General features: G+C 37.7%; 1 protein-coding gene across 1 annotated transcript; it reads right to left on the reverse strand.

The window, feature by feature from the left end:
- Nucleotides 1-986: 986 nt before the first annotated feature.
- On the reverse strand, nt 987-32051 carry LOC135709033 (uncharacterized). The gene is made up of 5 exons (XM_065231223.1): nt 31915-32051; nt 19548-19677; nt 18879-19031; nt 11259-11410; nt 987-1237 (listed from the first exon to the last, which is right to left on the reverse strand). Exons 1-5 carry the CDS (start codon nt 32001-32003, stop codon nt 1003-1005), a joined length of 759 nt encoding a protein of 252 aa, XP_065087295.1. The 5' UTR covers nt 32004-32051; the 3' UTR covers nt 987-1002.
- Between the last annotated feature and the right edge of the window lie 26462 nt (nt 32052-58513).

A 58513-nucleotide genomic window follows, 5' to 3' on the forward strand; every position in this document is an offset into this window, starting at 1 on the left:
CATCCTCTGTTCTTGAACATCGCAGCGAATGTTAGAAGTTAACTTTGCAGGCGATGTAATGGTTTTTGTCTTTTTTTTTGCGAGTTCTATTTACGCTTTCGACTATACCAGTAAGCTTTTTATTTATAATATTGTAGAACGACGCACACATTTGTCTCGAATCTCTCCAGCAGAAAAAGCATGCGAAGTCGAGTAGTAGAGGAAATGAGCGCTTCATGTTTGCTTTTAGGCTATCCATATTCAGAAGCATGGAGAGAGCAGTGGAGAAAGCACAGGTCTGATTATCGCAACGTTCGTGGTTCGAGTCCATTCGGCATCCTTTTTCCTATTTTTTCCAACATAATTAATTTCACTCACCAACTCACTCCACATTTTTCGGTCTTCAAATTTCTTGCGTTAGACCGCAGCTAGGTATATCGCTTCCTCGGTTCATGCGGTCTCCACTTACATTCTCTGATGATGAATCCCACTTAATTGTAAGCGAATCTTACGCCCCCGGTTGTGGGTTTACACACTCGATGTTTCCATGCATTTGCAGTCTCGTTATTCGCGAAAGAGAAAATCGATTATGAGAATCGATCAACAATGATAGGCCCTTCACAATCCCCTAAACAATCAATTTTTCCATATGATGTTAACTCCTATCCTATAATAGTGGAATCCATTAGAAACCAATGCGTTGCACTATTATAGCAACCAAAGTTAACAACTACCATGTCTACTGAAACAGCGTTTTTGATAAATGTTATATTTTTCTAGCAAAGTAGGTTGAAAGCTATAGTTTGACACGTAAAAATTGAACACAGTTTTAATTTGTAATAAATAAATTGCCTTAGTTTCTCGACTGCTGGCTCATTTCTTTTTCGGTTTATTAAAACAAAGACAATCATAAAATGTGCAACATGTACTTAGCATATAACGTAAAACAAAGAATCATCCTTTAAATAGCCATGTGATTTTGATGCGCCAACACAATCCGACATTCAGGGATACTGGGTTTACTCACAACATGTTCTTTAGCTGGTATACTAGGTTGGTCAGCTCTTTTTCAGTCAAAACACGTCCCTGTGCTTGCACGCGGGCATTCATCTCATCCAGGGTAACTTGAATGAACTCGTGCATCGAGTTCGAAACGATGTTAGTGATGGTGTTGTTGAAAATGGTAGTGATGATACCGACGAAGATGTTGGTCATCCAGTCAACTAGAATGTTGCCACGGAATCGGATGTTTAAGTTGCTGTCATGAAGAAAAGGAAAGAACAGATAGAAGCATAAGAAAATATGAAAAAAAAATCACTCAAGAGTTAAATAAAATCTGACGAGATAAACTACAAATCCTTAAATCCACCGGATGGTGAAATCCCAGACAGGAAATGAGTGTGACCGTGTGTACAGTGAGGGGAAACGAGCCATATCCTTGTTATCAGCACTTCACTCTGACGTTCTCTACTAAAATGATATGAGATATCGTTCATACCGACAGCCCTTATTGAGTTGAAAGTGAAAATTATCAGGCAAACGAGCAAAGAAAACTTTTATCATAACACTTTTTTCGTCTGTTTCAGCATCCCAAGCGGTTTCCTACTGTGGCCAACTAAACATTTGGCGTGGCTCACGAACCCTGAAAACTCAGTATATATCTAGCTTCTCTAGCTATATGTGGAATACATACATAGGTATACTGTGGCTAAACGTTGTTGTTTTTGGGATAAAAAGTCGGCGACGACTTTGAACGGTGTACCACCGCCATGCACTCACTGACAACTGGCTGCTGATGGGTACTTTTATGAAACAGACCCTAGTCGTAAAAAAGTTGTTATCGTTTTCGGAGGTCGTCGGAACTGTATCACGAAAATGTATTTAACACGTCTACCGTACGTGAAACCCAGGGGTTTTCCGGGAGAAAAATAAGTTCATGCCATGCATAGGAAGTATTCACCATCATATGGGAGAAGTCAGCGTAATCGATACAAAGTTTTCGCACGGATTACCGTCAATTGCTCATTTCAGTAAATTGATTTCCCCCTGCATGAATAGAAGAAAATGAACTGATTAAAAGTGATTGAAATCAACGGATGCTTTAATAATGATTTTAATAAACATATATAAGAATTAACCGGTATTTTCTCTATTAAAAGTTGCAGGGTTCTCGCTACTTCGTCGTATGGCACCCATTGAATTTATTTATATGTTTTCTGTCGACATGATGAAAGATTATTATTATTTTCCAAGTAAAGACGATATACAGGGCACATAACAATCGGAAATTCATGCAACAAGGAAGTGAGAAGCAAGTATCAAATCCCGAATAAATCAAACTAAACTATTTAGATTTTAAAAATAATTGCCGTCAACTATTTTAATTAAGGCGGAATAAATTCAAAACTATTGAAAAGGATTTTGATAATCCGCCTAATATACCTTAATTGCATCAACTTAATTTACATCCTGTTTGAGAGATTGGAGAATTTCATTTGGTCGATAATTATTCCTCTTCGATCCTTGTTTGGAACCTACCCGAGGTTATTTTGCTTGGATATCGATTTGGAATATTCCTCTTTTATTCTGCGGATTCTTTTAGTAATCTGCTTGGAAGCCGACTTGGAGACACTTTCTTCTGCCACCGATAAAAAAGGCAATCTCTTGACCCCCTTCTAAAGAATTGATTTGATATACTCACGGATGATGATAATGATCTGTAATCTAGTCAAAATTATATTAAACATTCCCGGCTTAATGCCAGAAAGGAAAAGATTATCCCTATTATGATAACCACTTCCGGTTTTCATGGTCTTCGCACGGAACTTTTGAATTTCGTTAAGTTTTTACCTCAAATTGGCTGTCAGGGTGAATGTCGTGTATTAGCTGAAACCTTGGACGGATTCAAACGCCTTCTCAAATATCTTACTGAGCAGCAACACAAATGCATGCGTAGGCCAGTAAAAGAATTTTCCCAAGGTTGATTTTCAGAAGCGTACCCATTTATCGGAGATGAACCAGTCTGCGGCTGAAAATTTCCTAAATAAAGAGACAAAAAAAAACTTACCCATTATAGGTCTAAATTCTTCATTATTGATGATTTTTATGCAAAACACTGCTCATGAAATAATGCTCAAAGCAATTCCAATGGAAATATTCTGGTTGATGATTGTTCTGCAGGTTATTACGATATTCAATATCCAAACACCTCAACATGCTATTCTTCTGCAAGAACTCCCTCAACTATTGATTTGGTCTTCACTGATTGATGTTAACTTTTAAGCCAATTGGTTACCTTTGCTGACTTCAGTTCTGATCACATGCCAGTAGCTTTTGAAATATCACAAGAAATAATTTCTAATCCCAACAGCTCCACTTTCTATCACCACAGAGCTTATGGGCAATATCAAACATTTATGGAATATAACTTTGATCCAAACATTCCTTTGCAAACCAAAGATGAAATTAATTATGCTCTTGAGTATCTGACTACTTCTGTATTTGAAGCAAGAGCTGCCTCAGTACCAAAATGCTAGGTTAAATTAGATTCTATTATAATAGAAGATGATCTTCAGCTCTTGATCCGTCTGAAAAATGTCCGTGCAAGGCAATATCAAAGAACACGCGATCCTGCCATAAAATTCATCTGGCAGGATTTGCAAAACAAATGAGATTCTTTGCCCTGAGGAACAAACTTTCGAAATAAGACCCAAGGTCCAATCTCTTTTGGAAACACACTACAATTTTGAAAAAAAACCTTAAGAGCCAATTCCAGCGCATAAAGAAGGTGGTAAAATTTTTAAGACAAATTCAGGAAAAGCTCAGAAATTTTGTAAGCAATTCGAGAGTTTCCATAATTTCAATTTTGGTCTTGCTAGTCCTATTGAGAATCAGGTTGCTCGGGATTATCTGAATATTTTCTCTACGGAATATATTTTTGACGATTCCTGGGGGACTGATTTGGACAAAGTAAGATCTATAACTAAAAAGCTTGAGAGTAGCTTGTGTTTCTTGGTAAAATTATTTGTCAGATGTTTCCATTGGGCATACCTTCGTGATAAATGGAAAAATGCAAAACTTGATCCAATTTTGAAGCCAAATAAAAATCCAGCTGAAGCTTCGAAGACTGAAACGCGCAAAAACTGGTCAACAAAAAAACACATTTCTTTCAGTCAAAATTCATATCACAAAAATCTTATTTTTCTTTTGGTAGTTCAATTCATACATTTAAAGGAAAAAATGTTCGTTTAGTCTTTTGGTTTGCCAAATCCGAACTGCGTGCCTTCCGCTTAACCCCTTCCAATAAATTTTGCACAGTGGTCTCATCGACCTTATTCGCCGCCGAACGCCAGTTAGACTTAAACTGCTGCTCGTTTTCATGGATTTATTAGTTTTTTTGAGATTCCGTTTGACCAAGGCCAAATACCGTTCGATAGGGCGGAGTTCTGCTGTTGGGATGGTTGTGGTCTTTGAGTATCACAACCACGTTGTTTGCATCGTACCACTCGATTGTCTTTTTCCTATAGTGGCAGCTCTCCAAGTCCGGCCAGAACAGCACAGGTCTAGCACAGGAATGATTGCAGCCGCTTTTTCAGGCACTCCTGAACGTAGATCTCTTGATTGATGGTTCCCGTAGTAAAGAAAATGCCGCTTTTTAGACCACACGTGCATATGGCCTGCCAGACGAACTTCGGGAATTTCGATAGTTTGATGGTTTTGAAAATTTCAGCCACCTTCCCTTTTCCTGGTGCGGTATAAAACTCCTGTCCCGGAAGCTGCTTGAAATCCGCCTTCACATAAGCTTCGTCGTCAATGACGACACAGTCGAACTTTGTGAGCAGTTTCGTATACAGCTTGCGGGACCGCTGCTTTGCCGACGTGTTTTGTTTGTAATCTCGGTTCGCCACCTTCACCTTCTTAAAGGTTGACAACCCGGCTCGTTTCTTGGCCCGCTGCACAGTAGTATGGGAGACAGCGACGTCCCGGATGGAGAGGTTAAGATTCCGCTTATATTTCATCGCCACCTTCTTCGTCGTCGCTGCTACGTCCGGATTACGATTGCCGCCGCTTCCAGGCTTCCTGGCGGTCGACAAACGCTCCCGGAACACTTTTGAAACGTTTGTCACGGTCGATTTGGCCACATCCAGCAATTTTGCCAACTAGGCGTGTGAGAACGTCGGATTCTCTTCCTGCGCGAGCAAAATTTTGAAACGCTGCTCCTCTTGCTTGGACGTCATTTTGACAACTGGAGAGCAAACGATGAAAACTCATCATAGCAACTATTGTATTTACACTCAACTTCCAAATACAGCATTTCAGGTTTTTTTATGCATTTTTAACAGATGTACACCAATTTGAAGTTGACCAATTTTTGCGCGTTCCAGACTTTAAGTTTGTTTTCTTCATTAAGTAAAACTTTTGAAAAGATAATTTAGAATAGAATGATGCTTCACATCAATATGAACTCATCAACTCTTAAGAGTTACGAATTTAATTCGCTCAAACAAAGGTGAAGGCTGCTCAACGGGAGTTGCTCTTCAAGACATAAAAACAAGCATTCGACAGTGTTTGGCATGAAGGTTTGATTGCCAAATTGTAAAAGTTTAATTTTCCACTTTATATCATGAAATTTGTTCAAAATTATTTAACTGACAGAACTATGCAAATAAACTATCAAAATTCCAAACATGAACGACTACCTGTTACAACAGGAGTTCCTCTGGATATCATTCATGGGGCTATATTGTATAACATTTTCACTTCGGACCTCCCTGATTTTCCACAGTATTGCCAAAAATCTTTGTTCGCCGATGACACAGGCATTTCCGCTAAATGAATATAGATATATATATATATATATATGTTGGTATATATAGATTTTTCATACTAATAAGACCAAAGTGTTCTTTTTTATATGTATATATTTAAGAAAGAAAACTATACATGAATTTGTACTAGTCGACGTCGGTTGACGTAATAAATCTAAAATACTGAGTAAAAAGATCGCTTACAGATAGGACCGACTAGGTCATTGCCTGCAGCTCGGTCGGTTTGCCGTTGTGACTAAAAGTGATCCACTAAAGATGTCCGTGAAAATAAAGCACAAGATCAAATTCAGTATCGCTAATGAAAGTGCTTCGTCTTCTAGACTTTGTAGCCTTCTATAGCGAGTGTTTTGTCAGCTCTCAACTTAGAGTTCTAGATGTACTTCCACAGTTCTTAATTGCCAACATCAATGCATGATTTTGTGTATTGTATGGTAAGGAAATATTTCCTCTTTCAGACTAACAGCAGGCCTAAAAACTCTAAAATTAATTCTTAACTCCCTAATTTTCCAAGATAGAGATAATAAGTCATAGACGCATGCAAAATTTGTTACGTCCGTGATCTTTCCATCTTGGAATATTTTTCTCGATCCAATAATAAGATTTTTTCTAAGACTGCTGATGAGAGCGGAAAAATATCAATTGCTAATGATTGTGCCATCACTGAAAGTCACTATTTATTCACAATTTTCGTTATTTTAGTCACTAAAGTCACTAATATTATATCACATACCCACATCCAGCTCTGCAAAGTCTATAACCAGATCACGATCCTTAATTTTCATAAACGAGCTTTAAGGATCCAAATATCCGTCGTTTTTCGCTCTGATTCGTGAAGAAGACATTCATGTGGATGTTTCTGATCTTCTTGATGACCATCTCGTAACCATCCAAGACATAAATTCAATATATAATCCTAAATTCACACATTTTGCTCGAATCTTATTGTTTTAGAGCAAATCTTGACATTTAAAGTTCTGCTTCTTGAAGTGTTAACTTCTACGGATGTTCCGGATTATTCAGAAGTCAGATAGTGTCAATTTATGATAGTGTCGACTCGAGTAGTAATACAAGACACAGAAGAAGTCTGCACATTGTAGACGAAATACGCGTATCTGTCAATGATAAGCAAATAAGGTAGTGGAATTAAATGGAAATTACTAATCCTTCTCTCTATCTTTATACAGGTATTCCACTAAGCCATTCACATTCATCAGATGTCAATTTATGGTCCTTATTTAGTAGCCAATCTTCAATTCTCACATTTATCTCAAGCCGTATTGATAAAATAAATAGGCATCTATGTTTTGCTATATTAAGTGGTTACTTCTACGGATGTTCCGGATCTTAAGAAGTATCAGGTCGCAACCATCCAAGATCTAGATCCAATTATCTAGATCTAGAGTTCAATTTCATAATATTACTATTCTCACGGATGTTCCAGATCTTCCGGAAGATCAGAAAATGGTCAACAGATCTTACATTTAATTTTCAATGAACACATTTCTCATGCTTTATATTGATTTAAAAAAATAAATAATAAATAATAATGTATTTATTTTGTGCTTCGATTTTATGGACAATTCAATTATACGCACATTTAAGAATCGAAAATGTGCATATAATCAAGTTATACCTGTACTCGGTGGGGAGCCCATCCGGAAAAATAGAGTAAAATTGAATATGTGTCATTCCGCGCTATAGGTGCTAGGCTATATGTACTCGACTCATACGATGAATCTCGAATTACTCCCGGGCATGCTTCCCTTAACATATCGTTTCACTGAACTGTCTCTTCGATTACCCATCCATTGTGATCTAATGAATCCATTGGTAAGAGACAACTTTGAGGAGCTGCTTAACCTAAATCCTCAAACAAGATTCATGAGTCTGTACTATGACTACATGAAGCTGAAGGTTAATCATTCTTCATTCAATTCAAATCGTGCTTGCTTTCAAGACTTATACAGTTTATCTGTAAATTTTGATCAGACCATCAGGAAATCCAAGGAATACCAGATCACCATCGGTCTTTACCTCAATGTTTGCAATCTAGTACCACCATAACGATAAAAGTTTTGTCAAAGATCGGTCAACTATAAATACTTCCACTAGTGTATTTAATGAATTTCATAGTGCCTCCTATAAACTGCAGAATCGCTTCTCCGTATACGTCGAGGAACTAGCAACTGTATTTTAATAGTAAAGCAAATTTCAATACTTCCCTCTGACCACTACACAGTTTGAAAAAGTAGTGTAAATTTCTGTTCAATATGATGCACATAAAAAGAGCGTCACATCTCATCTAAGTAGTCTAAAGCTCTGAGATATTTTATGAAATATTTGTAAACAACATTGGTTACAAGTTGCTCGTTTGCGTGAAATGAAATACAAGTTTATGTGAATGAATGTTTACATCACAATTATAATTCAGAAATTTTTGCTGTGTACGAAAAGCCTTAGCTCATTGGAGGCTGTACGTTAAATGAGGCTGATGAAGCACTCCTTGTATTTCCTGTTTAAAATACGATCTAAAATGTGTGCTTTGTCTAATAGCTCCTATACTATCATCTTAGATTTGGTCCTCTCTCATTGTTCTTTTCCGGGTGGTCTCGCTGGCTAGGCGGACGCTATGGAAGGCGATACTTATGAGCGCCAAATCGCCTTTAACGATTTTTTTTTTTTTTTTTGAATTACTCGTCAGCAAGTCTTCATCAATTAGCAACAAAAATGGAATGATGGTAATTTAAGAAGATTTTTACATTCAATAGAATACTCCCATAGGTGTCCAATAAACCGTGATTCAAAAGGTTGACTTTATATGCGTTGTGTCAAGGCTCATGTCAATCATTGTTAGTTAGGCTCGCATTTCTATCGAATTGGACCGTCAGGCAGTAATTTGTGTGCATGAGGCAAAGGTTATCATGATATCGAGCATGTTGTTTGGTCATATACCTTACACCGTTTTGCCAGATCTGAGTTAACCGCATCCCTCGAGGAAAACAACCCACAATACCCGTTTGATATGCATTGGCGAGCCAATAATATTTATTATTATTCATAGAATTATATCAGTTTGTCAATGCAGTGACGTGTCCGTTAGAGTAGAAGTATATTCCAGATTTCCCAAGTAGCCAACAAGTCCGCTAATCGTCCTTTTTGCAATACGACTTATATAAAGTTAGGAAACCGTATATTTACCTTATATCGCAAAAAAAAACTATTATCGAGTAGTTAGTGGGCTTGGTAGTTACTTGAGTTAGACTCAAGTGGCCATTATGAATTCAAACATGGTTTAATTTGCTTGACCTAATTCCTGTTTGTCACACAGTGCTATTTTTTGAAGGAACTCTTCAAGATTGGGTTTGCATAGTTTTAAAAGTAAACTTTTGTCTTTTTAAAAACTGCAGGGTTAGAAAAAAATATATTGTAGAATCAGAGAGTTGGATGTCTGCTCCGGTATGGGAACTTTTTTATTAAAACATGTCTTATCTTCCCTGAGCATAGAGTATGAGTACAATCACTGCGACACAATTATACCAAAACAAAAATGGCAATCGGATTAGAAAACTCTCAATTAACAACAATGGTAGTGGATCTAGACCATTAAGTTGAAAGTCAGTGCAAGTTCCACTAGGTTAGTAATAAGAATGACGCTTTCAATCAATTTAACATGAAAAAACAGCTTTGAGTGGGTTGGTTTATTTCCTTTAAATTCCGTTACAATTGCTTATCTTTTGACAGATACGCGTATTTCGTCTACTACTTGCAGACTTCATCAGAGCCAAACACTCAACACCACGGCTCTTCTTAAAGGTATTCCGTTAAGAGGTTCGACAAATTTAAAGGATTGATGAAAAAACAGTTTTAACTACTTACAAGGTTCGGTGTACTAAATTGAGATATTCATATTGATACACTGTACAGCATAAAAATTAAATATATACGGATACAACAAATACGGAAAACAAATCAAGGAAAAAAAATGCTCCACTGGTCCGAGGGGTGCTTCGCTCGTCCCAAAAATGTGGATTTTTTAAAGTTAGACTAAAATAAAAATCTCGTTAAAATTTTTACCAAATTGAAAGAGGTCAATTTTACTTTCCTCGGACACTTGGCGCGAAATTACCCATGTGGAAGTTTTTTTAACAAAGATAAAAATCTTATTAAAATGCTTCTAAAACCGTGAGTTACAGAAACACGAATTGACCATGCCATGTAATACTTTCGTGAATTGAATATTAATTCATGTAGACATTCGATTAGATTCCCTTGTGTTAATAAAATCGATTTAAAAACATGTCCACCCCATTGAACAAGATTTGAATTTTGCAGCACATATGTTCGACGAGCAAGAGTATCTGGTTTTGATTTCATGATAGAATAAAATATCACAGCAATTGGCAAAAGACCGTGCTTTCTACATGTTAACTAGAAATAGCTGGTATAAGCTCGATTATGTTTGGCGTTTCATTTATGACAACAAGACTGTTCTGCATTGATATGAATGGGCTGGTAAGAATATGTCAGATTTCATTTCAGGAAATTTTCAGTTATAAAAGGTTTGTGAGTGGTGGGCTGGTCCTTTTGGAAAAATGGAAGAGTGTGCTTGACAAACATTAAAATGAGTATAAATCACTGGTATACTCATTTTTGTGTATCGCCTGCATCCTATTTTTAGCTTCACCTTATGACGACCTGTCGAGTCGAGCAAAATTTCCTCGATCAGACCGAGAATCACACCACATCCAGTATTGTATGCTACAGCTTTTTTGACAAGACTTCACAATCACTGAATATCCACTCAGTATGGTATCATAATCAGCATTGCATTTCTGAAGTTGAAATTACGTCTTAAACTAGCTCAGTAACATAGCTCCATTGCTGAAAAAGTCATGACAACATTTGACAAATTCTTACCAGCGCACAAACACCAACTAAACAGATTTTTTGTTATATGGGCAACGAGAAAAACGCTTGAGTTTATTCAGCTAGCTAGTATTTTTGTAATATATGCAACGAAGCACAGTATTATGCCAATTGCTGTGCTGTTTCATTCCATCAAGAATTCAAATCCAGACCCTTGCCAGTCGAGCATACATGCTACTAATCTCATCCCGTGTTCAATGGGGTGGACATGTTTCCAATTCGACATTCTCAATATAAAGAAGTCAAATTAAATATAAGCTTGGTTTATGCCTAACTGTCGATTCGATGAGTTAATGCACTAAAACGAATGACATTTTCTCATCAATAATGATTTAGTTATTATAGAGAGCGATTCGTCCTACAGTCGCGTGAATTCATATCGCTTATGATGACAAACACTTTTAATAACATTGTTGAGATTGTGTAAATGTTTTTTACGATAATTTCTCTTAAATCAAAAGTTGCTAAAAACGTTAGTCATGCTCTGAAATAAAAGTAATGCCTATAAGTTAAACATAAACTCACCCAATATTAGTCAACTGGAAGTCTTCTAGGTAGATGAAGAAATTTGACAAATCGATGGCAAACTCAAACTGGAATGTCATGGTCGCAATGTCAATATCAACCCATCCTGATGGCCCAAGATCCATGATGTGGGCAGAATAGTCATAAGTAAACTGTGAATGAGAAATCAAAGTATATAGCAGTATATTCTTATACGGATTAATTATGAAAAATTTGAACAAATCTTGATACTCGATGTATTGACAAATTCTCAGCAGTTTCATACAACCAACTTCGGTTCATACACGTTTTCCTTCCTGACAACTTGTGTAGTATTTCGGATGCAATATCGAATTAGAAAAATTTCCGAATACCATATTGTTGTGACACTAACAAGCAGAACAAAGCGGAACACATGTTTAAGTCGTGGAATTGGTTCGCAATCGTGTTTACTTCACCAAAGTATTTCATGTAGCTAGATAAGGAGTCGCAAGTCACATGCTTATTTGTGAGTGTCCCCATGCTCCTGGCTTGAACTTTCGGCAAGTAAAAAATCGGAGGAAAAAGTTTCCATGCCTTTGGTATTTTTTTCGGTTGAACCGCTTCTAGGCTTTTTGCTCAGTTGAATAAATTACAAGATGTGACTGTGGACATGTATGTATAGATGCAAGATGAAACGTCTGAGCCAACCCTAGCGACGCAACGATAAGACCCAACTCGATTCGTCTTCTGGAAAAGTTATTTATAAAGCTTTTTGAATAATTTATCTTCTGCAAATGCGAGTAAGATAAAATAAGTCCCCTCAATTACCGAAGAAATTAAAGCAAACGAAAGTTTAAACAGCAAACCTATTCACTTTGTACCAAAATGCTCGTTGTAGAAACTTCTATACGACTACTCTCAGTCTTACATAAGTTGCTGCATCCTAGTCAATGTTGGCGTCTATAGTGAAATACCAGTATAAAGATAGAAAGAAGGATTAGTTATTTCCATTAAATTACACTACCGTAATTGCTAACCCTTGACTGACACGCGTATTTCGTTTACAATGTGCAGACTTCTTCAATGCCTTGTACCAATAATAGACTGGTATTTCATTCAGTCAAGTATTAGTAAAAGACAAGGGGGAATAAGGGAGTGGAATTAAATTGGAAATTAACCACTTCATTCGAGCTGTTGAAATGACGTTTACTACCACTCGAACTTTGAAATAAAACATTATTTTGAGATTTTTTCTTCTAGAACCTCGAGAAAAGTAGCCATAATTTGTGCGTTTCATTAAAAAATAGAAATTAGTTGGTCCAGTTTTGTGAAATCGCTGGTAGAAAGTCACGCCAAAACTGCTTGACAAAGTGGTCAATTACTAATCGTTCTCTCTTTCGCTTAATGCTGCTAGTTTTTGTGATGGTATTATGTTACTTCTTTGTACAGGGTGATTCGGAGTAACTGTCACCGTTTTCATATGTATGTAATTCTCAATGGGTAAAATTAATATATGCTCAAGTATTTTTGTTTTAAAGTGTGTACAAATGTCATCTTGTATTGATAATAGGACTAGAAATATAATTTGTTTTTTGATTTCAAGCAGCCATGGATCTGTATGCCTTTAAAATCTGAAACATTTTCGAGTGATTGAAGCATTTATATTTCGCACCATTTTCCTTGATTTGTTTCCGTCGATCTTGTTTTCCGTGCTGAGCACCAATGCTACACTAATAGAACTCCACACATTTTTATTGACGAATTTCCATGTAAAATTCCTCATGATTTTCATGTGACCACACATAAACAGAATCTACCCAGAAGCACACATGATATTTATGAGTCAAATGAATAGTATGTGTGGTTACACATGGCTTTTATGTGTACACATATTAAGTATGTGTCCGACACATAGATATCATTTGTTGATCACATTGCAAAAATTCATGTGTGGGACACATAAAACAATCTTTGAAAATTTATCTATCGACCCATCAACTCATGGACCGGGGACCAACGACATTACTTCTGGCGTGATCAGAGATATTATGCCTCAGAACATCCCGGCGGTGCCGACTGGGATTGAACCCAGGCCTGCTGGGGCCGCTTTTTCGCAACGTACAAATGAACCACACAGTTCGAAAAAGTAGTGTAAATTTCTGTTCAATATGATGCACATAAATAGAGCGTCACATATCATCTAAGTTTACATTATAAATCATGTGAAGTTCTGAGACATTTCATGCAAAGTAGCAAATATTATATACAAAAGCCCATCTTTGTAAACAACATTGTTTACAAGTTGCTCGGTTGCGTGAAATGAAATATAAATTTACGTGAATGAATGTTTACATCACAATACAAATTCAGAATTTGTATCTGTGCATGCATGGAAAATCCATTCGATATCAGAGCTTAAACGCATCGCCAGGACTCCAGAAGTCCTGGGACTAAAACGTGCTTGCCAATTGTGATTCATTATCATGACAAATATGGGTGATAAATACAGTAAAGGGAGAGAGATTTGAATTTAAGTATGTTAATTTGAAGGTTATATATATGTACACACTAAAAAAATCTGAATTTTACTGGTGATGTAAACATCCATGCATGCAAACATTCATGCATGTAAACTTTCTTTTCACGTAAACTAGCAGCTTGTAAGAAATGTTGCAAACAAAGGTGGAAAATTGCATACAATATATGGAATATTGCATGACATGTCTCATAAATCTACACGATTTATAATGTAAATTTGTATGATTTATGACGCTCCATTTATGTGCATCATAGTAACGGAAATTTACACTACTTTTTTAGCTGTGTAGTATATCTGAAATATAATGATATCAAAGATGCATGCAAGCGTTCAATCGTAAAGAAGTTTTTTTTAAGTGACAGTTTTTCCAAATCACCTTATACAGTTTTAATTCATTGACGAATTTATAAACATTAATTTAAAAAATATATATAAGCAACTCAACAAATGCGTATAAAAATATTGTATTACAGATTGACGTTGCAAAACCAAAAAATTAAAAATTTGTTGAAAATCACTCGATAGTCGGTAAAATCGATTGCAGCTTGTTGCGTTTATTGCCTGCAGCTCGATCACTTTGTCGTTGCGGTTTAATATTAACAATTAGAGATCATGAGACCGAAGCTTCTGAATCATGGCTCCATGCTCCACGAGCTTGTTACTGTTCGTGCTTCGTGCCGGATTTCCAGTAGTACTTTCTGTTCGAGCAAGTGCTCGACTCTCGATTTCGAACTAAGATCTGTGCGATATGTTTGAATATTTTGCATTCGAAGAGTTGCTCACTTGTCTCATTTTATTCATATAATTCTGATAAACACTCTAACCACTACACGTCGTAAAGAATACGATCAAATAAAACATCCCCAATAAAAGCGCGAAACCCTTTGTTTCTCTATATAGCTTTGAAGCTCTAAGATGAGCTTTTACTTGCCCTTAACTGAGGGTTCTTCAACCCTCCAGCGCCGATAAGGAAAATTTTGAAGTAAACTCATTTATATTTATACCGTGCTATTTGGGTGGTTGTTATGACCACTAAAGGCATTTTTTAAGAAGAAATTTTACTTTTTTTGCTTGGAACAGACTCAAAGTGGTCACTGTGGTCCAATCCGCTCCACACCAAAACAAATGAAAATAGGCTAATATACCGCGACAAATTTCATCAGAATCGGATAAGAATTGAATGTTTACAGCCAAAATAAATTAGGTTTTACCTGTAGCGCTGAAGGGTTAAAGCAATTCCACTGTTATTAATTGAGAGTTTTCAATGCCAACCAATGAATGCATGTAATTGTACATTGTGCGGCAAGCTCTAGTGTAGTACTAGAATTCTGACTAGAATGGGATACGTTAAACGTTTGCTTGGGACCAATAGGCTAGTCAAGTAGTGAGTCAATTTCAAATCGATAGTTTCGTATTGATTGTTGATGATACTCTATGCCCAGGGAAGACGGTCAACCCGAAAGATTTCCTGAGACAGACCGGGAAACGAACCTGCTGCCTCCACACAGTGCTACAGTGGGACAAACTCTTAAACGAAACATTTTCGAGGGTTGGTGCATCGTTATTACTAAACTAGCTATTGGCGTAAACAGATAGCTCACAACTTATCAGCTAAGATGGCACCACGATCTAACTTTATACTATGCTATTGTAGAAACTTGATGTCTTCAGAAAAATTGTTTGTCTTAATGATAAGGTGTTTGTCTTAATGATAAGTTGTTTGTCTTAATGAGCAACTTTTTTGAAGACGTCAAAGTTGCACAGCCTGACATCTTGGCATTCCAAGTTATTTGGAAAACAATATTTTAATTATAATCAAAATTAGATAAAACAGAAATACTTAGTAAACTTTTTGATTGCAATAGCATTTAACCTCAAAATACCAGCTGTTGGAGCATATAAAAAGTTGATCAAAGTCAGCGTTGCCAGAATGTTTTAAAGCTGATCAGTATCAAATGTTTTAAAAAATCGGTATTTATCGGTATTTACTGTTTTAATTATTTTAAATTTTTGCCGATTTTGAAAGCGATTTTTTTTTTATCTTTTGGGCTATGGTCGGAAACTTTCGGAAGAAAACTCCGGGGAATGTTTGAATTAACTTCTGGAGGAAGTTGACAACAACATCCAGAGAAAGAAGAAAGAAGCTAACCTGGAGGAAATTTGAGGAAAGTTCTGAGAGAAGTCGGAAAATCATCCGCGAAACTTCCAAGACATAAATTGAGACGAAAATCTTCTGACGAAAATTTAAAGAAACATTCAGAAAAAATCGGATTTCACATTCAAAGGAAGACAGAAAAGTTTCGGAAATCGGAAATAAATTCCAGAAGTAGCCATTTCCAAGGGAAGCCAGAAGGAGCTAGGAAAAACCTTCCAATAGAAGTAAAAAAAAACAAACTGTACAAAATTCCAGAACTATACGAAAGAAATTTCTGGGAGAAGTTTAATAGAACTTCCTGCAGAAGACGCAAGAAACTTACTGAGGTAGATTGGGAAAAAAAATCTGGAGGAAGGCGGAAGCCAGAGCGCTAACGGAACAGTCGAAAGAAACAAGGACATAATTCCGGAAGAAACAGCTCTTGGGGGATGTTCTAATGATCCAGAAAATTTTCCAAATAGTCATAAACCATCCCTGAAGACTTTGAAATACTTGGAACTTCCTTGATTATAATCAGACTACCGAAATATATCTAATCAACTTTGAAAGTCTCTAGACTTTCTTGAACATTACGAAATTTCTTAAGTGCTCTCACAATTTTCTTGCGTTTATTGTAAGATCAGCTTTGAAGTTCTTTGATATTCCCGATTTTTCTAATTTTTAAAAGTTATCAACACTGCCATTAATAAGCATGCTAATGTTCATGTAACTTCCCTAACGTTTCTTTAATTTGCATGAGCCCCTCGGAACATTGCTGAAGTTTTCGGAAATTGCCTGAGTTTCTCGGAACTCCTTTAAAGTTTCAGCGATATCCTTGAAATTTAAAGCTTCCTAAAGTTCTTTCAATTCTCCTGAAACTAATGGAACTATTAGATTTTCCAGAAGTTGTTTGGACTTGTGAAGTATCCATAATATTTATGATGTTTCCTTAAGGTCACTGGAGTTCGCTGGACCGGGTTTTAACAGAAGTTATTGAAACATTTCTCAACTTATACAAACTAACTGAAAAGTCCGAACATTTCTGAAGTTTCAGAACTTCTTAAAAGTTCCGGGAAAGTTGAAAAAACTGGCAGGAAAAGATGGAAGAATCATTCGAAATAAGTTTCCGAGAGGAATCGTAAAATAATTTACGATGTAAGGTGGAAGAAAATTCAAGAAGTTAAATAACATTCAAAACGTATTTCCCAATTCCCAGAAATTACCAGAAAGAGCAGTCGACTGTTTATCGATTTATGGGTAGCCAACAACGGTGAGGAAACTGAAAGATTAATCGAAAGAGTATTCATAAGACATTTTTAAAAATGTTTTTTTTTTATTTCAAAGGCTCAAAAAATTTGAGATATTCAAAAAGAAACAAGTCTCTCACAATAATTTTCTCCGAAATTCGAGCGCGGCCAGGCAATATTAATTTTGGTTTTTTTAATAAAATCGGTATAAATCGGTATAAAACCTCAAAAATCGGTATTCTGAGGAGCCTTATCTGTGTATCGGTATCTAGTTCGGAAATCGGTATAAATACCGATAAATCGGTATATCTGGCAACGCTGATCAAAGTATCTGTTAAATGAAATATCGTGGTGGCACAAGTTACCCGCTGCACCAGCAACGCGCCATTACACCATTTGTACTTACTACCACCATACACAATGCTCGGATCACTCCAACTTGTAGGGGAACGTGTGGTATTGCACCACTCATAAGGAAATAATAAATTTCACTTCATTTTAATCAATATACATTCTATTTCAGCGCATTAATTAGTCTTAATAATCTTTTTGATGTTACCGAAAATTTTGTGAGAAAATATGCTTTTATCACCGAGAAATGATTTTAATCAAAATAGCGTTTTGATTTTTCACTGGGTAATCTGGGTGTCTCGTAAGTGTTATGATTTTTACTTTATGTTATGTAGGTTGCATACATTTATGCGCTACCGTGCATTTAGTTTTCACACATAGCACATAGCACGATGCTGGTAATGCATCAGATCAAAACTTAGGAGTGCTCTTATTTTTGCCTATGAAAACTCATACACGTTGAACAAATCTTACATCAAAAGGCACTTAAACATCAGAATAGCATTTAACCCCAAAATACTACCTGTTGGTGCAATAAAAAGTTTATCAAAGTATCTATTAAGCAAAATATCGTGGTGGTGCGCATTACCCCGACCCCATATCTTCGTCAATCTAAGCAGGCGTCTACGTTAGCATTTTCTCAGCGTTACGCACACATATGACGTGTTTGTTTGGATACATTTGTCCTGTGTCCTTTATATAAGGTCTGGGCCAAAGGGCTTATTGGTATTAGTGAAATGTGCAAATGTTTAGTGGTGTTTGGGTAGAGTGACGTCGTCATTTGATTGCTCAGCAATGTTTACAATATTTTTGTTTCCAAACCAGCAAGCTACCTGTTGGCTCAGACCTTACATAAACGTCATTGACATTTATCTGCTGCTTGTAAAAATCAGTTTTACATTAACTATTTATACATTGTTTTCTCACAAATGATTTATTCTAGAGACTTCAAGATGGTGTATGTTTTTGTTCAAGTAGGTAAGTTATTTTCTCTTTCTGTTGGAAAGGTATACATGATTTTTGTTGAAAAGTTAGCTATTTTTAAATGTTGTTATTTCATATTTTTTTGTAATTGAGTTTTACGATGGCGCACGTTTATGCTGAAGCAACCAAGTTGCTACCTCTTGTAGTTGAAAAAATATTAACGATTTTCGTGAGAAAATATATTGTATTTAAAAGTTAATTAAATGTGATAAACTTAAAAGGCTCCCGTAGTTTTTACACTATATATGAGTTATACAGTAAATAGCATAAAAATCAAGTTTCTGTTAATAAAGAAATCAACAAAAATAGTAAATTTGTTTGTCAATTTTGATTTTCATCATAATTCAATTACAACATGTAGGTTCATAATTTGAAGATTTTCTATCTAAAAGAACAATACTTACTCCAAGCTGTCTGATGTTGGACCCAACGGAAACTCGCAGCACCTTTCTATCATAATGCATCATCGCCGTTCCACTTCGTACAACGCTTTGTATGCTGTGGAAAACTCCGTTGGTCAGTTCCAACTCACCATGGTAGGTAATTAAAATGGGTCTCTGTAGGTGAATAGAATACATTTTTAATTAATAAAATAAAGCCAAGGACCGACAATTCCACGTTATTATAACCCGCATAATCAATGACAGCCAACTGCTACACGACGTGCAAGCTAGCTCTCTAAATTACTGATCCAAGTAGCTGATTATTTGAAATTGTTTGCGGTTTGGCTTGTTTCGTTATAAAATCATTTTAGATTAATTAGAAAGAAAATCTTTCAAATGCGGCTAACGTTAATTAAAATTATCAAAATCAGGAAATCTCGTTTACTTCAATACAAGTGAATTTTTTACATTTAAAGGATTTAAAAGAGCATAAAAACAGGAGTTGAGCTACAAAAATGGAAGTGATTGCCTAATAGAATCATCTGGTTAATTCGAGTACGATTATTTTATTGTTTCTTCATGCTCAAAGATCACAGAGTATATCAAATGTAATTAGCAATCACTGATATCAATATTTTTACGAGTGTGAGCCATGAAGGCAGATTGGATTGCTGAAAAACCCCAACTTACGTGTTCGAATCCTTCTACGAAATCTGGCAAATCGATCGGAATGAAGTTTTGGTTCAACCATGGTCCTACTTGTATCATGATGATATCAACGTAATTATTCATATTTGCAGACATAGGTCCTGAGCGGTCACTGAAATAAATCACATTGATTAATTGGCATATTAAGTATTCAAGCATTCTAACTGATATCAGTGAGACGCATTTATTAACCTTAAACGCAACATATTTTATACTGAGGGAGCTGGGTGTATAGTGAGCAACCCCTTTTTGGTCATGCTAAAAATTCAGCAGCCTTTTTTTGGTAACAAAAATGTTTTTTTTTTATAAACAAAAATTATCCTTTAACGTGAGTAAGGGTAAGGTAACAGAAATGTGATTTATTACTGTTCTTTTTTTTTCTTTTATTTAACGTCGGTCTAGTGCCAATCACCAACGGACATTGATTGCCCTCCATTGACGGCAATCGAATGTGCAGGAAGGCAGCTTTCCACACCTGCGTAGGATATCGTACCCATTCAACACACATGGGCCGGGACCAACGGCTTTTTTATGCCTCAGAAAATTCCACCGACCTCGGGCTGGGATTGAACCCAGACCCATCGGGGTGTTAGAAAGCAGTCACGCTTACCACTACACCACCGGCTCCGGCTTTTATTACTGTTGATTATTTCGCTTTGGAAAAATTAAAAGTGGTATCTGAGGTTCTGGAAAACACGCTGTAAATAAACGTATCGTATTTGAAAAGGACACACATACACACATACTGAACTGAATTGTTGTATAATACATGATCCATGAAATGAAAAAAATATTCTATTCATTTTGGTCTGAATATAATATATTTATTAAGACAGAGTTTCTCAATCACAAGCTGTTCTTAGAAGGGTCGCAGGAATTCAGACATTGATATAACCAGAAGGATTTTATTTTTCTTATACTACTTCAAATCTTTTTTTTTTCTTTTCTTCTTTTTCTAGTGGATAAATGCCCATTGAAGTGAAGCTCCTATCATAACTCTTCTCCGAAAAGCATAAAACCTTCATGAACTCGGTACTCACTGCAGCATGATTCGAGCTCCATGTTCGTTGGTAAAAGATTTCAATTATCGTTGCAGTGTGACGTTAAGTACTTTCGTCGATGCTAGTGCTAATTCCATATACTACGACTATCCGATTATGCCAGTATGAACTCCTTTCTCACAAGTGTTGATTGGGCTGAACTAATACGTGATTGTGATGTCAACCTAGCTGCTAGCATTGTAACAAATTACTGTACACAATCGATCAGTTTGTTCCAAAGAAGTTACAAAAATAACAAGTTTACCCTCTCTAGACCAATTCTCTTTTGAAACGTTTAAAGAAGATCAAAAGGAAAGCATTTTAAAAATTCAGCAAAGCAAAAACTGCGTCGTTAAAAGCCTGTTACCTAAGAGCACATAGGGTATATAAAAGACTGAATTTTCAGTTATTTCACTCACATCTAAATCGTTTACAACAGCGTCTAAAATCGAAACCGGAAGGATTTTGGTGCTACTTTTAGTGATTAAAGAAAATAGACCAAACTTCCTTCAATCATGTCGAACGGTGATTCAGAGGTTTCAACCACTTATAAAATTGCATCTCGTTTTCGTGAACAATTTAGCGGTGATTTCTAAAATGTGTCAGCTAGCCTTAAAGATGTCGTCGTTGCCGCTGTCAATATACCACTTTTAACTCACCATTCGATAACAACTGATGTTGTTCTAGCCATTAACCTTAAAAATTGCATCCAATTGCATCTCCATTAGCATCAATATTCGATTCTTCATTGGCTTCTGGTGTTTTTCCAAGCTGCTGGAAAAACCTTTTTGTTCTCCCGATTCATAAAAGAGCCTGCAACTATTCAACTATCCAACTATCAAGGTATCCGCCTTGTGTGCCTCGTCAAAACTTTTCGAACTGATTGCCCTGGACTTCTTATCACAGAAATGCTCACAATATTTCTCATCAGATCAACATGGATTTGTTTCCAGACGGTCTACTACCACCAACCTTGTGACATTTACCATGGCCAAGTTTGACCGATTATAAATTGACGGAAACCTTCACTATTGGCTGCACTCGTACCTGACTGGATGGAACATGTCCGTCAAGCTTGGTGATAATATTTCATCTTCGTTTCTAGCTAAGTCCGGAGTACCACAATGCAGCCATCTTGAATCATTATACCTACTATACATGAACGATGTTAACAACGTCCTGAAATGCCACAAATTAGTCTTACGTTGACGATCTCAAGCTATATTATGTTATCAACAAATCAAGTACGCTTTCTTTCTTCAAGAACAATTAGAGGCCTTCGCAGCTTGGTGCAAGACGAATTGTATGGACTTAAATGATTCTTAATTCTCCATTATTTACTTTGGGCGTAAACGACCACTGGCCCTCCACGACTACGTTTTAAGTGGTACCTCTCTAAAACGTGAGAACACTGTGAAAGATCTTGGAGTAATTCTTGGCTCTTCACTGACATTCAAAGATCAAGTGATGATAATGATGGTCCCACCTCTTACCCCTGCAGAGGTTTGAGCTGAACGATTTATCTTTAAGATAATTAAATATGACATTTTAACCAGGTTAGCAAACAAAATCGAACTAGTTACAGTAACAGATATAATTTCCCTCTAGAGTTTACAGTTGCTTCACAGCGATATAAATGTAGAAAAGCTAAGGCGTCCACCTAAAATATTCTTAAGTATTACAAGCCATCAAGAGTTAATGAACAATCAACAAAGCATCCTATTACACTAGCAACCCCGCAATCTGATGCTATCATAATTTTCAGCAATGTCAGGAATGCTCACGAACCCCTAACATTTGCCAAAAAACTTACTACTAACTCAAGGTATCTTCCAAATAAGCTTCAAAATTTAATTTTTTTATCAAATTTTTAAATTCAGTCCTCTATGTGAGCGATTCCGGCGTAGTGGTTAGCATCCATACCTCTCACGCCAAAGTCACGAGTTCAAATCTCACCTCCAGACAAGTCACGAATGACCCAAGAGCGTTAAAGTGACCATAATAAAAAAAGAAAAAAAAATCAGTCCTCTATATTCGTAATACGCGCGAGAGGCTCAAACCTTCGTAGACTACTTGTTTTGTTTTTTAAATCTACTACTGTTAAATCAAATTGTGTCACACGTCGTATCAAAAGCCTCGTCACAATTGGGATTAATTTTCTAATTCGGCAAACATTTCAAGCATGTGTTTTGTATGAAGACATTATATTGTGCTGTGGTTTGGGCACCGTATTATCAAAACGGAATAAATAGAATCGAAGCCGTCCAACGGAAGTTAGTACGTTACGCACATCGTCACCTGCCATGGAATGACTCTACTGAACAATGCAGGTTGATCCATCTTGATTTCCTCAACAGACTACGACTTTTGTAAGGAATCCAAACCTTGACTTTATAGTTCATGCATTCATCCTTTCTTAAATTAATACCTTCAATTATCACAATAATTGTCATTTACTCTCCATCTCCTTTACACGATTAGCGATTACTTTCTAGGTCTATTGCTCTGTAATGGTAGAATGATGAGATTAAGTTTATTTTTTTTTTTTTTCCTTTGGTTTGTTTTTTCCGTCGATCTTGTTTTCCGTGCTGAGCACCAATGCTACCGACGTGCCAGGAAGGCAGCTCCCACACCTGGACCCTACCTATCGACCCATCAACTCATGAACCGGGGACCAACGGCTTTACTTCCCATCCGAAGGAAGGCGTGATCAGAGATGTTATGCCTCAGAACATCCCGGCGGCGCCGACTGGTATTGAACCCAGGCCTGCTGGGGTGAGAGGTAATCACGCTTACCACTACACCACCGGCGCCGTTAGGGATTAAGTTTAGTCAACAATTATTATTTAAAGCTCATAAAGCTGATAAAGATAAAAGCATAGCATCTTTATCCGTTTGGTGATAAGCTCTACAACGTTGCCGTCCATTGTATTTGTTATCAAAAAATATGAAGAATTCTGATTAAGACACAGCTGTTTGAAGCCCAATAGTGAACGTCGAAGACAGGATTGATTAATTCACCTAGCAGTGACACGTGTCTTTCTCATACACGGTATACAGTGCGCGTCAAAACATTAAAACCAGCTAAAATCATTCCTCTCTGAAACCGTTGAATCTCTTATGTTTGTCATTCAGTTTTATGGAGCTTCCAGGGTTTTTGGACAAACTAGTTTCCAATAGTTTTACAAAATGTTACACAATTTCAATAACAAACCTCTGAGAATTGGGTGATTATGTAATATTGGACATCTTTTACTTAACTAGCTGTTCATCTCAGTGATGCCAATATATTTACAGCTAAAAATTACCATGCAGAACTTGAACATTAAGAAATGAAACAGCCTATGACAGAACTTGACCATTAATAAACATAATCACAAAATTTGATGAATATACGCGAAAAATTGTGTTTTTAAAAATTTACCAATTTTCCAATTTTTAGTATTACTGGTCGAGTATTAGAACAAGACACTGAAGAAGTCTGCACATTGTAGACGAAATACGCGTATCTGTCAAGGATAAGCAAATAAGAAATTACTAATCCTTCTCTCTCTCATTATTTATCATAACAATTGGTTAACAAACAACAGAGATACAATTTTGTTCAGTCCGCATCGTGATCTCTTGCCTTGCGGATCTATTAGCTTTTTGCTGAAGGAAGTGTTACTACTACCTAAAGCTACAACAAATTTAAACAGCACTTTTCAGTACTCAACCTGTAAAAAATTTCTACCTTGTTCAACTCTTATTCCTCTTCGATCCTTGTTTGGACCCTACCCGAGGTAATCCTTTTTGGATATTGATTTGGAAAATTCCTCTTCGATCCTTCAGATTCTTATAGTAATCTGCTTGGAAGTCGATTTGGATAAAAATTTACTGCCGGCATGGCACCTAAACGCAAAAGAAAGGGGCAAACTCTTGACCCCCCTTCTGATGAAATTAATTTGAGTAATCAATTTGATTTGCTCACGGATGATGAGAATGATCCATCATCCAAGAAAAATTCTAGTAAACTTTCCCGGCTTAATGCCAAGAAGGAAAAGATTCCCCCTATTGTGATAACCACTTCCGATTTCCATGCTCTTCGCATGGAACTTTTGAATTTCGTGAAAGTTAAGTTTTCACTACAAATTGGACGTCGGGGTGAATGCCGTGTATTGGCTGAAACCTTGGACGGATTTAAATGTCTTCTCAAGTATCTTACTGAGAAGCATCACAAATTTTTTACTTACGACACCAAAACTGAACGTGTGTTCAACGTTGTCATGAAAGGACTGCCCAGAGGTGAATCCCTGGATCAGATCAAAGATGAACTGGCAAAATTACTTGGAGTTGTGCCACTCCAAGTAATCAAAATGAAATCCCGTCCTGGCGATTCGCGCAACGGGATTTCTAATGATTTTTATTTAGTTCACTTCAAGTCTAGTGAACTAAACAACCTTAAGGCCTTGGAAAAAGCTAGCCTTATGCTCCATGTCCGAGTGAAGTGGGAACACTTCAGGAAGACTGGAGGAAATTTCCAAAACCTCACTCAGTGCCGTAAGTGCCAGGGATGGGGTCACGGAACTAAAAATTGCTACATGCCAGCTAAATGCATGAATTGTGGTGATTCCTCTCACGCAAAGGACGACTGTCCTGTGAAGGAAGATCCTAAGAAATTTAAATGTTCAAATTGTGGTGAAAACCACAAATCCAATTTTTGGGAATGTAAGACTCGCAAAGCGATCCTACAATCTCGTTCTAAGCGACAGGTAGGAAACGCTCCACGTTTCCGACCAGGTACAAATTCCTCTACTGTTAACAATGGTCAGCGAGGAATAAATTCTACATTCGTACCCGTAGGTACAAATATCACCCCTGCTTCAAATTTTTCATCTGTACCTACTCCCCTCGCTGCTAACAATGTTCAACGAGTTAATGGAGCTACCTATGCTGCTATTGCACCGGGTAGAAATCAAAATACTAACCAAAGTAATTCTAACGGAAATTTTGACAATTTTGACTTAGGAAGCATTTCTGCCCCTAAAATGGAATTTTTACAGAAATCATTAATTGACATGATTTCTGATATGCTTAAATCTAACTCCATGTTTGATGCTATTCAAACTGGAGTAAAATTTGCAAATGATATTGCCATGACTTTAAAATTCAGTAATGGATTTTAAAGCATTAAATATTGTAAATTGGAATGCTCGATCTTAAAGATAATGAAGATGTGCTATTTAACTTTTTGAGAGTTCATAACGTGCATATTGCCGTTATAACTGAAACGTTCCTTAAACCTGACCATAAGGTTAAGAAGGACGCAAATTATTTGATTTATAGAAATGATCGTCTTGATGGACCCTGTGGTGGCGTTGCCATCATTATTCATAGACGAATCAAACATAAAATTCTTTCTTCATTTGAAACCAAAGTTTTTGAAACTTTGGGAGTTTCTGTTGAAACAAAATTTGGACAACTTACGTTTATAGCTGCCTATTTGCCATTCCAATGCGTAGGCCAGCAAAAGAATTTTCTCAAGGGTGACCTCCAGAAACTTACCCGTCATAGGTCTAAATTCTTCATTATTGGTGATTTTAATGCAAAACACCGCTCATGGAATAATGCTCAAAGCAATTCCAATGGTAATATTCTGTTTGATGATTGTTCTGCAGGTTATTACACTATTCAATATCCAAACAGCCCAACATGCTTTTCTTCTGCAAGAAATCCCTCAACTATTGTTTTGGTCTTAACTGATTCATGTCAACTTTGTAGCCAATTGGTTACCCATGCTGACTTCGGTTCTGATCACATTCCAGTAACTTTTGAAATATCCCAAGAAATAATTTCTAATCCCAACAGCTCTACTTTCAATTACCACAGAGCTGATTGGGAGCAGTATCGAACATTTATGGAATATAACTTCGATCCAAACATTCCTTTGCAAACCAAAGATGAAATTAATTATGCTCTTGAATCTCTGACTACTTCTATAGTTGAAGCAAGAGCTGCCTCAGTACCAAAATGCGAGGTTAAATTCGATTCAATTATAATAGACGATGATCTTCAGCTCTTGATCCGTCTTAAAAATGTCCGTAGGAGACAATATCAAAGAACACGCGATCCTGCCATGAAAGTTATCTGGCGGGATTTGCAAAAACAATTTAAAAAGCGATTCTCTGCCGTGAGGAACAAAACTTTTGAAAATAATATTTCTAAATTAGACCCGAGTTCCAAACCCTTTTGGAAGCTCACAAAAATTTTGAAAAAACCTCAAAAGCCAATTCCAGCGCTTAAAGAAGGTGGTAAAATTTTGATCACAAATTTGGAAAAAGCTCAAAAACTTGCTAAGCAATTCGAGAGTTCCCTTAATTTCAGTTTGGGTCTTACTAGTCCTATTGAGAATCAGGTTGCTCGGGATTTCCTGAATATTTTCTCTCGGAAAAATATTTTTGATGATTCCTGGGGGACTGATTTGGACGAAGTAAGGTCTATAACTAAAAAGTTTCAAAATATGAAAGCTCCAGGTGATGATGGAATTTTCTATATCCTCATCAAAAAAACTCCCAGAGAGTACCTTGTATTTCTTGGTAAAATTATTTAACAGACGTTTCCATTTGGCATACTTTCCTGATAAATCGAAAAATGCAAAAGTTGTTCCAATCTTGAAGCCGGATAAAAATCCAGCTGAAGCTTCTAGCTACCGCCCAATAAGTTTGCTTTCTTCAATAGGTAAACTTTTTGAAAAGATAATTATGAATAGAATGATGCTTCACATCAATACGAACTCAATTTTTGCAGATGAGCAGTTTGGATTTCGCCATGGGCATTCAACTACTCATCAACTCTTAAGAGTTACCAATTTAATTCGTTCAAACAAATCTGAAGGCCACTCAACTGGAGTTGCTCTTCTAGACATAGAAAAAGCATTCGACAGTGTTTGGCATGAAGGTTTGATTGCTAAATTGAAAAAGTTTAATTTTCCATTTTACATTATGAAATTAGTTCAAAATTATTTAACTGACAGAACTCTGCAGGTAAATTATCAAAATTCCAAATCTAATCGACTACCTGTTAGAGTAGGAGTTCCTCAGGGTAGCATTCTTGGGCCTATATTGTATAACATTTTCACTTCGGACCTCCCTGATTTGCCTCAGGGTTGCCACAAATCTTTGTTCGCTGATGACACAGGCATTTCCGCTAAAGGAAGAAGTCTTCGTGTTATTTGCAGCAGACTGCAGAAAAGTTTAGATATTTTCTCTTCTTATTTACAAAAATGGAAGATTTCTCCCAACGCTTCCAAAACTCAACTTATAATATTTCCACACAAGCCTAGAGCTTCGTTTTTGAAACCTAGTAGTAGTCACATAGTCACTATGAACGGAGTTCCAATTTCCTGGTCAAACCAAGTGAAATATCTTGGATTAATACTTGACCAAAAATTAACTTTTAAAGATCACATTGAGGGCATTCAAGCCAAATGTAACAAATATATAAAATGTTTGTATCCTCTTATAAACAGGAAATCCAAACTTTGCCTGACGAATAAACTTCTAATATTTAAACAAGTTTTTAGACCGGCCATGCTTTACGCTGTGCCAATATGGTCTTGTTGTTGCACTACCAGGAAAAAAGCACTTCAAAGGATTCAGAACAAAGTTCTGAAAATGATTTTGAAGTTGCCTCCCTGGTACAGTACTACCGAGGTACATAGGATTTCGAATGTTGAGACTTTAGAACAAATGTCCAACAAAATAATTAATAATTTCAGGCAAAAATCGTTGCAATCCTCAATTGCAACGATTAATTCCCTTTATACTTAGATAAGATTTAGTTTTAGTTTTTAGTTTTAAGATATCAATTGTTATACTGACATGCAGGTTTAAAAAAAACCCTGTTTAAAATACTGAATTGCCAAGACAGGAACAATGTAAAAACACTTAGCTATATATCATAACAATTAAGGCTGGTAAGTTACTGCAGTAACTGGAGCACCTAGGTTAAAAATGAAATGTAATTTATTTTAAATTTGGAACAAATAAAGAGTTAAAAAATAAATAAAAAAGAGATACAATGTTTTAATAATAAAATGTTTGTTTGCTCTATTTTGTTAAACATACTGTAGCTTCTAACTTTTCAATCGCTATAGAGTTCGATGACACACAGTAAAATAAGAATGATGATTCTTAAATGTAAGTATATTCAGAGCATTCACAATCCTGGCGTACAAATCAGCAGATGGTAACAGTTAGCAGTGATAGATATAGCGTTCAGAATCTTTTGTTGATAATTCGGCTGGATTAGCTTTTCTCGGTGCGTTTAATTTTACTCTTGCAAACTAATACAACCATGGTTGCTTCCACTCACTTGCTATAAAAAATATTTTTTTTTTAATTATGAGATCATTAGACGTTAAAATGATTATCACTTCTTGTAAGTTACAATAAGAGGTTGTGAAGTATGTGTTTAACTCATAAAACCTGTCCATATTACTTTCAGAGAGTAACAATTGTCGATTTAAAGATTCGTGAGCGCTCACTCTGAGTGAACGCTCACGAATAATAAAATCGCTTATTGTGACGCTCTGAAAGCGAAATTGACAGATTTTTTTAGTCAAACTAATACTTTACAACCCCGTTTTGTAACTTACAAGAACAACATATTATTATAATATCTAATGATTTTATAATTCCGAAAAACATTTGTTTATAGCAAGGGAGTGGAAGCAACCCTGAATACAACCTTTCACCAGCGGATCATCATTGGATGGTGTTATGATATTTCGTACTTGTAAGTTTAAAAAAGAGGTTGTTGTAAAGCATGTGTCTGACAAATGAAACCTGTCAATTTTGCTTTCAGAGTGTCACAATCAGCGAGTTTATGATTCGTGAGCGTTCCCTCGGAGTGAGCGCTTGCGAGTCGTTAAATCGCTGATTGTGACTATCTAAAAGCAAATTTGACAGGTGTTATGTGTCAAACACTTGACTTTCAACCTATTCTTGTATCTAACTAGTACAAAATATCATTATAACATCTAATGATTCCAAAATTCCGAAAATATATATTTTTATATCAAACGAGTGGAAGCAAGCCTGCCTTTCACTACACTTTTTACGCTCACCATAATTTAATTTATTTACCACCTGGATTGATAAGCTCTTACCGGTTTTATGGCAGTGTTGTAAGAGGCTCTGATTTAGAATTGATTACATTTCAGTTGTTTGAAAATTTGTGTTAAATCTCTAATATTTATTTTCAACAAAGCAACATACTAATATATATGAATTATAATATGAGTACAAGCTATTATTCTTTTTACAGGAATCAATTCGCGAGCTATTCGTTAATATTAATGCGTCATGTTTACAGAATAGTTTCAGCAAAGCTGCTAAATTTTCTATTCCTCAAAGGATCGCTTGGCCTCCTACCCAACATCAGATGTTATAATAAAGGACAATTTCAGAGATGTAAGAGCATTAATTAAACTGTTATATTCATTGAACAAAGGTTGTTTAGGAAAGCAGAATCTTTTGACACTCAGTAGTGAGGCATTGCATGAGTATAAAACATATTCAGCTTTGAAGTTGTACCGTAAAATGGGTTATAATTGATCAGTGGGAAGTACTTGATAGGAGGACGTACGTTTCGTATCTTCTGTTATGATACCAAAGAGATGAACTAGCCTACGGCTAAAAATCCCTATAATAAAGCATTAAAAAATATTATGGTACCACATAGAAAGTCGTAAAAAACCTAGAAGCATAGAGGTATGTACAGCAAAATTTTTGTAAATTTACTTTTGCCACATTAATGTATTTCCTGGCCTTAGTTGAAACATACACAATACAACTTTAATCTTATGTGAAATGTGCAATAATCCATCGTTTTGCATTGTATTGCATTGAATTTTACAAACATCTGTAAGAGATGAACTAGCCTTCGGCTAAAAATCTATTATAGAGATTTCTAAGTCTAAAAAAATACAGACATCTGTGTTTTTAAAAAACTGTGAGAAATTCAATTGAAATCAGCTGACTTATCAACGAACATCGATATAAATGTACATGAACGTGTAAATTTCAGTTTTAATTCAGTTAATTACTGATTGCTAAACGTGTCATTTAATATTCAAAAACCTGCTCCAGTTGGTAGTTGAAAATTACAAAAAAATGTAAGATCTCCTTCATTACATGGACATTTTAATCTTTTAATCTCATTTAATTTCAACTCTATTACAAGTAGATGATTTCCGAAAGCCACACTTGCTAAAAAATTACTATTCAACAGCAAAACACTGAGCATTAAACATGAAATCACATTAATTTATTTGAAGATGAGTTCGAAAATCAAAATGCTTGATATCAGTGCTGCAAAATCCCAACAATACACGGCGATATTCAAAATTCTGCTTTGGTCACTCATTTGAGCTAACAGTCATTGTCAAGGCAAACCATGATTCTGAACGCTAGAGATGCATTTTTTTTTCCTTTACGATACAAGGAACATGACTGCATAATTTATTTTGAGTAATATTATTGATGAGAATATGAACGGCCATTGCCAGAATTCTTTTTTTTTAAGCGAGTTTGCCAAATGTAGTGCAGTGGTTAAATGTTAAGTTTTCCTCACCACACCCCCATTTCTTTAACAGGAGCTGAGGTGACTGCACTGGGAATAAATCATTTGAGGTAATTAAATACATTGAACTTTACTGATAATGGACGAACCGAGTTTCCGAGCGTAATTATCAAGAATCGTTGTAGCAAGTTGTAAAGGCGATCCCTGTCTCGGCTCGACGAAGATGGCCTTTGCACGGTCAGACAATTGTACCAAAGAAGGAAAACATCAGTCATCCTACCATCCATCTACAGTTGGGCAGGAAATACTGTTTGCCATCCAATTTCAATATACTTCACTTTCTATACAGCAATTGACACCGTGTTTGTCCCAAAGATTCCGGAAAGATTCTCCAACTTGAACGGTCTATCGCTTGCTTCTAGGTAAAATGTATCTCTTCAACATGTTTTAATTCAGTTCAGTTTTTTAAGCATGATGATTTCATTCGATTGTTTAGTAGAGATGTCGTAAACACTCCAAATGCCGATTTGATCCTGGTTTTCAATCATTTTTGGTGCGTCAATAGTTTATGGTAGCACTAATTTATTCCATCCTTTAGTATAATCCATACCCGCCAACGGCAATCCATCGTAGCAAAAACCTTTATCAAAAATAACGTCTCACTTCCTTCATTCATCATTCTATATTATGCTTGTAATAGATGTCAAGCCACCTGCACGCCTTGCAAAATATACATCAAGACTTACACTTCATTATCGCCTATCTTTGTTCCAACCGGCCCAGCCTGAGCTAGAACGCTCATCACCGCTAGCAAAAGTACACCGAAAAACTTCATCACTCCCGTAATTGATTAGCACCTCGAAGAAAATGGTTGTGAATCGGTAGTAACATCGTTAACTCTCATTTATAGAAGATTAGTTGCCAAAGCACAAAATATCTCAAGATAAGCAGCTCATAAACTGACATATTTCGATAAGATGTAGCGTTGCGTCGAAGTAAACGACACCATATAGAAGAGCTTCAGTCTCAAGCAAATCAGTGACGCGTAAGCTATTATCCTAAAAATACGCGAACTTTGCAAAAAAAATAGCCTTGATTACCAATCATACCGAATTCAAACTCCAACCACCTAAACGTATATTTACATAATAAGCTGATCATATTTTTCATCTTGGATGTAACGCTCTTACGCAAGTTTACGCCTACTCTCAACATAATTTTCTTTAAAGTACTTCCAGAGTTTTTTTTTTTCTTCATTTGATTTCCGTCGATATTGTTTTCCGTACTGACTACCAATGCTTCCGATGGCCAGGTAGGTAGCTCCCACACTTGAACCCTAACTATCGACCCATCAAACTCATGGACCAACGTCTCTACTTCCTTTCTGAAGGAAGGCGTGATTAGAGATTTTATGTCTCAGAAAATTCCGACGATGCCGACTGGGATTGAACCCAGGCCCTTTGGAGTGAGAGACAGTTATTACACCACTAAGTCTATCAATGCATGAATTATATGGTATGCACAATAATATTTATGCTCAAAGATGTTGACAAAATTTCTAGACCAGACCGGGAAACAAACTCACCTATCTAAAGACCAATAATTAAATGAAAAAAAAAACAATTATTTACTTATTGCATGACATTAGGAAAACAATCGGATTGTTCATAATGAATGAAGTGGTAGCATTTATTTTCAAGAGACGCAGCGAAGAAGCAACTTCATCCAGAATGAATATGTTTGTACAAAACCTTCACCTGGCCTATATCATTGGTGTAAATCAAACTAGCTTTTATTAAGCTAACAATAATTTCATAATGTATGTAATATTATAATGCATTGTTACATATTATATTATATTACATCATATTAAAAAAAAACACATAGCACAATTAACATCACCTTCAACTAGTGAAGCTGTTGCACGGACTGAACACGTAAGTTTTTTTTCTCTGTTCGGGACCTAACACCACTGCGACCAGTAATTTGATCTATTGTAGTAGAACACTTAAGATGCAATACTTTTGTGAGTTTTCCAAAAAATAAATTCCACCTTTCATCGACGCATCATTTAGATCGCTAAAAGCTGCCGTCATTAGATTCCTAATTCCATTTTGCATCTGAATTGCAATGAATAAAACTGGGCTTGAATTTTGGAAAATGCAGCTACTAAATTGCACCAACCAACGGACAACACACCTAGTTTCCTTTTAATGAAAAGCTCTAACGACTGGAGTGGAACCCTCACTTCATGACACACACACAATAAGCCAGAATGACAAGTGACGCTACTAGTCAATCAACCCCGAAACCAACCACATACAATATTTGAAAAGTCTTCCGACGTCCACAGGATCTGCAAATATGATGATGTATTACAGACAGTGATGGTAAAATCATTAGCAATTTTGATATTTTTCCGCTCTCATACGCGCTCAATATCACGCGTGATATTGGAGCAAAATATCATGCTTGATATTGATTTTACAAGCTCCTTTGATATTGTGAGACTATTCCCGAGCAAATTCCAGCATTAAAATGACAACAAATTGAAATCAAGTTTTGATATCAGCATCAAACTGAAATCATAATTTGATTTCAGTTTACGCAATTGACAAATTTGATACCTAATTTTGTTTAAATTTTGCTGTACATTTGCTCTTCAGAGATATGTTGTTGCGGGTTTGTTTTCATTGCCTTAGCATAACCTCAAATTGAATACTTGTTTTGTTATCAACAGAAAAAATGGATAACAAATTTAGTTTTCAGTTTGCTCTCACTGATAGCAGAAATAGTTTTCAATGTGATTTCACATTCCAGAACGTAAGAAAAGTAGTCAACATAAAGGACTTTAAAAAAGATTAGTATCATCGAACTTGACAAGCTTGACAAAATATCAGTGAATAAATAAAAAAAACATCAAAAGTTCTGGGGGGGCTCTAGATAATTCTGGAGGAGGCCTTGCCCCCCTGGCACCCATAATAGCTACGCCAATGCCTGAGTAATCATTATCAGCGAAATCACAACATCAAATTTAGAATTCAGACTTTGTTCGGGTTCCCAACGCGTTAAGTTGAAGGCCCACGCACATTAGATCCGGATCGGACGCGTTGCGGCAAAGTGACAACTAAATCTATTGTCTAACTGTCTCGTGTTTTAGAAAAAGCAGGTATAATAATGCTCTCTTTTTTCTCTTCACTGATGGCAGACACGAAGCGGCTACTGCCAGCCGTTATGGAAATTTCGGTTACGTTTGGGTGTAAAGAAAAAATCATGAATCTCAATCTCACCACGGTTTGGTGAGTTTTGCAGCTGGTAAGTTTTGTTAGCTTGAAATTTCGGGCTGCGATATCACAGCTTGCAATATCAACCGCAGTTGTTTGCATGTTGATTTTTGTTTACGAAAATCAAACGTGATCTTGTTCTTTGGTAAGATTTGATATTTTCCCAAAACTGATTACAGATTCTGGAAATCTTTTGTACTAAACACCAAGTTTATCTTACATGCCATGCGTAGGCGCATTAAGCGTAGCATTTCTGTTCACAAGCAATTTCTTACATTTTCGTCAGCAAATAATAATCTTAAGTCCTACCATGAGGATTACATGGCAGGATCCTTTTGTTCAAAAATAACATTTTAAATGTTTGGTATAGTGAACAATCTCATTGTGTGTATGTAAAAATGTAAAACATTAAAAATGAAAAACATTAAGGTGATACTCTAAGGAAGCCTTAGCGTGTAACTTTAAAGGCACAAATGTCAGCTTCCACAAAACATACAAATTTGAAATTGGTACTCCTTGTTTGCTGTACTACTACAAACAGAGAGTAGAAATTCAAAATTTGTATGTTTTGTGGAAGCTGACATTTGTGCCTTTGAAGTTTCACGCTAAGGCTTCCTTAGAGTATCACCTTAAAATGTATTACTATACCACAGACAAACAGACATAACACATTGAATATTTCTCACTGTAAAACATCGTAGCTAATACATTACCGCCATCTGTTGAGTACACCGTGGTGGTTAGTACGCTGAACAGATTGCGGTAGTGTGTAAACGTCAAACGCAAAGGAATTGACTATGCGCGCCGCAGGTGGCGGTACTACCAACTAAGATACTTTTAAATTGACCGTTAAATGTGTGTTCGATGAACAACTTGCAAGTGTTATGTCTGCTTGTCTGTGACTATACATTAAATGTTAGTTGCATTTTCTATCATCCTCCGCAGCAAATACCGCAGCGAATGATATAAGTTGACCTCGCAGACGATGTAATAGTTATTTGTCTTTATTTCGTGTTCTGTCTACGCTTTCGACTATAGGGTAGAGCGCTACTTCGTCGTAATCGCCCATTTCCGTTCTATCAATCAGAAAAAAGATCAATAATATCAATGATTTCACCGTGCACAAATCAATAAAAGGTTTGTTCCGATGCGTTAGTTCATTAGCTACAACATAAATCCTATTAGAGCGCATTGTATGAATAGTTACGCTCATTGTTCTCAAAACAAAAGAAGCGCTCCTAGCGAATCCCCTTTTTCTACGTTTATCCGTAGGACGAATAAAATCTAATGGCGTTTCAATGCGTTAGGACGGAATTGAAACTCGTAGGACGAATTTAGAATCAAGAAGCAGTATTAGATTTTAAACAATATCTCAACAATTTGTGACTCTTTATCAAATCCAACGATACGTATGGAAAGGTGAATTAATTTAGAAGTCATCATTGACAATAATATTCCATTTTTTGTTCAAACCCGTTCAGAAAAGAGAGATAATGCGCGGGTTGTGCTTAGTAGGACGTACATCGTAAGGGTTAGGCAAAAAGTGTGAGTTTGACTTTGTACTGTAGTATTAATGGCCCTTCGCTCATTTTCAACTTCTATTTAATTTTCATACTGCCGTACTCTAACGGAACTATCCACCTACCATCTTCTAAGATCATTCTCTAGCTAATAAATTATCACACTAAATCTTCATGTTAGATAGCATTTCCAACCAACTCTGAAACTTATGATATTAAAATTTATTGGCCGATGAGTGTTTTGCATATTTTTTCTCTTGATTTGTTTTCCATCAATCTTGTTTTCCGCACTGAGTACAAATGCTACCGACGCGTCGGGGTGGAGGGAGGCAGCTCCCACACCTGGACCATACATTTAAACCCACCAACTCATAGACCGGGGACCAACGGCTTTACTTCCCTTCCAAAGGAAGGTGTGATCAAAGATTTTATGCCTCATAAAATCAAAACGGCGCAGACTGGGGAGTGTTTTGTTTAGTTTTTGGACATTTTTGAAATATCAAATTGTAAAATATAGATATTGGGTGAAATTGATAATGATGAATTTCGAGTGACCTTCTATAAGATATTCTTATTAGGTTTGAGTTCCCAAAATGCTTGTACGAAATTAATTTTCAGCTGATATTACGGATTTTTTTTTATAAATGCAGTTGCGCTAACATTGGAAACATTCAAGCCATATTCAAAAAAATATATGCATATTGATTCAATAAAAAATTTTACTTTCAAGTTAAGGACAACAATCATTCCAACCCTATGATTTGTATGTTTGAAAAGTGATGCTGAATGCTATTGAACGTCAATTAAATAAAATTGAAAATACTGCAGAAAAATCGACTTTTTTTAAAAGAGAAACTCGTTAAAGCTAACATTGGAATCTCATAATGAATTCTATCAAGATTTCTCCTGATATCTATCACCAACCAACCAATTTTACAATGGTGTCCCCGTATCACAATAGTTAATTATATTTTGTTAATTTTTTTTTTTTTTTTTTCATTTCAAGATTTTAGGATTAGATTATACTCGATTTCTTTATTAAAGAGACTTTCAACCCCGGGCTGGTTCGTCTCTGAGCTGCTAGGAGGAAAACTACGATCGCGCATTTTTTTTTTTCCTTTGGTTTGTTTTTTCCGTCGATCTTGTTTTCCGTGCTGAGCACCAATGCTACCGACGTGCCAGGAAGGCAGCTCCCACACCTGGACCCTACCTATCGACCCAACAACTCATGAACCGGGGACCAACGGCTTTACTTCCCATCCGAAGGAAGGCGTGATCAGAGATGTTATGCCTCAGAACATCCCGACGGCGCCGACTGGGATTGAACCCAGGCCTGCTGGAGTGAGAGGTAATCACGCTTACCACTACACCACCGGCGCCGTTTCGATCGCGCATTTGAAATGTGTTGATCTTAAATCTTGATGACATTTTTATTGAGGATAATTATTATAACATAACTCTGTAGTCCCTATAGAGCAAAATGCCTTGAGCATGTGCAAAATTTCATGACTAATTATCAAAAAAAAACGTCATCAAGCCTTTTAACATAGTATAACATAGCAAAAGTGTTGAACAAAATTGTTAGTTTGAATGACCCATCAGACAAAGGGAATATTTTTTTTACTACATTAGTAAGCGAAGAACAGACGATTTGTGTATCGACTGGACATTTCTAGGGCGTAAAATTTAATCACATCCCGTCGGTAATTCCCTTTATGAATGTCTCTTCGAATAGAAAAGTAAAGCTCTGCTGCTCCGAAGCTGATAAAATAGTAATAGTTTCATGCTTTTCACTTCCACTACCATGCTTGTTGGACCGTTTGTACTCTAGATGGCCGCTGGTAAGCACAACGGACAACCTGGCGGGTGCGAAAGACAACAAAAACAGCAAGCATGCAATACGAGTAAACGTGTGTATGTGCATGTTCTACTGTAGAGTATAACACCGAAACGAAAAACTCCCACCATTAATAAAGATTAGAAAGTAAATTTATTATCATTTTTATCAGTTTACCTATATTAAATTCTCCCCTTCGTAGCGACCACCACAGCTACTATTCGTCTAGCAACATACCTTTCGTTGTTGGTTAAACCAGTATGAGCTAAATCTTCCCAAGCTGTCCATCCTGGTGTTCAAATATATTCTATACACTTTTCCATTTTGTCAGCAAAATTTAAGCTCCATAAAATATTGGAACTAAGTTGATAATGAAGAATATAGGGGAAGCTATGTAGTCAATATTCGTTTTACAAGGATGCTAAAAATACGTCATTAATGAATGTACACTACAAAAACGAGAAAATGGTTTTTGTACCATTAACCGTTATGTGCTCGACGAAAAAAAAAATGTCATGTAAATAAGGGTTAAAACGGTTAAATGTTCAATAAAAATTTGAAAAACGCTTATTTACTGTAGCAACAGATTTACTGTTCTGCCCGTGTTTTTTTTAAGTCAGAGGAGTGGACAAGTGTGTAGAATAAGCTTTTAAAAGAAGATTTTAAAAACATAACATCTATAGAAGATTTTAAAAGAAGCTTCTAAAGGAAATTCTAAGAGAAACGTGTACGATCAGACTGACTCAAAATTGAGTCTAGTCAACCTAATTTCGTCATAATTGGATTTACTCAAAAGTGAGTTGAACTTTCTGGGCAAAGCCGGGCAATTTTGAAACAATCTGAAGCATCTTTTGGAAGCCAATTCCAGATGCTTTTACGTCGCTCCTCTGACTAAAAAACATAGGCAGGACAATAAATCTGAATAACTGTGCATACCGTTTGAAAAATTCACGAATGTCATGTTAATTTAAGCGCAATATCGCACAAATCAGCAATGTTGCATACAAACTTGCAAAAAATTTCGATGTTAATACCAATTATTGCTGAAAATTAGACGAGGGGTGATTTTACGGAATGGTTAAATCTAGATTTTTTATCTGTGCAGTAAAGGAGCGTTTAATCGTTTTAATGGTACAAAACCCATTTCCATCTTTTTGTTGTGTAGCTGCTCCAAGTGGTTTCCGAAAATATCGTTTTTAAAAATAATGCTGTAGATTAATCAGGTTTATCTCGAAGGACATCATTGGCAAAATATCGTAAGGTCTAAATCAGTAAAAATATATACGAAACCTAAAGAATTCACATTTTACTCTTACAATAATCAAAATCGCAAGTAAACCTACTTGCTGAGCAGCAATAAACTATTGGAAGTTATGAAATGGTTTGTTAGTGGAATGCTCACAAGAGCAAACAAAATTATTTCTTTTTCCATAATTCCACTTAGCATTTTGTATCCATGACAGATGCGTTTTTCGACTACAATTTGCAGTTTTTATCAGCGTCATTTCCACTAAAGACCTATTAAAATCCAACCCTCTTAAGTACTCATCCCCTAGGTAAACATGTCACGGTCATTCAGGTGTATTTTGTGTGGATGGCCAAGTGCTGGTTTAACCAGTTTCCGAATCAAACTATATGCCGAATTAACAGGAGTGTACTGTACCATGATTTCAGAGCACTCCTGCAAGTTGGATTAATGGAGCGATGACGCTAGAATGCTCTTGCTCGGATGAAGATGACGATGATGATAGATGGAACGCGAGTTGATTTGTTTGTCTGACTATGACTGACATTGCTGGAACCATCCGGCTCTACACTATTCAGCAATACCAACCTGTATACCTATAGTTCATCGAAGCCGTTGCGTTTGACTGGGTCCGTTGTTGCTATTTGAATAGTTTGTGTGTAGTTCAGCGTGTATGAAAATCATTTTGCTGTCCTCCCCATTTTTCCAACGGAATGAAAGAGAACAGATATAAACTGCAGACGATACAGAAAGAGGGAAAAAATACATGCTAATAGTTTTTTATGTATCAGCTTAGGCTATCCATCTTTGCCAACTGGTGCTTCTGCTACTGCTGGTGGTGATGCAAGTGATGGTGGTGATTTGTGCTATTCTCTCATTCCGTAGTGCGTGGGACGTATGTACCTACCAAAACAAGTATGCAGAAGTGTGGTCAGCATAATTGATGCGAGTCTGTACGCGCATTGGGACCATTTCAATGGCCTCTTCACTGGGACGTACTGGGAAGTTTGGCTATCCAAAGCAAAGCAATTGGTCACCCTATCCACTCAATACTTGTACCACATTCCCTTGCCATAGTTTGCAGTACAGCACAATTTGACAGCAAGATCCGATGACTTTATTTGAGATTTAGTATATAAAGCGCTTTCTCGTAGTGGTGTTTTTATATCTCGAGACATGCGGGATTTTAATTAATTTTAACGAAGCTTAATTGACTGTCCATGTAGCGCTATATAGTAGACAGTAGGGTAAGTCATTTCAAGCACTTCTACAAACATTTTATACTCTATTTCATGAATAAATCTGCATTTTTTTATTGATGGAATAAACCTTGGTATGAACTATTAAAAGCATCGAATTGATATCTCCTATCTGTATTTGAAAAAAAAATCTTCGGAACCCAAACTAATAAAGAAGTCAAAGCTTTGTTTCAAAATAAAGCATTTCGGGTTCTAAATGGGCTGGCAATTAAAATACAACATATTTGATTTTTGATTTGATAAAGATTCACAATTTTTAAGATAATTTTTAAAATCTATCACTTTGTTTTGAAGCATTTGAACTAAACTGATGATTTATTCGCAAACGTTGGAATCAATTATATATTTGATATTTTTACTCGATATGACGAAAATGGGCGCTTATGCCGAAGTAGTTCTCTATCCTATTCAGTTTTATATTATTTTTATATTTTCAATAAAGGCGTAAAATTAAAGACCAAAAGAGCATCATATAGTAATTTCAGTGTTGAATACCACAGACCACCAGTAGATATAAACCCAATTTAATATCTTCTATCAGATGTAGCTAAACCATAATGGTTTTTAAATGATAATAATTTATTTTGTGAAACAATAGTAAACTACTAAATTATCCTAAACAGGCTGAAGAAAGGTGTGTCGAAGATTCAGATAAGATGCCGGAAAAGAAAATCCACGGAGGATAATATCCTGGTAGTGATCGAGCGCAGTCACGGGGAATCCGATATTTGTAAAGAGGATTACGATTTAATTTCCATCATATTGGGCATTTTGCGCTAAAAATATACCCTCGGAACTTGTATTGGGAAATGATGAACTATTCGGTTTTGATACATTGCTTTGATTGCAAGCATTCGATTCTAATTGAAAGGACCCGCTATTTATACCCTTCTATGGGCACCGACTGGGATTGAACCCAGGTCTGCTGGAATGAGACGCAATCACGCTTACCACTACACCACCGGCGCCAAGCATGGGCCCTTGGAAAGCATGGATTGCTAAATGGCGTTAAGCATCGATTGCTGGCCTCTGCACGTTGTCCACGTTTCGAAAATGCTCATATTGATGAATCTTTGATAGTTTTTCAAAAACCGGTAGTCTTCATATGAGAATTTAGAAACAGAAAGCCGTCAATTTTGGCGTCAATAATAGATTTCTGACCTCAACTTTTCATCTCTCCTACCAATATATCCAATGGGTTGGTAACAACCCCTGGTCCCCCCTGCTCTTTAAATGCGTATTGAGGTCTCCAGCAACTGTGCAAAATTTGAACGAATTTGGATATACTCTCGATTGGCGGATGAATTTTAAATTTTGTATGGGCAAATGTATGAACAATGTCACGATCGTATTCATTTGCTTGCCCAAAATCCAAATATTGTTCAAATTTCACCAAATCTCTGACTTTGATTGACTACACAAAACCCATTTGTCCAAGACTGAAAATCGATTTGATCTTTCTACAAAAAGTTACCAATCTTTCATTTTAGACCAAGTGTCTAAATGTAAATAAATATTAGAACAACTTTTTTTATCATAAGTCTGCTGTCTTGGACAAAGTTGTTCTGCATAGTATTCCCAAAATATTTCTAAGATTTGAAAAAATTGTACAATTTTCGAGCAAATTAATAGGGTCGATTCGTTCCCCATAATTTTTTTTGCAAAAGCCGGTAATAGCCATCATTGCTTTAGACAACTGGAAGCTGCTATCTTGTATTTCAAAATGGCGTCAACCATCACTTCATGGCCTCTACATATCATTTACATTCCCAAAATACCCCAATAAACTTTATTTTTCCTTAAACCGAAATACGCCAACTTGAATTTTAGAAAACCGGAAATTATTGCGGACTGCAATATGACAGCGTATTTATATATTAGACGAAACGAATATTATAGCATGTTAAATCTCACACTTAATCATGTATCTTGATCACAAACTTCCACATGTTAAATACCGTCTCTTCCATGAAAACTGTTTTTAAAAATTTTGATCTTTTGTTGGATTTGCATCTTTTTTCTGCCATTTAATAAAAAATGAGTTGATTAAAAAAGATCGATTGAAAAGGGTCGCTTAAATCAGTGACTGGACAATTTTCCAAAAAATTGTGTGATTTAAAATATTTCAACGGTGTAATTTTGATTTTTCTAATATTTTGGTAGATCGCTTAAGCGGATCTTCGATTAGGATACTCCAAAATAACATTATACCATGAAACCTGAATGCTAACCTTCCATTTGGTAGTCAAAAGAATTACAAAAAAAATGTTTGTATTACGGATAATATGAAACACATGATTGAGATTTTTTATTTATTTTATTTTCGTAGCCATAACCGATTTCTAAGTTCATATTTAAACATGTTGTCATAAATATTATCAACTTTCAGTTTTCTCCTATCAAAATAAATATCATTCGTGTCTATAAAAATATGTTCGATGTGTAGGAATTAAATATCGTAGAAATTTTAAATGTAGTAATTTAATATGAATATTAAAATAATAACTAATTATGTCATTTATTTAACTGCTACAGTAATCATAACATATTGATTACATATTTTGTTTAATATTAACAGAAATACCAATATCTATGTTATTTATTTCCTTCAAATATCATTTAGATCTCATTTTTGTTATGATCATAGGTAGAATCTTTACTATAGATATCTAAAGTTGATATGGATTAGCATTGCATAAAAGGTAAAATATCAAGAAATAATAGCGAAAAATAGCATGCCAAATATCATTTGAAAAACAAATCCTGATATTTGTTATCAAACAAATACCTTTAACCTTTAGTACTTTGTTATTGATTCGATACCACAATTGCTAAATTTGCTATTGCAACTATATTGCAGGTGTTGGGCGATGGAGTTTTCTTTCGAAGAGTCTTTTGAGCACACCTGGATTTTGTATTTCTGAGCGCAAGCTAAAAGCTGCAAGTTTATTAATAAATTGATTTTTTTAGTGTATTGGTACCTACATTGGTACCTACATTACCTTACTATCTCCTTACGTGCCCAACAAGAATAATTCAAGCAATGTTTCCTAGGGTTTTCATAACCCCAAAATAATCATCAGCTCTCCTCAAGAAATGATTATGAAACGTTCCCTGGTACTGTTAACCTATTCGGGTTTATAAGGAATTATTTCTCGAAATTCATAGTAATTCGAACTACTTACTATCTCGTTTGAATAGAATAACAGGCGATAAATTTGGTAAATAAATGGCCAAATTCTGGCCGAACGTTCTGAAAACTCACTTCAATTATAATTCACTTTGCTTTTCTTCTTCTATATCTTTCTATTAATCGTTTGACCCGAGTGCAGACTTCATCCCTTCTGACGTCTTACAATTCTCACACAACGATAGTTTCAGCTGTCATCTTGGTCGTCGTTCAGCGGGTTTCATCCGAGGGGTGTCCAACTGAGGAATTGGTTGTAAGGGGTTGGCGCGAAACACCGTAACAGTTCCCCGACCCGTAAGGCAGGTTAGGTATCTCTGGTCCTGTCCTGTGGACCATCCCGTCAGCGGTCTGCACTACAGCATCACGATGATCTTGGCAACTCGTCCTCGAATCCATCCGTTAAGAATCTTCTCCTCCACGATGATGACCAAGTCCCCGACCGCGATTTGCTCCGCTTTATAAAACCACTTTGTTAGACGTGCGATAGTCGGAAGGTATTCCCGCACCCACCGGCGCCAGAACTGGTCGACCATGGTTCGGCACAGATTCCAATCGTTCCTGCAGGCAAGTTTCGGGTCCGCCAGTGTTTTTGGGGTCTGTATCACACCGTTTGAGCTCATCATGAGAAAATGGTTTGGTGTCAAAGCTTCTTGCTGCGCCGTCTAAAAAGGAATGTACGTCAGAGGCCTCGAATTCACCACGCTTTCTGCCTCCACCAGCAGCGTTGCCAACGTCTCCTCGTTTGGTGTCCATGAGGTGTCCATAGCAGCGAGAGCCGTTTTCACCGACCGTACTAGACGCTCCCATGCACCACCCATGTGAGGCGCTCCAGGCGGATTGAACACCCACTTTGTGTTTGCGTTGGTGAACGTCTTGGCGAGCTGGAGGTCAATTTTGTCCATCTCCTGCTTCAGCTCGTTGCTCGATCCCACGAAGTTTGTTCCCCTATCGCTGCGAATCTCAACGGGTGCTCCTCTACGCCCGATGAAGCGCCTGATTGCCATCTTACAGGACTCAGCTGAAAGTGCGTGAACAACCTCAAGATGAACAGCTCGAGTGGTCATACACGTGAATAGTGCGACCCACCGCTTAGCGTTACTACGGTTCACCCTTACCCCACTTCGTCGCTTCGTCCACAACATTTTTCTTCGTAGATACCCAGCGCCACTGCTCCGGCTTCGATTTAGACAGGATCTCTCCGACTCTACATGCAACGAACTGCCGATAGTTTCGATGATCCGAGTTTATCCAGGCTAACACCGTCTTCGAGTCGCTCCAAAAGACTACTTTCTCAATCTCCAAAGAATGCCCGTTGAGTATGGTTTTGGCAAAACGTACTCCGATCATAGCGGCCATCAGTTCCAGCCAGGGGACAGAATATGCCTTGAGCGGGGCCACCTTTGATTTCCCTCCAACCAGCGCTACTTGAATCCCGTCAGGAAACACGGCCCGCAGATATCCAACGCACGCGTAGGCTTCTTCACTCGCGTCAACGTATACGTGCAGCTGCAATGAAATAATGTCCTTGACCGAATGCTGAGGAAAGTAGCAGCGCTGAATGCTAATCTGATCCATATAACGAAACAAATCCGTCCACCGTCTCCACTTCGCGCGCAGCTGCTGTGGAATCAGTTCGTCCCATTCCGTCTTTGCTCTCCACAGATCCTGGACCAGTATCTTGCCATGGATGAGGAAAAAGCTTAGCAGTCCAGCCGGATCAAACAGGGTCATGACAACCCTCAGCGCCTGTCGTTTGGTCGGGTGCTCCGCACCTGTTGCCAAGAAGGTGGAGTACGTGAAGACATCTTCATCCGGTTTCCAGTATACTCCGAGCACGCGTTCAGTATAACTGTTCTTTTCCAGTTGGAGACACTTCTCCGTGGCTGGGTCGCTCTCCCCGACCCGTGCGAGAACCTCTTTGGAGTTTGAAAGCCAGTTCCGCTGATGAAATCCCCCGCGAGAGTGGACATGTTTGACCTCGTATGCCAGCTTCACTGCTTCCTCCACATTGTCAGCGCTATCCAAGTAGTCGTCTACATAATGTTTCCGAATTATGGCGTCGGCTGCTGCTGGAAACTCCCTAGAATGTTCTTCTGCGTTCAAATGTTTTACAAATTGTGCTAAGCACGGCGAACACGTTGCACCAAATGTAACGACGTCCATCACGTACACCTCGGGTGCTAGCGATGGATCATCGCTCCAGAGCAATCGTTGCGCATGTCGATCTTCTCGCCGCATCCACATCTAATGGAACATCTCCCTCAAGTCCGCACACAGGGCGATCCGCTTCTCCCGAAAACCGAAAATTACGTCCAGCAACGTCTTTCGAAAGTCCGGCCCTTTTAGCAGCATTGTGTTGAGTGAGATGCCATCTACTTTTGCAGCCGCATTGCAGAAAATACGGATTTTGGAGGGCTTCTTGGGATTGATGACTACACCTAGCGGCAAGTACCACGTGCGCTGCGGATCCGACTCGTCGAGCTCCTCCGGGGTTGCTTTATGGATATACCCTTTCTCCTGAAATTCACGCATCTGCTTCCTCACACTTTCACCCATGGACCCAAAGGTTAGGACCAATAGCGTGGAAGGAATTTATCGAAAAATCATGGTTCTCGGTAATAGAATGGAAGTGCACGCAGTAGTAGGTTTTTTAGATTTGTGGGTAGTTATATTTTTGAGTGCATGGGGGAATGCTGTCAACAATGCTGTCGGTTTGTTTACCAACAATAGCTGACGTTTTGTTTTAACCTAACTTTTTTCCTAACCTGAACTTCAGAGCTATTTACCTTAAGTGAATCCGACTTCCACCTCGAATCAATAGACTACCCATTAGTGATATCAGTTCAGCCGTCGCTTTTGCTTCAGCGGGCATCAGACCCATGGTGATGTACGTGGAGATGCCTTTGGCTGTTGATGCACTTAGGGTTCGAGCTGCTATTCTGACGTTCATTTTTGAGAAGGTGTTTAGTATGACAGCTGACTTTAACAGCTTTGGCACAAGCCGAGGTACCTTCGTCAAGTCAAGGTAGAACATATCTTTGATGTGCTTGAATGATATTATTTGATCGTTTAGCAATATGTTTTTAGAACACATATTATTCCGGAAAGATTTAATCAGGTGTGGGCTGTCATAAAATACGGTTATTTGATCATCGCCGCTTTCGAAGAATGGGTTTTCGCTTGTGATTCCTAAGCATTCGGCCATTTTAACGTTGGTTGGATGTTGATCCATAACCAGGGCAACAGGACGGAAACCAGCGTTTTGAATGAACTGAATCGCTTCATATGTCAGCTCCTGTTGCCTTTCATGTCCCAATGTAGAGTTGGCTAGAAAATAGCCGATTACTTGCTTATATTTAGTGAAGACGCTTCGCACCATGATAACAATTGCTTCAGTTGCCAACTTCCTCGTATCGTTCTGTTCGGAATCACATGTATTTACAGAATCCTGGAAACCGTGGATCATGTCACTTTTGGCGTGAAAGTGCAGTCCAGCTTTGATGGCCATCCCATCTATGAGTATTGCTACGACTCTTTCCTTGGGACTCATCGTTTCAGCTGCCTTCTTCATTTTGGCCAAAATCGCCATGTTGAAACCTGGGCTAATAATTGTTAAATTGTTCTAGGATGCGGTAGCGTCAGCACACCAGCAGCCCTCAAAGTTTTATACGCAGCAGACTGCCACGGTAGCGGGTACCGCGCTTTTTTTGTTGCTGGCGCTTTTGCTGGCAGTTGTGCTGTCTGTGTCACTTTTGACACCTGTTCTGGTACAAATTGCTGTCTTTTGCTCTAGTACCGGGTGCACCAGGTACACTAAAAAAAAACAGCTAGGTGAACCAAAAAAAAAAATCGCGTGAAGGAGATCCTTACCCTTTGGGTCCATGCTTTCACCGATGAGTGGATCGTTCTGCATACGCCTTTCTAAACACTGCAATTGCCGAAATGCCATGTGGTAGCTGTCCGGGAACTCAAAACAGTCGTACTTCCATAGAAGCCCAGTCTCGAATCGCTAACCAACTCGCTTGGTGGTTTCCCTTAGGATCCGGTTAGATCGTTGAACCTCTGCAGACTCCGGACGGGCCACTTCCATAATCCTCAAGCTCTCGATCGAGAAAGATTGCGTCACGAGCTTGTGCAGCGTCTGATCGTTCTCCTGGCACTCGCAGATGTGAAAACTGCGGACTCTCTCCGTTGATCTATCCTGGCTGGATCCGTAAACCATCCATCCCAATCGTGACTTTGCTGCTATTGGTTCTCCCGGCTGACCATCACGTAGCTTGAGCGTCGATGTAACGTGCGCATTATCGTTCCCGATAAGGATACGAGGCAGCGCTTGATCGTAATCGTCGATCGGTAGGCCCTTCAGGTATGGAAACGCACGTCTGACAAAGAATGCCTGACCAAGCCCGTCCTTCCAGCGATCTCCAACGTGACCCGTTGTGAATTTGCCTCCGTCCTCTTAACATTTGCTGTCCACTGAAGACACAATGGTTGCGTTTCTCCAGCAACGCCTAGTTGCTTGACCACCTCTTCGTCGACCAGTGTTTTCTCCGACCCATCGTCTAAAAAGGCGTACACAGGTACGGAACGATTATTTCCGTACAACGCACGGGTACGATTCGAAACAGCGTTGTTTTACCAGTGAAATGGTGATTAGTGACGGCTTTGGAACTACTCAGCTTCGATTCACATGGTTTTTGTTTGACCCCGCTCTTCTCTGACTTGACGTTGTTTCCAGGTTTATTTTCTCGTTTTTCCTGTTTGCCGTCATCCCTGCACTGCTTGGAATCACTTTGGTCCTGCTTGGAATGCATCATGGGATGATGACGTCGCTGGCATCCATCTATGTCACATTGTTTCCGTATCTTGCAAGATCTTCTTCCATGTGCCCCAAGACAAAGTCGACACATGTTGAATTGTTGAATCGTCTTCCAGCGCTCGTCAACGGTTTTCTGACGAAACTCCAGGCAATCCTAAACCCGATTCTCCGGATTCTTGCAAATGAGACACGCCGGACTAGTTGTTCGCGTCGTCTCCTCTGCTGCTTCTGTTTTTCTCACCACTGGTGGTGAGTCTTCTGTTGTGTGGGCTCCGCAGAAGTTCTTATCCTTACCGCTCTTCTCCTTTGTCAGCCGCTGCTGCTGCCTCGGGTCATACTGCAACGTAACTTCGGTTGCTGCACGCACTAATGTCTGCATATACTGGGCAAATGAACGAATGTTTACCTCTCCACAGCGTTGTTTGTACAGCGACCAGTCCAGCTTCATGTGTACCGGAAGCTTCTCTACTAACTCGAATAAAAGCATCGGGTTGTTGGGATGCGCTTCATGTCTTCCAGCTTCTAAATGATCGCTGAGGTTCTGTACCGCCATACCAAACCCGATCAGCGTGTCAAGTCTATCCTGCTTCGGTGCTGGAACTCCACGAATCCTCTGCAGCAACACGTGAATCAGCAGCTCAGGCCTACCATACAGTGTCTCCAAAGTAGCAAGAACCTGTGGAACACCTGCTGGCAATAGCAGTCGACTCCGCACCGATTCAAGTGCATGCCTTTTCAGGCATCGCTGCAACCTCGCCAGATTTTCCGTGTCAGAAAAACCGCACGCCTGAGTAGAGTTCACGTACGCGCTGATGAACGGCGGCCAATCCTCAGGATTACCAGAGAAGGTTGGTAACTCCTTGACCATCACATGTCTAGCTGCCAATTGTCGCGGTGTTGGTCCCTAATATGCCGGTCCCTCAACTTGTGGGTGTTGTTCCGGTTGTGGCAACTCTGCTGGATTGATCTCTGGGTGATACGGGTTGGTGACCTGGTTGTCCTCGTCTTGGATGGGCAGGCATTGATGTCCTTGGACGCAATCCACCTAGTAGATCGACCACTGTCAACAAACCACTTCTTTGATCAGCACTGTTTTGGTTCACTTCATTCAACCCGGACGATAGCGTGGCACTTTGTGAACCCGTGTTCCCGACTTGCCGTACGACCGACGTAATACTCACCGTGGGCTGCCTGACAGGCAAGTGTGAGTCAACATTTTGGACAAGGGGAATCGGAGATCTAATTGCAGACAACTGCATTGGAGTGGGTCTACTAAAGCTAGGACTCGACATTGCGGGGGGAGCCTGTGGAAAGCTTTGCTTATTCCTACCAACTGTCGATACAATGGTGCTTTCTGCCCGACCGATAATTCCTCCTAACGTTGGCTCCAAATCTAATTGTCCTAACGAGTTACCTGACAAGGCCTTATCAAGAACTACCTGAATGCTAATTGGTCGCTGCATATCGTCCTGCTTAGCTGATGTCGTTCCGGTCTCTGTCGGCGTTTCGCTGTTAGTCGGGTCAATCACCGGAGCCTGCTTCGTCGAGGCTACGATCGTCGAACTGAGTGCTTTCCACCGTCGCACTTTGCTGGATGAACTCTGCACGGATTCAACGCTTCTATTGTCGTCATCATCACCCCCATCTAGCTCTATTATTTCCCGCAGGCGGAATGATTCGTTCATCACCGTCTGCTCCAATTGCAACTCTAGCTGCTCAAGTGCTGCTTCGTCCTGCGCCTTCTTAAGTTGAACCATCATTTCTGCCTCCTTGTGTCTGCGCTCTTGGTCTTGTCGCTGAAGATTCAGCTGTTTCGCCGCAAGAATTTTCTGAGCTTCCAGTCTCTCGAGCTCTAATCGTGCTTTTACCGTCCTGCTGGAACCCGACGAAGCAACGCTTCCCGCCTTGCTCCCCGCTTTAATACTGGGGGCTTTTACCACCGATGCCTGCACGGATCTCTGGCAATTCGGACAAGTAAATACACGGTCGACCTCGGCGATACTATCATTAACGCCCACGCATTCAAAATGCCACCAAGAGCCACAGTGACAACAGCTCACCATCCGGTCATTGTCGGCCGTCTCGCAGGCCTGGCAGTGGTGTTTTGCACTTTGAGTGTTTCTTGCACTTTGAGGCATCGTTGGTGTTTTATCCGAAGCCGATGTAAACAATCTTTTAGGTTGTTTGGCCATGGAGTTCTCTTTCGAAGAGTCTTTTGAGTACACCTGGATTTTGTATTTCCGAGCGCAAGCTAAAAGCTGCAAGTTTATTAATAAATTGATTTTTTTTAATGCATTGGTACCTACATTGGTTCCTCCTTACTATCTCCTTACGTGCCCAACAAAAATAATTCAAGCAATGTAACCTAGGATTTTCATAACCCCAAACTAATCATCAGCTCTCCTCACGAAATGATTATAAAACGTTCCCTGGTACTGTTAACCTATTCGGGTTTATAAGGAATTAATTCTCGAAATTCATAATAATTCGAACTACTTACTATCTCGTTTGAATAGAATAACAGGCGATAAATTTGGTAAATAAATGGCCAAATTCTGGTTGAACGTTCTGAAAACTCACTTCAATTATAATTCACTTTGCTTTTCTTCTTCTATATCTTTCTATCAATCGTTTGACCCGAGTGCAGACCTCATCCCTTCTGACATCTTACAATTCTCACACAACGATAGTTTCAGCTGTCATCTTGGTCGTCGTTCAGCGGGTTTCATCCGAGGGGTGTCCAACTGAGGAATTGGTTGTAAGGGGTTGGCGTGAAACACCGTAACAGCAGGAACAAATTTAAGATATTATTCTTTGATATTTTATTTACCTCTAATATCGTGCTAATACATATTATTTTATAATACCAAGATCATAGTTTTGTGTGACTGAGATATTTTCATCCTTAGAAGCATCTTTTAAACTCTTCTTTAGAAGCTTCTTTAGAATACCACGTTTTTCTTAAAAAGGTTAAATTCCTGTCAAATATTGTATTCTAGAGGATTGGTTCATCATATCAATAGCCACCAACTTTAAACATTTATTTTTTCCTTGATTTTTTTCCGTCGATCTTGTTTTGCGTGCTGAGCACCAATGCTACCGTCGCCAGGAAGGCAACTCCCAAACCTGGACCCTACCTATCGACCCATCAACTTATAGACCGGGGACAGACGGCTTTACTTCCCTTCTGAAGGAAAGCGTGATCAGAGATGATATGCCTCAAAACATCCCGACGGCGCCGACTGGGATTGAACCCAGCTTGTAATTGAAACCATACAATTGCAACAAAACGCATTTCAAAAAGTCACCAACTCTGCCCTGCGGTTTGAAGGCCTATTTGCAAAAATGGGAAACCGATATATACTATCAGCAGTTTAATAATGAAGTGCAGCTCGCCATAAATCATGGTCTTGGTCACCTTTGCTAATATTTACGAACGAAGCATGTGATTGCACAACAGCACAACTTACCTCACTGAGTGTCGATGAACATTCGCAGCGTATATCGTTCACCAGCCATTCCGCTATCATTTTTAATTAACAATTGTTTACTCCGAATTTCGTGGTGAATGTACCACATGTGAATGACGATGATTTTATTGCCGGAAAGTAACAGCGGTAAACTTTTAATCGCTCATATATAAAATGTTATTCGATTTCTGCCACAAAACCGAAAATGGTGTATCCTATCCGTGCTAGGCATTCACAAAGTTCGCAACGATTGCATAACACCAGGTCATATTTTTAGCATACCTTTTTTAACACGTAAAATGTCAACCAAAATTAAACCACCAAACTATAATGAACTTCAATTGTGCGTTTTTTTTCCTCTTATTTCCTGCTTCTATTTAATTTGAGAAAAAACCGTACGGAAATGCTTGACTATGAATCACGTAGGTATTTATTTAGGTGAAAACCTGTGCAAACCTTTGGAAAATCGAAATGATGGTAAATTTTTAAATGGGACGGCTTCACAACCATGTAGTCTTTCGATAGACATGTCTCGCGGCGAGTTGGATTTCCATTTTTGATGAGGGTTTTTTCAGGTTGGAAAATTTCTCGAATTCCAAAACGGGTTGGGTCGCACAACTAACAATTTTGGAAGTATCCTATAAACGCTAATTTGAGAACAGCTGTAAAAATTCAGCTGACAAACAAACCATCCATGTTTAAAATAGAAATTAATTGTATCATCACCGACCAAACAGTTGATTTCGCAATGAGCTTAAGTGGACGGTATTTGAACAGTAAAATAATTAAATCAATGCATACTATGTGAACATAATTCAATATACATATTCAAAGTGTTGATTGGGTGTATAAATTAGTAAAATTATAATTAAAAATCACACCAAACAAGCCTATCTTCGTAGACTTACAAGTACTTGAATATTCAATAGCCATGAAAAACCATTTCCGAGAATTATTGCATTTCCTGTTGAATAGCACATCTTGTGGCGAAAGCATCCCAGCTGTATAAACCGGATGACACAACAAGCGAATCAACAATAAGAATATGAAGGTGGCAAATTCAGACTGAGTACCTCCTCCCCTTGCTTGGGGGTATGTATTTACCGACAGAGGAAGTTGCAGTGCTCTGAAAGCGGAAAATGGAAGGAAATCGTTTATTTATATCACGTTCTGATACGATTCTTGGAAGATTGACGCTGGAAGAAGAAGGAACTAATCGTACAGTAATCGTTCTATTTATGCGGTGGGTGGCACCGTCCACTCACCGCTGTATCTAGGCTGTCCTTCAACAAATTATTCTAATTTCAGCCAAACTATTATCTATAGAAAATCAGCTCAATTGGTTGCAGGACAGCCGACACCGTTGACGGTACCCCCACTGCATAAATGGAGGGATTACTGTATTTCAAAATGTGTGTCGATGTGCAAGAGTAGTAGTAATAATAATGCCTTGGAAAAGCTGCGTTTTGCTGTACGATGAATAGTGCACCATAGCTTCAATATGATAAATTGCCGTAAATTATTTATGTGCATTAACCTTTATAATTCATCATTGAAGTCTGACATCCAAATATCCAATCTTGGTAGGAAAAATGAGTAAAGGACGATTCAAATATAACGTCCACTCTTGAGGGGGGAGGGAGTCTAACAATTTGTGACAGTACCTGTAATAGGCATGCGAAAAAGCGTGACAAAAGGGAGGGGGGAGTTTAAAAAATCCTGTCTATTTTTTTTTTCTTTGGTTTGTTTTTTCCGTCGATCTTGTTTTCCGTGCTGAGCACCAATGCTACCGACGTGCCAGGAAGGCAGCTCTCACACCTGGACCCTACCTATCGACCCATCAACTCATGAACCGGGGACCAACGGCTTTACTTCCCATCCGAAGGAAGGCGTGATCAGAGATGTTATGCCTCAGAACATCCCGGCGGTGCCGACTGGGATTGAACCCAGGCCTGCTGGGGTGAGAGGTAATCACGCTTACCACTACACCACCGGCGCCGTTAAAATCATGTCTATGTCATATTTGAATCATCCCTAAACTGTGCTAAGAATTACCTTAGTAGGGGAGGATGGCACCCGTAAAAAAAAATCCAATAAAAATACATTGATTTTTATTGTCATTGTAACCATGTTATTTACTGTCTAAACATTGGACATTTTTGTCCATCACCATAAAATCACAACGAAATTCATGGTTCATAACAATGAAAATCATGGTATTTGAGAAATTTACAGTAAAAAAGGGGGGTTGTTAAGCATCCTAACAATATAAAAAAGTGATTTTTCTCGAACAAATTTGATCTCATCACACTAATTTTCGTTGTTTGAGCATTGTATCGTTAAAAATCGAAATCCATTTTTTCTCCCGTACAATAATTTAACAATAAATTTTAATGTACTAGAAATTCAACAGTAAAAATCATTGTAATTTCGTTGTTTTATTATAATTATTTTTTTTCGGGTATACAACGCACCCCCTGGGCAGAACGCACCAGCTGACTTTCATTTGTATTTTTCATGGCTTTTTCGTAACTTTTTTGTGGTCTTATCAAGCAGCACTTCTAGCATAGTATCTGAACTCAAAATCCTGCATGATAAATCCTAGAATTGGATTTAAAATTCCAAGAAAAACTAAAAATAAAATGAAAAAGTGCGTCTTACCCCGGGGGTGCGTTATGTACTGTTCTCCCCTACCTATATACAATTGCGTCTAAAAGTCATTTGAAAAATGCTTTTTTAAATTTTTTTTTCCCCATTGATTTTTGTTAATTTGGCTTTTTGCCTGAATTACATTACGGAGACGGCTTCAAAGATGAGGGTTTTTTGAGCGAGCTTTAAAAATAAATGTACAATTTACATAAAGCGGCTGACCTCTGAGCCATTTGTCCAAAACACAATTGCGTGAGGTTTGAGAATTATTGATGATTTTCAGTTCATAAAATGTCTTTCAAAGTTTCAATTTAGCTATAGAAACTCTTAGCAGGTAAACCCTCTACTGCCGAATTATTATATTTTTATGCATGCTTTTATTCGAAAGGCCACCACAGCGATATGATAAAAGGATGGAAATTTGTTTGATCTGGATCAAGTTAGTTTGTCCATTTTGATTTTTTTTCTCAGTGCGCCGACTGGGAGTGAACCCAGGCCCTTTGGAGTGAGAGGCAATCACGCTTACCACTACACCACTGGTGCCGCTGTTGTTGGTTCTTGTCCATCTAAGTAACTGAACAGTTCCATTTCAAATTACGATTTTTTCTAAGTAATTGTGACTTTTAGCCATCGAAAGTCGATGTAAATAGCTGATTGCATTCTTCCTTGGCGTATTTGTCTTGCAAATGCCAATCGTTTGATATTATCCACAAGATAGGATAAAATCTACAGTATGACGATATGAGTTGCTGTCGACTAATTTTATGAATCATTTTTTGGACTGCCGACACAATGTCCAGTTCAAGATGAAGCTAAATATTATAATTTTTTACATTAGAAAACAACATTATATGCAAATATCAGCAAAGGCGTAGCCAGGTCAGAGGAGGTAACTGCCCTCCCCCCCCCCCCCCTAACTCAGCCGCAAATATATATTTTTAGATTTCCCGCATATTGAAAAATAGTTTAACTAGCTTTTGTCAACTTTTTTTTTATGTTTACCTTCCACATCTGTTTTAATTTCCGAACCAAATTGAAGTTAAATTCCTTATTTTAGTAAACCCAAAAAATTTTTCTTTATAATTACAGACTACAAAAATCCTCATGGTTCTTGGTTTTTGTTGAAGGACTGAGAATTATTATTCTGATTCAGAATCCAATTTGTAACTTTGATTTTTTTCTCATCCATTAAACTCCAATGACTTTCCCAAGAATCTGACATATTGAAATATTTTCAAAGTTCTTATAATTAGCTTGTTTTTCAACAGTCTGGCACATCAAAGATTGACAATGTTGGCTAGAATTCTAAAGAAATTTTTAGCTCGAAAGAAAATTTCAATGGGTTCTTAATAAATATTAGGGAATTTTAAGGAAAACCCTTGCAACATTCTAAGAAGAATTTTAACACAGTTCAGTGTTCTGAGGAAAGTTTTAAGAAAATTATTTTTCTTTTTGCTAAAATTTTTATTGGGAAAATTGAAAAAAAATGTTCTTAGAGATTTCTAGGCAAATTGAAAAGATCCGAGAGGGATTGTAAGACTTAAAACTAACTTAATTTTAATACGACTAGAAAAAACTTGAACTTGAAGTTAATCCCTAGAGTTTTTAAAAATTCTGGCACCCTGGATACATTATTTATAAACATGTTGTGTTTTTATACAAATTCATAAAATACCGATGACATATGCCGAAGTATGACTGAAAATTCACTTTTGGTTAATCGACGATCGACCTAGTAATCCATACGGTACAATAGCGTTCGGTATAATGGTATTCAGCTAATCGGCGTCTAACCTAATTCTTCATAAACATACCCCCCCCCCCTCCATTTGAATCCTAGCTACGCCCTTGAACATCAGTCTGCAAAATAAATCTAACTGGAGAAAATGTAAATCCCCTATTTAGAAACGATCGGACACTGTTCTGAACAGAGTCAAACAAAAGTTTGCCAATGTGATTTCACCATATCCTGAAGCGACGCACGAGGAGAAAAAATCTCCAACTAACTACGCTTTTATCGCTGAACACTGCACGGTATGGAATAAAAGATCTCAACAAACGTACAGCTAGCATTTGACAACATATACATACCCACATAAATATGCTTGAAGCTTGTCCCTGTTGTGTTCTATTCTGCTCATGCTGCGCCGCACGAAAAATCATATCCCACCATCACTCTCTGTCAGCAATGAATAGTGGCTGGAACTATAAAACTGCTTTTATATAATATGGCCTTCAGTGACTTTTACAGTCTGAAATTAATGTGTACAGGTTTAAGACGAAATAAGGATATTACATGTTTGTCTTAATATTTATTTTAAAAACACATACCAACATTTTGACCATTTCTATTAACAGGTACAAAGACATTGATATATGTTTATTTACAGTAAAGGATACGTTACAAATTCAACAACGGGGTGGACTTGATCAATTGAAGCTTTAAACGCTACAAGTCGGTCGTAGACATCAATATCATGATATTATTTATTCAAAGAACGTTCTGTTGATGGGTTTCTCAGTACAAAACAGTTTCACGCGCTGCCCAAAATTCGATTTAAATTCAAAGATGTTAAATAGCGTAAACATTTACCATCAAACAAACGATTAATGTAATTATCTTGAAAATGGCATTAATTACTAAACTTTGAGTCACTGAAGTTACGGTAAAATGTTCATAGCAATAAGAAACAAAAAGTCAGTTTCTGACATTTTTACTAAAATTTCACTTTGTATAAGCATATTTGTGTCACTTTTGGATTTGGATTTTGGAATAATTACTTAAAATTATCGAAACTTGAAAAGAGTTCTCAGGAGTAGTGGTTTTAATGCCATTACTCTGCCAGCGTCTACTATAAGATATTTTATGACACCTGAGTTGAGCAACGATTTATTTATTATATGTTGTATTTAAAGTGGTCCATTTAACTACTTGTTGTTCGGGACCAAAATTGAGGAACGATGAATCCGAAATGACTATGAAATACTTGACTTCAAACCTGCCATAATTCGCCACGGATGCGGTGTAACTCGCGTCAACTCCAAGATCTTCATCGTTGTAGAAAATGGAAGAAGCTTTTTGAAGCATAAATAAGGGTCAGTAGAGATGTTCAAAGCTTATCCCATTCTATCTGCACAATTCTTGCATCAATTATTTTTTTAATATCTGGGACACCACGACTTTTCATGTCGACTGAATGCGAGGCGTCTTATTGAAGGTCCCTATGAAAGGAGATCTCCGTTGGTCCCCGGTCTATTAATTTATGGGTCGAAAAGTAGGGTTCAGGTGTGGGAGCTGCCTCCTTGGCGTCGGTAGTATTGGTAGTCCGTACGGAAAATAAGTGAAGGAAAAAAAGGGGGATCTGACGATGTCGATAATAGACGAAGCATCATGTTGCAGTGTATTGTTCCAATAGTCATGGACAATCTTAGCCTGAATCAGATACAAGAGAAGATTTGCGTGATACTCTGATGGTAAAAATCAGGATTCCCTGCCAGAAGATCCTGTGTGGACCTTAATGACAAGCTCCGAATCATTTGAGAGCAGGTCAACGAATTCCAAGTGTTCATATATGATCAGTGATATTTCTCGATGTTTCTTTCAGTACAATATTTAAGTTATCTCTGGGCATAAGGATGCATTCATTTCCTAAAATGTATTCTCTTTTACTTTCGATAATCGAAGGTTCAAGTACAATCAATTTTACATACGCTGTCTTTCTACATCCCACATTCTCAAATTACCTGATCATAAACCGGACTGAAAATCCCTCAGGCATTAGTTGACTTCTCAGTGCCCTCAGGTGCCCCAAATTCCACTTTTCCAGGAAACCTGGGGTACAAATGAAAGCTAAGTATGTACAAGCAAAGTTTTGTATGACGGCAGCTCTGGGAAACGTTGTTTGGAGGTAGCCCCCATGAGATTTTTGAAAAAAGTCAATTTTTCAAAAGTCGATTTTTCATAGTTATTGTCGAAATACTACGAATTCATTAAAATTTAGCGGAATTTAGCTCTTTTATATTTTTTACAGATTGACAAGGGTCCAAACTAAATATTTGTCACTGCATGTT

The sequence above is a fragment of the Ochlerotatus camptorhynchus genome, unplaced genomic scaffold (genome assembly GCF_037179485.1).
Source record: "Ochlerotatus camptorhynchus isolate MF236.1 unplaced genomic scaffold, CSIRO-AGI_Acam_v1.1 ptg000346l, whole genome shotgun sequence".
Taxonomy (NCBI): Eukaryota; Metazoa; Arthropoda; class Insecta; order Diptera; family Culicidae; genus Ochlerotatus; species Ochlerotatus camptorhynchus.

Coding starts and splice junctions, on each gene's coding strand:
- LOC135709033 (XM_065231223.1), bottom strand. CDS start 32,003: ATGAAGTTTTTCGGTGTACTTTTGCTAGCGGTGATGAGCGTTCTAGCT. Junction 19,678..31,914: donor AAGATAGGCGATAATGAAGT/GTAAGTCTTGAT, acceptor GATTTATTTCAG/TGACCGCTCAGGACCTATGT. Junction 19,032..19,547: donor TCGTAGAAGGATTCGAACAC/GTAAGTTGGGGT, acceptor ATTCACCTACAG/AGACCCATTTTAATTACCTA.